Consider the following 71,679-nt stretch of genomic DNA (forward strand, 5'->3'; position numbering starts at 1 on the left):
ACCCTGTGTGTTATGTTGACTTGAGGGCTCACATGTCCTAAGACCATGGAATCTTGCAGGCAGTTAATGTCTTGCCACAGACTCTCATTGAAACAAACTAAGGAAGAACATTTCAAGTGCATACAACTACAATGAAAGATGTGAAAATGGAAATGGATGAAAGTGGATGAAATACTGCCTTTAAAGACAGTTTGTATTACAATAACACATAGATCCTGGATAGTTACCAAGAAGTTCCCTTTTACCAAATGGGTTTTGTAATCCTTAAAGGAAAATGAAGTGTTGGTTAATAATCATATAAGGCTCAGCAGGAACAATGTCTGTGTCATCAAACTGAAAAAAATACCTGGCATACTTGGTGCACAAGTAGCTGGCTGAGCAGTCCAAAACACGCTCAGGACAACATGGTGAGGCAGCAAACTATGTGTAAAATATAAAGACAGTCTTACATTGTTATGAAATGACTGTAGGGATCCAGACTAACCAGAGCAATTGACTCTGCACAATGAGCCTCACGACAGCGTACAGAACATGGTTTTCACAAATGGTGAATGAAGTCCCACAATCCTCCTTAGGTTTAGGAGGAGCCGTGTAACTGCAGTGCTGCTGTGAAAGCCCTAAACGCTCTGTAGGCAGAAGACTGATTACATACACATGTATGATTCCTACCCTTGCTGGAACTGGAGCATCCAGATTGACATGACTAAGACTTCTCTTTCAAGTGTCACTATGAGGAAATTGGGCCTTTCTTCCTCCTTCAACCACTTCAGCATGGCTTGAATTAAATTTTAACTATGTTTAATCTCTATTGCTTACATAACATATAGGCTGAAATCTCCCTTTGCAATTTTTAGAACAACCAAAAGCCAAGGCATCAAGAACTACAGGCAAAATACCACTCCTAGGTTATTTTACTGCATCTTGTTACTGTGAATGAAATGTTACTATAGATTTCCAGAACACAGTGTAAAGCTCCACACACATATGAGCAACAAACATTTAAGACTTTAAACTGAGACTCAGGACTCTCCTGTGATATTCAAGAACTTGTAAAAACTTTAAGTAATAGTATGCTATTTAATGGACAGAGATAAATATCATGCTATTATACAATCTTATAGCTACAAGAACACCGTTTCAGGCTGAGAAGGTTATATTTTCCAGAGTACAGATGTCAGGATGACACCTAGAAAGACAAACAAGCATAGAGAAGCATTTGGAAACAAAACATTTGGAAGGATTTGGGAGCAAAACCTAAACCAGCTTGTTTCCACTCAAAAATAAATGAGAGTTTCATCACAACAGACATGAGACAATGGCTCAGACAGAACAAATTATAAATATACAAAATATATGGATTTCCAGAACAATTGGATCTTGTTTCTGTAAAACACTTATGCACATGAATGGATGCACTGAGTTTCCTGGAACTGCTCATGTGTAAAGTTATTAGTTAGAATCTGTAAGTTTCCAGCCATGTGCAGGGATATTTGCAAACCTGTAAAACTGGAACTTCAAAAATTATAAATTCTTCCGAAGAGTGATGGTTTCTTTTCTATGGACTGGATAATACTTAGCAAGCATTTGGTCATTTCTGTTATAAGTAATAATAAGCTGTATATGTAAAGCTGTAAAACAGAGGCTGAGAAAAGATTAGACAATTCATAATCATTAGACTGGCAGTTTTTAAAGTTTTTCCTCTTCCCCCTCATGAAGGCACATTCTCGGCCTTGCATGCACTCCCAACAATTTGTGAATTATTTATGTGGCTATTTTCAACCCGTGTAGCATTGACACACAGAGCTTATGGCAGCGGGGGAGAAAGAAATGCTGGGGGCAGCGCTGGGAGGTATACTGCCAGAAGGCAATGGCTACACCAGAGCTGCAAGCAGGGAGAAGCTGCCTTGCTAATTCCAAGCATTTTCACCACTGCGCTCCCCCTACCCTATTCCTACCCAGACACTTCTGCCATAACCCCACTTGTGCCTCAGATGCCACTGGAAGAAGGCTGCGGTGCTGGGCAAAGAAAGGCTTGGAACTAGAAGTGCTGCTCTGCTCTGCCCTTGCCATTTCCTCATGCCATGTCCCAGGAGCTGGGGAGGCACTCAGAGACAAACAGCACTGTAGTGGTTAGTGGAAGAGCAATCTTTTCTGTAATAAAAAGCTGGGTATTCACTTACATATCTTAATTTTTTCCATGCGTGTCCTTTCTTGCTCTCACTCCCTAAATTTTGTTCAAACAGAAAAAAAGGAATTTGGCTTCATGTCTAGGATATCTGGATAGCTATCAACCTGACTGGATATGCAATAATGCAGATCAAATGATGGCTGTCCTGATAACTGGCCAGCACACATACACAGATCAACTGCACTTCAAGTGAATATAAACCCGAGGTATCTGGAGCATGTCACACTTACTGCACAGGTGCCAGTTATCTGAGTATATGCCAGGAGATGCCTGTATCTGCATTTATGCCTGTGTTGTCCTGAGCTGAAATTAGAGACACTGGCACAAACTTTATGCAAGATAAGATAAAACACTTTTAAAATATCTGACAGAGTCCTTATAATCTAAGTCAGCAACCTATCAGGTTTCAGAAGAACTTCTCCTTTGAGCATGAAAAATTCTGGCTACCATCAAGTCGCTTGTTTTATTTCCTAAGTTTTTAATCCTGAACACAGTCAGAGAAAAATTTAGACTATAGGAAGGAGTAATCTTTCCAATGACAGTAAATTTTACATTGATGAGTTCATCACTGCTACCTGGAGCTGGAAGGGATGATACCCTTATAGGCAATGCCTCAACTTAAGCTTGTATGTTAATAGAGAATGAAACAGGCATCTTTTCAGACTGCACTTGGGCAGTTCTTAGATGGGCGAGAAGCTACTCCATTCCCCCTGTAAGCTGTGCCCTTCCCTAAACAAATCCTTCCTGACACTGCCCCCAACACTGGGGTTTGGCAGTATCTTGAGATAGCAAGTTCCGTGGACTAATTATACGCTATTGTGAAAAGAGCTAAGGAAAAGGGTTGCACTGATTTTAACTTTGTGTCCTCTTAGTTTAATTAAATATCACTTTGTTCTCTATGAGAGATCCTTTAGGACTTACAATTTCTACGGTTATGGGACCCAGAACTCTGGGGCAGCACGGACTGTGCCAGGATGTAATGCACAAATAGGCCCCAATTCTGCAGACAGTTACACCCCTACCTCATTTCCTACATGGCTGTAAAGCGCAATGGGCTAAGTTGCTCAGTCTACAGGTAAGCCTTGTGGAGAATGGTCTCTGCTCCAAGGGCTTATAACCTCAAAAGAAAGTCAAGCAAGTAACAGAAAACAAGGAAACATTTAGAGCAAGGAATACTATTTCAGGTCTCAGTGTCACTTTGTCATATATTACCCTATCAGTCTCTGTGTAGGAACTGACTGCAATTTCTTTCATGTGGGCAGACTGCTACTTCCCTTAATGTTAATGGGGCATCACATGAATAAAGAATGCTACGGAGGAAAGCAGAAGTTGGATCACAGCACTGATCTCCTTAGTAGCCTCTTGTGGGCAGTAAGGTCAAAGGCTTTTTGAAAGTTAAAAATAAATTATATTAGTAGATTTTCTTTTATTCACTGCCCTGTGAAAGAGATCTTCCTTTGCAGCAATGATGATTTGTCTCCGATTTTTCTTGGTAGTGTCTTAGAATTATCTGAAATTTAAAAAGACAAGGAATTTGCTACATGGAAATAGTATTTTTTACAAAGACAAATGCTCTTCTAAGAAAAAATCATGATGGTACCTGGTTTTGCGAGATTTCCCATGGCCATTTTAGCAATTTGTTTTAAATTAAAGATTTGAAATAGTGTTTCTGTAGCATTCTGCAACAAAACAATTTATAGACATTTTAACAATGGTTTTGATTCTCATAATGTTTAAAATGGATGAGAAATTATTGAAAAAATAGGTCTTATTTGAACCCATGCTTAGAAAGAATTAATAGCACACAAAAAATTTCCACCTAATACTCCATGCTAAATCTGTTAGCAAAAAGCCATTCTATACAACTATAGTCCATGTCTGAGATCAAATCAGAGATCTCATCTGAGACCATGTAACACAGCAGTCTAGTTCTTTTATACTGCTGTTTTACAGGATAAAGAAGGGTCCCTTCAAGTCCTGCCCTAGAAAGCTACTGCTCACCTAAAACTCTTCTATCCCTGCAGCTGTTGAACCAGCTTATTTACTGTTTGATTTTCCTTGAAACAATAAGACACCAAGAAATTCTCTTACCTGTATGTGTCTTTTGAAGCACCTCACATTAAGAGGATAAATTTATGGGTAACTGCTACTCCTCTTCAGTCTTGAAGCTATAATCAGGGCAAAAATATTTGCAGGTGAATCACATTTTCATTTAACCATTTTAAGAAGTTATTCCTTAGACAAGTGTCACCAACTGGATTACCACTGCTAGTAACATTGCACCCAGTTATAAGTGTTTTCAGGATTTGTCAATAAAACCATCTTCATGCCCCTGTTAGAAAGCAGATATTGGTCTTGCAGGACTTTATTCCAGAAGTCAACTGTTGAAACTGCATAGCATGTTGCAGTCCATCCGCCAGCCACCTATTGCAGACTAGTGGGGCCTTAAACTGTAACGTTCTTTACAGGTGGTTTGCAAGTGAAAGTGAGTAGTTCTGTATTTCCCTCTCAGCCTGCTCCATTTGAATTCTTCCATGGCTAGAAAGGAGAAAGCTTATTAGCTTTCTTATCAGCAGACTTGTAAGGTCTCTCTCTCTTAATAGCCCCTTAGTTCTCAAAAACTTGAGTATTATTTTATCCGAGACTGCTACCCCTTCTGAAGTTTGATGGAAATTGGCTACTGGACTCAAAGGTTAGGGGGAGGATCAACTGGTACATACAGAAAACATCAGCGTGTAAGTCCTGACAAACAACTGAGAAGCTCATTATTATATTTAAATATATATGCATTTCAGCTTGTTTGCTTACAGAAATATCAGGACTGACAAATTGTATACCTCTTGTTGAAAGGCATGTAGTCAAACCTGTTTGTCGGTGTTGCTAATGTGGCAACAAAAAGAATTCCAGAACCATTTTTCCTCATGGAAATCCATTATGGAAATTCCTACAGTACTGTTGGGAGTTAGCAAAATTTCTAGTACTGAAGAGACGATAAACACCTCCAGAGTGAGAAAACCCATGTGAACATGACCTTTCCCTTAGTTTTCTTAAGGAATAAATCTTGCTGGCTTCATCTATACAACTGAAGGGAACACAAACAGCACAAACCCACTCTTTCCTCCTTGTACATCAAGTTTTCCGGATCATTAAATGAAATGTAAATTCTGTGATTCAGAACAGAAAATCCTGTCAGGGGCTGAAATACTGATTTTCTCAAAGCCATTTGTTCTGAAGAAGGAATGTGGGAATCCTTGTCATCATTTCATGGTAAGGCAGAGTTTTTAAAATTCTTGGAGAAAACTGATGTGTCTGAGTTTACAGATTCTCAAGTTCTTTCTGGTTGTCATCCCACATGCAGGTCAGTAATTTCACATGACCCCAACTATTAGTATAAATAGCAGAAGAGGCCGAACTTGTTAGTTATAACCCAGCTTGTAACTGCTATGGTTTTACTTAGTGTTACAGCACCTAAGCTGAGCCCTGCTGGTTTGTGTGGAGGAATGAAAGAAAAAGGTGATCCAGAGTTTTTAGACTGTACAATCACTGTCCTATCAGAAAATAAATAAATAAAATAAAATCAAGAAATAGAGAAGCTATTTTCTAGCAATAACTTGAGATTTTGAAATATTCCAACTTGATAAATGGGTATCAGCATAGATTAATCATACAATGTATGTTCTGTGCCTAACTAAGAACCTAGAGATGCAGTATCTTATACGCTCTGATTTTTCCCTTGGATAGTCTAATGGCTGTGCAAGAAGCCTCAACTCTCAAATCACGTATCTGTTTTAGACATTTCAAGAGTCAGAAGATGATCCCTCAATCTTTCATAACATTTTAGTGCACAAATTCTTTTATTTTAAAAGGTTAATAAAGTTTTGGTATTCTTAAAGATTATTTGCCATAATTTTTCCTCTGAACTACAGACATGTCACACACAATACAAGTATGCAAAAAGATTACTATGGATTTGTCAAGGGATGTAAATTCAGACAAGTATTAAGAACAACAACATCATTTCTTGGATGTTAAAATACCAAATGGCCTCTTGGTGTGATACTTTATGGTACTTCACAATGTATATTAATAAAATATTTTCTGGAACGTAAATGAATGTCAAACCATTTTTAGCAGATTTTAAGTTTTAGTCCTAAAATGAGATCACCGCAAGCGTAATTCTGACCCCGAGGGCCTGTGCACACAGTACAGGGATCCACTCACAGAGCTGGCACAACACGCAGCTTCTAAAATGACACCACAGTAGAGATCGTATTGTTCTCAGGTTGTGACTCAGGAGATTTCTTGGTCATCCCAAGTCTGGAGTTTTGTATAGTAGTTAATGGGTGTGCCGCAGAAATACTATGTGTACGTAAACTGCCAAACAATAAAACTGCAACCATCCTAAATGCAACGGTTAAAACTTACCATTTGCCTTGATTTTTGTGTACTAATCCTTGCAAGTGCTCATCTAGCCGATCCATTTTGGTGCATCACCCTATGTACAAATATTTGCCTAGTGCTTGGAAATTCTATTCTTTCTTGGAAATTCCTGGGAATTCCAAGTTACAGGCCCTGGTAGTGACAGCACATTCAGAATTTCAAGTGCAAATAATTGTTCTTATATAACAAGGGAGGGAGCTGGGAAACCGATATGAGTACATCAAATATTACATTTGAAGGTGCTGTCAAGTACTAGTTGTCCACATTTACAATTTGATAAGCCATCTCAAGGACAACAGGTGCTGTAGAAACACATAGGTCCCAGGCTCCATCTCAAACATGGTCTGCAAAGGAGTGGTTGTAGAGGAAAATAATTAGAAGTCAATAAATGTAAAAATTAAGACTATTTTCTCTGCTTTTGCAAATTCTCACATTAGCTGTTGTCTGTATCCAGGTTTCATTTAAAAGGAAGAATTGGGTCCTCGGTGCTAACGATATTCCTTCAGGCTCTTATCTTTCCCTTCAGAAGCTGGAGTTCCTTAGGAGCCTCTCTTTATTAGCAAACTTTTCCATGCTTCGCTCCTTGTTCATACTGCAGAGCTTAATGAAACGTCTGATTCTTTGGCGTTAAAGGGACACTATCTACTTGAAAAATGAAACCTGTCTGAAACTCGTTATGCCTTCTGTAGGTAGACACAGAATTGAACACTGAAGGACACAGAAGGAAAGCACTGTTTCTTGGTTCTCTTCAAGAGACAATTTAATGTATTTTTGTTTATGATTGTTTTTATCAAGTTAACAAGGCCAATTTTTACTGCAGAGATCTTTAGCAGCAGTATCATAAATCGAACTTTTCCCTTATTCATTGTCATTTTATCCATCAACCTCAAAGGTTAGCCTTTAAAGGATTTTTTTTCTCAGCAGCTGAAAATCACATAATATGATTAGAAGTTACAATGCTACCTGGGACTTCGGAAACTTGTTTTGTGATTTTAGACAGGTCTACTTGTGCAACATAAGGTAAATCTCTTCTTATGCCTCCATTCTGGTTATAAAATAGTATTTCCTGACCTCACAAGGATATTGGGGATAAATACACTGAGGTGTTCACACACAATGGTGATGGAAGCAGGTAATAAAGTTTTAATTCCGTTGCTAAAAAGCGTTTAACTTTTTCAGTCTTGAGACTCATCTTGCAGACAAACATCCTGACAGAAGTCATCGGCGGACAGCCCATATCCTGTACCACAGGCCTCCGTCTAAGGCCACAAACCCGGAGCCTGGCAAGACCGAGGACCCGAACTTCCACCGGCACGCTTCCCCGCCCACCCCCCCACCCCGGTGCAAAGTACCATTTCAAAACGCCCGAGTCCTGCCGTGCCAGCACGGTTTTTCCCTCCCTTTCTTCACCACGCCCTCCGCAAAAGGCCGGAGGAGCTCCGCGCGTCCCTGAGGGAGAGCCCCCTCGCCTCACCGCTCCCCGCCCGCCCCCCGCCCGCGCCGCCGCCATTGCCTCACAGCCGCCCCCTCCTCCGCCCACCCGCAGGCGGGAGGGCAGCACGCGTGCGCTCTGCGCCGCGCCGCGCCGCACCCTCCCGGCCCGGCCCGGCCCGGCCCGGCCCGCGGGCGCCCCCCAGCGGCCCGCGCGGGGAGCGGCGGAGGGAGGAGGGACGCGGCCCCGCTTCCGGTCTCCATTTTACGCTAACGACAGCGGGCCGGAGGTCGAGGCGGTGCCGCGGGCGGAGGGGCCCAGCCCGGGCGGGCGCGTTCCGGGTACCGGCCTGTTCCGTCTCCTTTCCTTCTCTGTGGGTGCGGGCGCAGCAGGAGGGGGCCCGGCCGGCCCGCGGGGGGGCGGTGAGGGTGCCTCCGTTGGCCCTGCGTGAGCTCCCGTCGCTGTGGTTACGGGGGAGGGGGGTGCGCCTGTGCCTGTGTGTGACGTGCTAAGCCGCCCCTCTCTCTGCTTGTTTCCCCCTCCTCGGCCGGCGCCGCCGCCGCCCTGCCCGCGGTGTGAACGGCAGCCAGCACGGGGATGGGCTCCCCCACCTTCGGCAGCAAGTTCGTCCCCGGCTGGTGAACCCGCCCGGAACGCCCGGAGGTTCGAGCGGCTTCGTCTCCCCGGGGAGAGTAGAGGGGCAGGGCCGGCAGCCCCTGCGAGCAGCATGGACCAAAGCGTCGTGGATCACCCGGTGACCCTCATCATCAAGGCCCCCAACCAGAAATACACCGACCAGACCATTAACTGCTTTCTGGACTGGACTGTGGGCAAGCTAAAATCGCACCTCTCTAAAGTCTACCCCAGTAAGCCGGTGAGTTGTTGGCCAGCCCTTTCCCTGCATCTTGTCGGTAAGACTGGTGTTGCAGTAACTTGTGGACAGTCGGTCAAGACTTCCCTTGGGTACTCTGCAAAATAAACAAGAATTATTTGTGTAAAGGCTATGGTTGGTGCTTTGCTTTCTGGGAAGCTGGCAATATAAATAGCTGCTTTTTTACATGGTTTAAGAAGATCACAGTGTAGCATCCTGAAAGGTGGTATCGCTAAAGACACTTATTAATGCTCCATTTAACTTTTTTAGGAACTGGAATTTAGATATCTCAGTTAACTCAATTTTAAGACTAATTTCTGTAAATGTAAGAGTTCTGTCTGAAGTAATTATAGTCTAAGCGATGTAGCTAAAGTTACCATGATCTAGTGAATTCACTGAGGTGTGGAGCAGATAAACGTTTATTCATACCAGGATTATTTCCCTTTTCTTTTCCCCCCTCTTTGAAAAACCATGTTTTTGAGATTGTGCTGAAAACTCTGCTCTCAGATGTTCTACAAACTTGTATGACAGTCTTGACTGTGTTTTGAAACTTTATATAAAGACCTGTAACTTTTTTTGTTTCCTGAGGAAAATATGGTTTATTTGTAAATTCGTTCAAAGTTCTGAACTTGGCAGTTGAAAAGACGCTATGAAAAAACATACAGATAATAATAGAAAGAAAATACTGTACCTGTTTAGAACGGCAGTCATACAGAACGCTATATTTGAAAATTCGTTCCAGAAAACTGTGTAAAGGGAGTGATTTTTGCCTCTTCACTGCAGCAGCATGTGGGGCCTAGACCTTGCTGTAGAAAACATCAGACAAAGGTTGCATTTATATTGTAAATGATTAGTATTCACCTAGTTCAATAGAAGAATTATTGGTATTGTTGGTTTTTTTTGGCTGGGGGAAGGTAAAATAGTAGCTTTGTGTCTCAGAGGGGGTTTCTGCCTTTTGGAGAAAGAAGATGAAAAGCAGTCAACAACTTAGGCTGTGTCACTGGTCCATTGAGATCGGTTAAGCAGTATTTAAAAGTTTGTGGATTTAGTTATTGCTGTCAGTAATCTCTGCTGAGGGGGTCTATCTGCTGTGGAAAAAAACAAATATACAACTTCGTCTGATTGCTTTTTCCTCCTCACTAGAATCTCCCCCTGTGACGTATTTGTGTTTAAACACTAGTTTTCTGACTCATCCTATGATCTTGTTAAATCGGGCTTTTAGGAAGAATCCTTAATGAACAAGAGGTTTTTCTGTTGCACTATAGGTTTCAACCAGTAGTATAATATTAAATTTCAGTTTCCTGGAACATCTTTTTTCTGTTGAAAACTGATTCCGCAACATGCCTCTCATTATTAAATGACTAGTTCAGAATCCCCCAAATTGTTCTGGGTTAAAGAATGGGGAGTTTCTTTAGTGAAAATTATCTCAGTAATTCCAATTTAATTTGGATTTACTGTACTTGCAATTAAACTAATAAATGAACACAACCTTTTTATTTCATAGAACCTTTCACATTAAAGTAGTAACATGGGAAGGAAGAAAGGTGTTTAATAGGATCTCCTATGTATAGTAAAATTGAAAAGTGTATTGTTGACTTGGTAAGTTTTTGATGTTGAGTTTACTGCTTTTTTCAAATTTGTTTAAATCTGTGCTTTTAGGAACTTCTCCTCCCTGCTCCCCCCCCCCTTTTTTTTTTTCTTTTTAAACCAGATTGTTGTCAAACACTTGTTGATCAAATTTCTACATTCCCTGAATATGATAGGTCCTGGAAATAACTTCTATTGCAATGCTATTTTAGGAGTGTGAGAGTACATCAGAGCACAGATGATCTATACAGGTATTGCAGTGTTCTTGAAGTTAAGGGTGTAAAATAGAAATCAGTTGCTATCACTGCTATGCATAGTCTTTCAAGTTTTCATGTGTGACTTGTACCTCATTCTCCTATACGCATCTGTAAATTAGTTGGTAAACTGATGGTAACTGTAAATGTTGTCATTAAATTTAGTTTATTAAGAGTGTATCTTCAGGAAATGAGGTGGTTAAAATAGGCAAAAAAATTCGACCTTGAGGCAATGTTGATTTTTCCAGATTAATTTGTGTGAACAATTCGGCTAAGTATGTACAAATGCCAAGCATAGGCAGATTTGAATTGGTTTAGTCGTTATTAAAGTTGATACACTTACTTAAAGTCATTGAATAAGCTAACTAGGTTAAAAACAGTACTAAATTAGTTTGTGGGCCTATACTAAGGTTCACAGGTGTCAATATTTTTTTTTCCCTGACTGGACCATTGTTTCATAGCTAGAGTATTACAGTTATCATGTCCCTAAATGAAACGTTTATTTAAGAAAAGAAAACTTGGAAAATCAACCTGTATGTCTCAATCTGGCAAATCTTGCTTTCAGTGCATTAACCGCTGCATCGATTACACCCATAAACAGTAATTTAAAACTGCTGTTTCTCATTTCCTGTAGTACCTGTCATCTAGCATATACGTTGCCCGCAGTTCTAACCAGCTGTGGTTGTTTGGATTTTTATTTCCTATGGAAGAATGGGAGAGAGGCTGAGTGACCAAAATAATGACTGTCTTGCAGCTGAAACAAGATGGCTCAGAGATTGTCTGTGTTTCTGCAGGAAGTTGCTGCGTTAGCTTAGGTTTGGTGGTTTTGGTGATGGGCTGGGCATAGCTAACTTGGACTAAGCATTGCAGGAGTCTTGCTTGAGAAATGGAAGAAAAAAACCACTAGCTGTTGAATTCTTATTTTTAAATACAAACCTTTTGGATTATGATCTGAAAACTCTCTTCCCTCTCTAACTTTAGGTTCTAGAATCTGATGCTATGTGCTTGCTTCTGAAAATGGGGCCACTCATAATTACATATATTTTTGTAAAGTGTTTTTCCATCACAGTTCAGTGTTTGGGCTAGCAGTGAGTATGCTGTCCCTTGAAGCAGGAGGTATGGTAGTGAACCTCCTCTGGCAGAGGATGAGTTGAATACCTTTACCATTTACTTTGGCATATGTGTGTATTACTGTGTTTTCATATTTATCACCTCTTCTTCCATCTGCATTTAAAAACCCTCCACATTTCAGAATTCCAGGATGGTTTTCACACGAATTGCAAGTGATAATCCTGTAGTGCGCAGTTAGGTATTTAAGTTACATAGGGAGGAGTATGGGGTTTAAGACCTCATCTTCCCCCACTAATGTCTCTAGCTTAATATGCTTAACAGTATTCAATGTATGTGTAACCTTTTCTTTTGTGGTTTTGTAGGGAGCTGAAACGCATTACTGAAGGCTATGTAGGAGTCAGCTTTGAGGGGTGTTTTTGATCTAGCTGTTTCTTCTCTGCGAAGTATTCATATTAAATACTTTGTACTACTTGTATCATGTTTGAGAAGGTACTTAACTAGTTGGGGTTGAAGGGAGGCTCATATATAAGGTACTGAAAAGAAGAGTCTGAATTTGACCACTTAGCTGTATTATGTGTGGGGCAGGCAAAACAGCACTCCATTGCCATGTTGGATGATGATACAAAGATTTGGAGTTTGGGGATTTTTGTTGTTGTGTTTTGATTGTTTTGTTTTAACTGCTTATCTGTTCTAATTAATCTTCAGATAATCTATCTTAGGACCCAGAAACAAGGTTTCTGAGACTTTTCTTCTGGCTCCACTGGTCATTCTAAAGCGACAAAGAAACCAAAGTTTTCTGTAATCTTGATGCATGCTGCAAATTCTAGTTTTTCTAAGAAGGTCTTTCCCAAATACAAAATGCAAGTAAGCTTGTATTCGGTTAGCAGCTTCTTCCTGCTTGAAAGGAGCAGCCAATATGGTATAGTTCAAAAGAACTTAGTCTGACATGAGAGAGACAGGCATTTTTTGTTGTTGTTTTAAACGTAAATAGAAATAGTACAGCTTTGATGTTGAATTCATTGCAGTATTTTATCCACTGGAGCTGCAAATAACTAGTTCCGTGTGTTGTGAGGCTTACAAAAATAGTGTATTATGTCACTAATTAAAAATACAGAAAAATGCAGGATATAGAAAATGATTCTTCAATGGAAGTGATAAACAGTTCTGTACTATATGTGGCAGGTTATGCACTATTTTTTTTTTAAAGACATGTATTTAATCATGAATGGTATGAATTTGGGAAAAAAAGTTAAAGCAAAAACTTCTCAGATTTAATGTGTACTTTTTCTGATTATTTGCTTAGAGTATCTGTAATTTTTTTCTAGTGATATGACCAGATTTTTTCAAGGAAAAAAGTTCTGTAACTTTTCTATGTTCTGTTAAGTTATTGGGAATATGTAAAAGGCTATTGCAAGGGAAAAAACCCCCAAACCTCAAAACTTCTGTGAAAGCTTTTTCTAATCACAGAGATCTGAATCTCAGGTATTTCTGTCTTAGTATTAGCACGAATAAGACTGCAGAGTGGGCAGCAGACAGCTAGGAGAGAAGGAGGAGGGATGTTGTAAGACTAGTTGTTTGCATGATGGGGAAATTCTTCAAATATTTCATGCTGATAATGCATGTCTGTTCCACTGATATTAGGCTAGATTTCTTCATTTAGCATTTGCTTTTGTTAGTGCTGTCTTTCGAGTGATAAATGCTATTGTATTAATTTAGGATGCAAACAGTAGTTAAACTGAAGTGATGTAACAGTTGGATTCTCTTTAAAATTCTTTTAATATGGGGTAAATACGTAGGAGCTTTTTTTTTTAAAAAAAAAAAAAGTGTGGGGGAGCTGTTTATTCACATAGTTACAGCATGTTAGTGACCCACTAGTATTAAGACTAACTCTTTCTGACAGCATAAACTGAATTGAGTGAGGTTGGATTGTTTGTTAGTTTGTTTTGTTTAACCAAGTAAGCTGCCTATTGCTGTAGTGTACTGGACATCTTACTGTAGATAGGTACCCCAAATAGTTTCCTGTTAAAAGGATTTTTGTCAATATCTCTTCCGTGTAGAATAGTTAAAAGTTATTACCTTATGAGCAGCGTATAATTTTTTTTTTTTTAAAAAAGATTTAAAGAAAAAAAACTTTATTTGCATTACTAAGGTATTTTAAACTGTGGAAGTGTGAGAACAGGCAAAAAAACTTACCAAAGTTTGAAGGCTACCTTAAAAAAAAAAAAAAAATCCTTTTGCTGCTTCATGCTTTATAATGCTTTCCTCCTTGTTTCTTCTTGTGTGGGGTTTGTTTGGGGAGGGGGGAATGGGGGCAGGGACTAGTAACAGAAATTCCTTGTGAAAAAGATTGAAACTTGTGCCCTTCTGCATATTTTAATTATCATTCCATCATTCTACTAACTGGTTCTGTTTTTTGTTTTTTTTTTTTTCTTTGCCCCAGCCACTTTTCCATCTACTTTTTCAGCAAGTGCCTGGGAGTGGGAGCAGGGTAAAGAGCAAGTCTGTAAAAGAAAGGAATTTTTTAATATACTTGATAGTTTTCCTGATCAGCATTTGCCAGTTAAGTGTTGTTAATTGTTATGGCACTCTTGCTGAGTGCGTAATAGCAGAATTCTTTTTCAGAATTAATTTACGAGTTGGAGTTGTGAAGCCTCTGAAATGTTTTTAAGGCTGTCTGTTGGTGGTTTGAATTATGAGATTTTCTCATCTGCAAATGTTATCTCCAGCTGTATATCTGTACAGCAGGAAAAAGCTAAATTCCTTTCTTTGTCCCATCTCCTAGTCTACAAAGGATCAGAGACTGGTGTATTCTGGCAGACTGCTTCCTGATCATCTGCAGCTGAAAGATGTTCTCAGAAAAGTAAGCTTTATATCAACACCGTATGATATTTGATCAAAAACCCTTTTGGGGAAATAGAAATTTAGATTCATGTTGTTTAGCTTCAAATTTTCATTGTTGTATTGAGAGATTTAACTGTATAATGTTGATATGTTCTGGAAAATGTATTTTTAAGTATCTCTTGTATGTAGGATTGTGATACTTGTGGATTAAAGCATGTTTCCAATTGGTGGGAGAACAAGTAGGCTATGTAAGTCCCAAACAAGTAATATGTAGTGTAGAATAACTTCTTTGGACAGTTCCCACTATGACATAAATGGAATTATTTAGCAGATTTGTGTTGGTTTGGGACATCATTTCATTTCTTGTACATACTTAAATCCAAGAACTTACATTAAAAGTGGCACTTGTGTAACCAAATTAAGGGTAATTTATTTACAGGCGAAATCAGGATTCTAAATGCCTGAATGGTTTTGCTGGGAAAGCTATTTGTTGTCCTGGTTTTATTCATCAGCTATTAACCATTCCTGATGATGTTTGAAAGTTTGTTGGTTCTTACAGTTTTTATTTCTTTTTTTTATTCTGGTTCATCTTGGAAAAAATAATTTTACTGATCTAACTTTGGATTCTTCAGTCAACATTTAAATTAATTCCACATCCTGAATACACATGACATCTCATGTAGGAAATCTTGAAATACATGCACTTGGTTCTCAAATTGGTTCACATAGTTTGGATTGATGCTACCAAGTAATAAGGAGTTTATTAAGTTGGTAAAGTTCTTAAAAACATAAAATAAGATGATATTTAGGGCAGATTATCAGGAACTTTTTTTCAGTTTTGGTTGTAACAGAAAACATAATGCATTATGTTGAGTAGTCTTTAAACTCATTGTAAACACATCAGGATGCATCAATAGCTATATTTGGAAAATACTTTGTCATTAAATAATTATACAGGTTTTAATCTTATGAAATAGGTAAACTCTGTAATACAGTACCTGGGTGTTGGTAATGATACTTTTTTGTAATGAGGTAAAAATCAATGTATAGACTGCAAGAGTGGATGGGTTACATCTTAATTTTTAGTATGGAGGAAAGTCTCTAAAGGAGAATAATGCTTCAGTGAAAGCGGGCAACTGAACTTCAGTATTAAGTGTGGAGAAACCAATGCAGACGAATCTTGAGTATTGCTTGAGCAGACTAACACTGTTCTTACTTTATAATCTTCATCCTGCAATAGATCTTGTTAAATTGGATTTAACTGCTTACCAAAAAATGATTGAAATTTACTATGTATAGGCTTTCTAGAAAACTGGAGCTGGACTACTGCCAAACAGTATATGTCCTGTACCACTTAAAAGTTCATGAAAATGCTTATATAACTTATCTCAAAGCTTAGTTTTGCTTGTTAAGGACAAAATGAAGTCTGAATCCCTTAATTCAGTCAGCTGATGATTTCAAACCTTGCTTATGTGCTAGAGGAGAAACTTTGCCTAATGTCTTCCTTCACTATACAGGGGCTATATTTAACTTTAAAGGCATTTTAGTAGCTATAGGTCTTGGGTTTAGTTAAAGAAATTTAGTGCATTTAGAAACATACTCATCAGTCTTAAGCACAAAGTTAAAAATTTGTGTTGGAAGAAGAGTTTTTTGTGCTCAAGTTTTTAAGAGCTTTTGGAAAGAAGGTATGATTACTCTTAAGTTCAATCTCATTAGCTGCAGTATTTTTTCTACTTGATTAACTATAAATTCCTAATATTATCTGAGGATTTACTAAATCTTTCAGTTTAGCTTTGTGATACTTGCTCTTTGATACTGAGCAGTGTCATTTCACTGATGTAAAATTCTTTGAGGCTGGAAGTTGTGGCAGTCTTCAAGCATAGTGATGTCTAACACATTATGTATAAATAGAAATATATTACAATAAATTCTCACGTTGAATAAAGCTGTACGCTGTAAGTTTACAAGTAGTATGTCTAGCTTCCTTTGCCTTTGAGTGACAAAAGTTCTCATCTAGAAAGAAGATAACTAGTTAGGTTAAAAGCTTTTGATGTAGTCAGAATGCTGATCGCCTGCATTCAGTGTTCTCTGATCATTGCTTACTATCACTGACTGGTAAGAAATTATACTTAATGTGATAGTGAGGCTGTGCTTGGTGCTAGAAACTGATACATGCAGAGGAGTTTAAATGAATGTGGATATGGATAGGCTATGCTAGCAGTAATGCACAATGGTGTATAAAAGCAGTTACCCAATTTTCTTTATTCCTAAAGTTTAAAACTTAAAAATGAGTAAATGTGTGTTTTAACATTTTTTTTAATAGTTTAAAAAAACCTCCAGACTCGGTATTTCTAAATGTCATCTCATTAAAAACTGCAGCTTGACTGCACCACTTTGAGTTCAGAAGAGGACAGAGGTGGGTTTTTGTTGCTTTTCTTGTTTAAAATTTCATTACTGAGGAAGCTGTGCAGTTTAAATACACAGTCATATCTGTTCTTGTTGCTATGACCATATAAGCTTCAGGCATGCTGATATAATGGGTTGTTTTCATTTGGTACAGTGAAATAGCTTCAGACTGAAGTTACAGCATCCAAGTTGTGGGGAGAGCATATCCATGAAGAATTGGCGTGGGCTGATTACTTGCATGCTGACGTGGCTTCAAGTGGTGCCACTCATTCGCTTCCTCACTTTCAAATATTTAGGCATACTCAAGTCCCATTTAGCACTTTGCATATTATTCCCTGAGTGTGGAGTATCTGCAGGGGCTCTTCACTTGGCATCTGCAGGTTAGGCTTGAGCCAAGCTTAGACTGGAGTTAGGTGGAGACAGTGGCTGGTACATTTTTCTTATCTTGGCCTCCTTGTGGAGTTCAGCGCCTACATTTTTTATTGACCCTGATGTCTTTATTGAATAACAGTCTTCATTAGATCTCAATGCAAAGGTAAGTATTCTTAACTTTAGGGAAACTGAGCCCTGCAAATGGTTTGAGGTTTTTTTCAAAATAAAACTTATGATATACTTCCTCATGTTTCTTTGTGTGGTCTTCCATTGGTTCTGCTGTACTGCAGTTCTAGGGAAAACTGGGGGTAAGTGAATGTTCAATACGTTATTGTGGACAGCTGCTAAGAAAACATTAGTTGTGAAACAGTAGGCTTCTCTTGTGCTAGGCTCAAGTTTTGCTTTATGGTCACTCCCGTTTTGTGTAATGTTTCTTTACTCATGGCAAATGCAACTTTGAAAGTAGATTCTTAAAGACAGTTTTTGCTTGTAAATTTGTCAAATATTATTGCTTTAGCTCTTCAATTTTGTTAATTTTTAGCAAGATGAATATCATATGGTTCACCTGGTATGTACTTCCCGGACACCCCCAAGTTCTCCAAAACCCAGCACCAGTAGAGAAGGTCATGGAGCTTCAGCCTTCAGCAGTAGCTCAGTGAGTTTTTCTTTTTTTTCATACACAGGACATGAATTTCTTCTACAGTGAGGAAACTTTCCAGCAATTTATCTTTTAATTTTTAAAATTGGACTGTAAAATAGTGAGGTGAAAGTAGAGCATGCCGCATGAATTTGTACACTTAGACTTGATTATTTAAGGGTGGCACTTCATTTAAACAAAGATGACCTTTTTTCAAATTGTAACGTGTTTATTAGATGATAAAGCACCACTTTTTCTAAGCTATTCTTTCTTTTTAACACTATAAAAAAGTACATTTTCTTTTCTCTCTTTATCCCTGTATCTTTGGCAGAAATTGAGGAGTGTATTCAGATTTTTTTTAAAAAAACCCTGAGTTCTGCTTTATTTTGTGAAAATTTGTACTGCTGAAGAGTGACCAGTCAAATTAGTGCCCTTGTTGTGACACAGACAGGTGGAGCTTGGCCAGAGTGTGTTCTGCTTGACAGGAATTGGCCAGTACTTACGTGGTAGCTTCAAGGTAGTCACAGTGTCTGTAAGACAGTGAGAAGTAGAAAGTGTTCTTAATGTTTTATTATTTAAGCTGTTCACAGAACACTTTTGTTTAGGGTTTTTAGAGCCTTCCACTCTTCACGCTCTCCAAAAATGATGATGTTCTTTGGTTGTACTCCGTTTTAACAGAAAGTGCAGTTAATGATTCTGTTGCTGACTTGGTCATCATTACAGTAATTCTCTTGGCTTTTTCCAGAGTTGGCAGTATCACTCAGTGACCCTTGAAGGTTAGTCAGAAAGGAGTGTATACGATACCATTGTAGGTACTTTTCATCTGTGGTGTGTTGATTATCAGCATATGGAGAATACCCTTCCAGTAATAAGCTGTCTTGTCTTCATTATTCAGTTTGATAGGGTACCGTTTCGGACTGCTATTGTGACAGTCAGAAACAGGAGCAGTTTAAGCAATAGTAGAGAGTGGACAGTGGTTACATTGTTTTTTCAAAGGCTGTATTTATATCTCTTCTTTGCAAGCAGGACACAGGAGGCCTCCTTTGTGATTGTTTTATTGCTATGTAGATCAGCTGTAAATGTTGTATTTAAATGCCTGTATTAATGACTGCTTAAAGCAGTCAGTATGCACAGTGTTAAGTTCATAATACTTTGAAGGAAATGACCTAAACCCAAAGCCTGAATGGCCTTTGTTCTTCCATTTGTTTTTTATTTTAATTTTCCTCCCACTGTCTAGTGGTAAATTTTTCTTGTTTTCCTTTGTAGGGCAAATGTGATATGGATGTCTTAAGTAATTGCACCTCCTCACTTCCCGAGTTGTCAAAGTTGAAGAGGATTTTCTACTGAGTAAACATTACAGTAATGCTTAGCAACAGGATTTGGGGATTTATTAAAATGAAAATGATGCATCTCAGTGGCCAAATTGCAGTTTTGTTAGTGTGACAAATAATGGAGGAGAGCCAGCTGTTTTCCTGCTTCCAGGGTTAAATATTGATCTTGGAAAGCATTGAAGGTCTCACATACTAGTTTTAGGTGTGTTTCTGGGAGCCTAAGTAGTTCCTAGCTACTTCCCTATTCCCACCCTCTGCCCTCTCCCAGCAGTGAGCACAGCAATTTGGATTGGGCAGCTGGCACAGCAAAGAGGATGATGAATTGAAGGGGAAATTGAAGACAGGGATAGAGGAAAGGTATTTTAAGCTACTGCAGGCACTATTGTCTCCAAATACAAAGTGGTAACCTGAGGTTGTAGTTACTTTTGTTAATGATAGCCACTAGATTTTTTGTTGCTGGTAAATATTCTTTTGATTAAGCTTTAGTTTGGTTCATCTTTTTGAAACTTTGATTCCCAGTGACTCATGGTTTTCTCTGGGACCCATCAAGTGTTGAGTCTTTCTGAAAACTTTACTTTTTTTATATGTGAACCTGAGTGTAATTTTGAATTTCTGTTTTTACTAAAGGCTTGGCAGAACCAATAAAACCCCAGAAGACTTGCCTGGTGCTTATATTCTCAATAAAACTTGTGACAAAACGTTAAAGCGAATAGTTTTTTAAGACATGGTAGTAAATCTTGTTAACTGTGGCAGAAAGATCCCCAACCTCAATTTTATTTATTTTTAAGAATTTAGACCGTTCTGGATCAACTGCTGCCTCACCCACAAACCAAGAAGCTTCATCTACATCTTTGAACACTAGTGCAGATGGAGTGAGGCATCGTAATCTTCCACAAGCACAAAGCAGTCCCATACCAAGCCACCAGTTCCCCTATTTAATGCAAGGGTAAGTGAGATTGAAGCAATCCTCAGCTCTTTGATACTCTTTAAAGTACTTTAAATGTTTGGTTACAATTATGTTCTTTCACAGTCTGCAGAATTATTTGGCTACTTCATCTTGAAGCAATAAGCCACATTAGAAACATTTTTCATATGAACATTAATGTTTTTAGCCAGGTGTCAATCAAAGAGTAAGTGTTCTTGGTGCTCCCCTTCAGGCTGCTTTTTATTTTTTCTTCATGCTTTCTGCCCTCAACTTTCTGTTGATAAGTGCAGTTGTAATATTTATCTAGTGGATGTAGTTAGTAATGTAACGATAAAATTATTGCTTCTGGTTGCTTTTTCTGGTCCTTGATTGCAATCAGCAACACTGAATTTTATCAGAATATGATGGTTCTTAGCTTCTGACACATAACAGATGTAACTCTTCACTTCTCCATTTTTGATTCAACTGTAGAAATGATGCACAGCTGTTTTGAGTACATGTAAAGTGCTTGTGTATCTACAACAGAATTTTTAAGTGTTTTTATACACACCAATGAAATGTAACCAGTGTACATTTCTAGATCAGATCTGTTATGTAATAAGTTTCAAAATTCTGTCAAATTTTTTGTGCTTAAATAGCAGCTTTAGGAATTTTTAACCCACCTGACCCTTGCACCTTCTTTAACTTTTTTTTTTATTTTCTTCCAAGGGGAAAATGGGAGGATAGCGCATTCTGAGATGATCGCTGTTACTTCCTCAGGGAACACTTTCAAGATTACTTTTCTGACAAGGCGTTCTGCCAGTACTGTGTAGATTCTAGAGATATTCTTTGGAGAATGTTGAAGCAAAGAAACTATGAACCTGCTAATAGCAATAATTGTTTCTATCACTGGAAAGAAAAGATACGTTAAGAACTGCTGAAAATTTATTTAGTTTCAGTTCAATTTGCATGCTGTCTGTTAGAGTTAACCTAGACTTTACTAGTCTTACTAGCTTTCATCCTGAATTCCTTCAAGTCCTTTTTATCTTTTATCTGAAATGTACTGTCTGCCTGAAAGAAATTGCCTTTGCCATGGGTGGAGCACTTATGTTATTCTGACCACATGCATCTTCGCTGAAGTGGTTATACTTGCCTTTGTGACTGTGGTGGGTTGACCCTGGCTGGACACCAGGTGCCCACCAAAGCTGTTCTTTCACCCCCTGCCTCCGCTAGACAGGGGAGAGAAAATATAACAAAAGGCTCATGGGTCGAGATAAGGACAGGGAGAGATCACTTGCCAATTACCATCACAGGCAAAACAGACTCAACTTGGGGAAAATTAGTTTATTACTAATCAAATCAGAGTGGGGTAATCAGAAATAAAACCAAATCTTAAAACACCTTCCCCCCACCCCTCTCTTCTTCCTGGGTACAACTTCACTCCCCAATTCTCTACCTCTTCCCCCTCCAGGGGGGGTGTGGTAGTGGGGGGGGTGGGGGTGGAGGAAGCACGGGGGGAAGCACCACCCCCCCCAGCACAGGGGGACAGGGAATGGGGGTTGAGGTCAGTTCATCACATGTTGTCTCTGCCCCTCCTTCCTCCTCAAAGGGAGGACTCCCCACTCTTCCCCTGCTCCAGCATGGGGTCCCTCCCACAGGCTGCAGTTCTTCATGAACTGCTCCAGTGTGGGTCCCTTCCACAGGGTGCAGTCCTTCAGGAACAGACTGCTCTGGCGTGGGTCCCCCATGGGGTCACAAGTCCTGCCAGAAAATCTGCTCCAGCGTGGACTCCTCTCTCCATGGGTCCACAGGTCCTGCCAGGAGCCTGCTCCAGCGCGGGGTTCCCATGGGGCCACAGCCTCCTTCGGGCATCCCCCTGCTCCCGTGTGGGGTCCTCCACGGGCTGCAGGTGGATATCTGCTCCACCGTGGACCTCCCTGGACTGCAGGGGGACAGCCTGCCTCACCATGGTCTTCCCCACAGGCTGCAGGGGAATCTCTGCTCCGGCGCCTGGAGCACCTCCTCCCCCTCCTTCTTCACTGACCTGGGGGTCTGCAGGGCTGTTTCTCTCACATGTTCTCATTCCTCTCTCTGGCTGCAGTTTCTGTTGTGCAGCAACTTTTTTCCCCTTCTTAAATCTGTTATCCCAGAGGCACTAGCACTGTCGCTGATGGGCTTGGCCTTGGCCAGCAGCAGGTCTGCCTTTGGAGCCGGCTGGCATTGGCTCTGTCAGACATGGGGGAAGCTTCTAGCAGCTTCTCACAGAAGCCAGCCCTGTAGCCCCCCTGCTACCAAAACCTTGCCACACAAACCCAATACAGTGACAAAGCTCAGTGACACTAGGTTGACTGTCAAGACTACTGTTCAGTGTAATATAAATTAATCCCACAAGCAATTTATTGTGTTGTGTAGATTACTAATCTGTAAGAATTTTTAATGCTTTTCTAATCAGCTTTTTGCATATATGTACTCTGAGAGTGAGTTTTTTGTCAGTACGCATGATGAACTGATATAGGCTATGGACTTCAAAAAGGCAACAGAACCATTGTTTGGTCTCTTAGCTGAAATAATTAGGTACAGTGGGAAGCATCAGTTTGGAAGACATTACTGTGTTTGAAAGAAAAAGTAACTTAAAAATAAAGAAAAATACAAGTCTATGTCTGTATTAGCAAGTAATGTGGATTGAGAGGAGTGGATCTGTGGACTAAAAGTGCTGAGAACCTGACATCAATACTGCACGTATTTCAGGGTTTTCTGTCTTATTTGGACTAGGTCTAGTTTGGACACCTGGAATAGGTGCCTGTTTGTGGCTAAGGTGCATTAGCAGTGTACCTAAATCGCATCTTTCAATTTAGTGTAATCCAAAAGGAATCCAGATGGTGATCCAAGAGCATTCTGTGGTGCAAACAAAGCTGTAGTAAGAGGAAGTGGCTGGAGACTTGCTTCAGAAGTGCATTCCTGATCTGAACAGAAAAGCCAAAATAAATGAACCCTAAATAATATTAGGCCTTTTTTGTAAAAATAATTTAATGGAACGCTATCAGAACTTAAGGTAGATCTTTGCAGGCTGCTGGGCACTGGCTCTGCTCAATTCCAAGTAGTCTATGCCAGCGCCTGCTGTAGTCAGGTGTCTTGAAAAACCTTTTTTAATGCTTTCAATAATCTTCTTGGATGCATCTTTTTGCTTCAGGGCACTGCTACTTGTATTCCAGCAATAAGAAATGCCTTCTGGTTTTTAGCTGCTCTCTTAAACATAATTTGGGGCAATGAAATCTAACTTTAATGTAATTTAGACATAGACTGAGTCTTGTTAGGAACAGTGAAGATTTGTAGCTGCAATTTGTGTTGCGTTGTGCATTTTTCTTACTGTTTCCTGACCAAACACACTTATTCTATCTGCACGATGAACTATAGGCTCTGCTGCTGGGGAACACTCTCCAGATGTTTGAAAATGTATGTGAGGGTCAGTTTTCTTGAGCGTTTGGTAACACTTTCATTAGTGAAGTAATTTGTACAAATAAGTAGCATGAATGCTAGGTGATCAAATTATGGTTTTGATGGTTTTTTCAGTTCCTGGCACAAAGCCTCAGTGTGTGAGTTAAATACACTTTGGGAAAACAGCTAATTCGGATGGTTAAAATATTAGAGACAGCAATTTAAAACTTTCTGTTGCCTTTGAGCTTTTGTAAATGTTGTTTTCTAAAAATCTAGATATGAGGTGGGACTGGGCAAGTAGTTTATATATCTGCCAAGTTAGTATTTTGCTGTGGAGAGCAAGCACAGCATTGTCTGCTTCTGGGATTTAGTTGTGGATCAGGGCCCTGCTGTGCTACGCAGGTACAAACAGAACAGATGGGCTCAATTCTGAAATGGCTTGCATTTCAGATTGGAGAGTACTTTGAAGCAGTAAACAAACAAGAAACATCAAGGCAGTGAGATTATTTGTCAAGAGAGGGCAGCCCATCTAATGAAATGTTTTTGTGTTGTGTACATAATAATGTTTGAAGGCAACATACCGACAGCATGCAGCAAGTTCTAGCATGTAAATATCTTGCTTCATCAGTAGCCTTTGCTCACTGTATTTATTTTTTTTAAAGTAGCAAATAACATAGTGGAGGATATTGAAATATCACTTGAAGTTGATATCCCAGACTCATATGAGACAAACACTAAATGAGAAGTCTTTGTCGGTCAAGGTCATTAAACAAATGCAGTTATTGACAGCCATGCAGATGACAGAGATTGAACTTTTAAGTGTGAATAAAAAGTCTTAGTGGTGAGCATTATCTTCATGATGACACTAACTTGTGTGAACTTGCCCTCGAATCAAATCCCAGTTAGCTTATTTTAGGTGTCTTCCATTGACCAAAAAAAGTAATTCTGAGCTTTCTAGCCATTTAAAGAGTAGCATGTCTCTTTCTTTTCAGAATATTCTGAAGCTACCTCTAGCATTTGAACCTTAAAAACTGTTTTTCTGACTTGCCTAATTGTTCTTCTATTGTCTGCTGTGCTTTGTTCTCCAATCTTGGAATGCCTGTGCCTATCCAATTTGCTTCTCTGCTCTTCTGCTGTTGCTGCCATTCTTTTGAAATACTCTGCTTCCTGCCTCTTTCTCCTCCTTTTGGAAAAAGATGAGGAGAAAGCACATGCTTCTTTCCTTTTTTTCTTATAACAGCAAGTTAGCTTGCTTTGAGAAGAGCCTCTTCCTTTGGAGAGGTTCTTCTCACTGAAATACATTACACTGTGTTTAGAGTTGTTCCTGAATTTCGTAAGCTAACTTAATACCTCGGCAGCTGTAATAGCTGTATAATTGACAACATCTGCCTCATTCTGGTTTTTGATGAGCAAACAAAATACTGCTGTGCTAGTTGGCATTCTAAGTCAGAAGCCAGTTCTTGAACATTGATGTCTAGTTTTTCTCATTAATGGAGTCAGATCTTGAAAAGTTATGTCTTGCTTCTCAAAAATTCACATCTCCTAGAAAAGCCACTGGAAAAAAGGGAAAAAAGAAAAAAAAATTGAATGTGAAACGAAAGAACGTGGCATAACTGAAGTCTTTTGTCTTGGTTGACTGGTTTCTTAATCTACTATTAAGCTTTAAGACATCAAGAAAGCAACTTTTGAAAGAGTTTGGAAGAAAGAAGTAGAGGCTTAAATCCTGTAGTATTTCTAAAAGACCTATCTGTGAGGGAGAGCTACTAGCCTAAGGCCTCTCAACTTTTGTTGAGCTCAACTTAGCAGTTTCAAAGAACAACCCTAAAATCTGTAGCTGATGAGAAAAAGAATTGGTGAATTCCTGCAGAACTCAGGCAAGTTGGGTAGCACTGCTTATTGGTGACTGAGCTGGAGAAATAGGTGTGGTTGAACAGTGAGTGGTCCTGCCTGTTTGCATCCCTGTGTGATAATCTCCCTGCTTGAAATTGAGACATTGCTTAGTGATTTGTCACAACGTAGTACTTAATGACATCCATGTAGAATATTTGAATCATCTGTATTTTGAGGGTCAGATGTTTTATGAGGGTTAGTGTTTTATTAATTTTGGAAGAGTCTTAGTTCTCAAAGTGTTTGCCAGTTCAGGGGATAGAAAAACACATTCTTAAAGCTTGCAGCCATGAAGATAAAAGCATGATTGATGTTTTTCATTAGCAGCTTGACAGTTTTGCTGTTCCAACATGTTAATTATGCATAAATAAGTAGCATCAGCAGGGCTGCTGGTTCACCCTTGCAATTTTTGAAAAAAACCTAGAGTATTGCCTATGATTATGTCAGTTTGTATGTGGTATGAGGAAAGTAGCCTTTACTTTTTTTTTTTGTCACCCCAAACTATTGTCAAAACAGGTTATGACTAAATACAAACATAACAAACAGTTTTAGCAGAGGTTGTGAAGTTGCATGGCAGGCTCTTGTCCAGAATTACAGTGAAATATTTACTCGTGTAACATGGAAAAAAGATTTTAATGTCTTCCTCCCATCTTTCTTTCTGGGCATGTCTTGTATATCTGAATGCCTGGTAGACTAATGAAATCTCTTGGTGATATCTTTGCAGGGAGTGCCTTACTTAGGGAACAGGTGTAGTCTGCAGTACAAATTACAGCAGTCTCAGCTTTTGCTGCCTGCAGTCTGAATAAACTTTTCTTCATGCTTTATACTCTCATGCTGTCCTGAAAGATGTCCTGGTTTACTACAGTTCACTACATCAAAATCTTTGGGGAAAGAGTTGGATATCTTGCCAAAACATGCTATATGCTCTAGGAGGTAAGAGAGGCTAAGAAGTTTAAAAGCAGACAAAAACAAACCTAAAACTTATGTATAGGAGCTTTATATCTCTTGCATGTGAACCGGAGTTGAAAGTCCATAGGAAGGAGAATCACTTATGCTCAAAATATTGAGGGGGGGGAGTAAATTATTTACAGTGTTCTTAGTTGCAATCTTCAGAAGCTGTATCTGAAAGATAAGTTTGTTGTCTTTGCTGGTGTACATTTCTTCATGTCTTTGATCACAGTGGTGTTTCAGGTATTGCTTCTAGAAGAAAGTTACAGAAGCTAGTAAGTTTTCCCTTTATAGCTCCTGCAATACCTTTAAGGGTGACCTCTGAATGTAAAAGGAAATGTATGGAAGGATTTCTGCAATTATACACAATTCTGAAAAATTTTCAACATGGTTTTGTCCCAGAGATGCAGTTAGTGACAGATCTCCAAGTACAAAAACATAAATCCTCTTTCTGTAGAAATAACATTGCTTATTAATTTCTTGTATGAAAATATAGTGGTTTTTTGGAATGGGTTGGATCATCTCACTACATGTTGTTTCAGAGGGGGACAAATGAGAGGAAAAATGCTACTTTAATTGTTCTTTAATATTAGTGCATTTTATACATGTGGCAATTTAGAATGGAATATTTTTCTTTAAATCGTTTTCTAGCAATATAGGCAACCAATTTCCAGGCCAAGGTGTTCCTGCTGGATTTTCTGTGTATCCTGCATTCAGTCCCTTACAGATGATCTGGTGGCAACAAATGTATGCACGACAGTACTACATGCAATAGTAAGTCTGCATTATCTTCAGTAGTACTCAGTTACACTAATAGAAGGAAGGTATTAAAAACTTAAATCTTGTTTGCAGGAACAAAATGTCTGGTTTTTTTTTGTCTAGCTGTGCTGTTTTACACTAAGTTTTGTCCAGCAAATCATGAAATCCAGTTTTGGATTGGAATTAATTAATGTATTAATATGTAAAACTGCATTTTCCCTTAAATCTTTATTTGACATGTATTACATCTGAAACTTTGTTTTTATTAGTGTAGAAAAGAAGACAAGAATAGGCTTAGAAATTTTGGTAAGTGTTTTTTGACAAACCAGTTTTATGTTTAAATTTTTAGCCAAGCTGCTATTTCAGCCCAAGTGACTTCCAGCACTGAGCCAGTGAGATCTGCAGTTGCCCAGGCTGTAAACTCGGAACACGCTCCTGCAAATGAGCCCGCAGCAGTGCCAAATGTAGCCGTCCAGGAGAACAGGCCTGTAAACCCAAATGTTCAGATGAATGCACAGGGTGGCCCTGTAGTGAATGAGGAGGACTTCAACCGGGACTGGCTGGACTGGATGTACACGTTCTCTAGAGCAGCAATTCTTCTGAGCATTGTATACTTCTATTCTTCCTTCAGTCGATTTGTCATGGTAATGGGAGCCATGCTGCTGGTTTATTTGTGAGTACAACAGTTAAGTATAGCTGCAGATCTGATATGTGGAGCATGGTGCTCATGTATAATCCATTTAAACTGAAAAATTACCCAAATGCAAAAGTTTAGGCACTGCTCCTTTACAGTGTGGTGTGTGTGTTTAAAAAAAAAAAAAAAAAAAAAAAAAAAAAATTCAAACAAGTAGGGAAACTGATTGAAGAAGAAGAAATAATTCTCAAAACATTTTTACAGGAAGTTGTATACCACTTATACCTGAAACACAGTGCTCTTTAACGTTGGTGATATTAACAGATCAGTGTTGTAGAAATGTAGAATTTTGGGAGGCAAATTTAGAAAATGGGGGTGAGGGGAGGGAAGTTCATATAGGTCGAGCATATGCTTGCATAAACTTAAAACACTTATTGCTTGGATATGAGAAGAAAATTGCACAGCTAAGCTCATTTGCATTTCAAAAATAACATGGGATTTGTGCAGTAAATTGTGTTAGGCAGAGCTAAAGTAGTGCTACTGTATGGTGGGTACTAGATCTGGTAGAATTGCAGGGACTTAAATTTTTTTACAGTGCATCATAAAAACCTAAGCTTGCTCTCTATTTTATTAAGAAACATCAGTACTGTTGTCATCACTTCCCTTTTATATATGAAAATACCTTAGTGATGTAAATAGAACTGGAAAACAGCAGTAATGCTTGATATTTTGGACTGATGTCATTCATTGAGAGTTTCCTTACATTGCAGCCTCAGTCCTCACAAGGACCATTCTGTTTCTCGTGCAGATAGGACAGTTGAAATCAGAATATAGACACTTGAAAACATAGGAGAGGCTTATTTAATTTACAGTGGTAATGTGGTTCAAGCCTTAGCTGAAGTTTAAATTGTTTTTTGCACAGAAAATCAACTATAAACTGTGAAAATTGCTGCCTTTGAAAGTTAAATAACTTAAAAAATGGGGAGGAGACCCCTAAAAAGTATTCTACATATTTAATCACCTAATCATGGTAAATTATTTTTCTGGAACAGAGGGCTGTGAACAGCACTTGTAAAACTTAAAGAGCAGCTCTTAGCAAGACCCTTCTTAACCCAGACATCAAAGAATAGCCATTTTGATCTGGAAGTAAGACCTGCAGAAAAATACATGTAGCTTTTGAAACATGCATTTGAAAGCACTTGAAGAATTTACTGCAGTAAATTACTGCTCTGTAGCAGAAAAATATTTTCGTTTCTTTTAAAAAAGAGAGGTTTTTCAATTGTTCCGTTTTCTTATGTAGGCACCAAGCTGGATGGTTTCCCTTTAGGCAAGAGGGAGGCCAACAACAGGCAGCCAATAATGTGGAAGTGAACCGTGATGGGCAACATGCAAATAATCCTGATCTTGAAGAGATGGTGAGTAAGAGCAGACATGTCTTTTGAGACTCCTAGGTATTATGTTGTAAAGTATGCTGTAATGCCTGGACAGAAAGTCAACTTTTATGAAACGTAGTCCATTTAACCAGAAAGCTTTCAGCATTGTCCTCAGTATTGTGCTTGCTGCTTAAATTATCTGATTTTTCCAGTCTGACAATTACTGATTGTCTCTACTTCAATCACAGATTTTCTTCATGTTAGCTACTTTTCAGGAGATGGTTCTGAGAGAAGTTACTTAATGTAGGAAGATACTGCTGGTTACCTTGTGTCAGAGCTCTGAAAAGAAACAGTTGAATTGCTTCAATTTCTGTTTTTAAAGGAACGACTTATGGATGATGGGATTGATGAAGACAGTGGAGAAGATGCAGGTGAAGATGCCAATACAGAGCAGCAGCCTGGATTCATGGCTTCTGCTTGGTCCTTTATCACAACCTTCTTCACATCACTTATCCCTGAAGGGCCTCCACAGGTTGGCAATTAAAGTGGAAAAGGAACTGTGTTGGGCAGCCTCAGTAGCCATACGTAGAAGTGGAGTGGATTCTAGAGAGTGTTTTAAGTACAATGCAATTTCTGAAAATTTATAATGTTCTCTTTTTGATCATGGTGTACAAAAATGTGTATGTTTTTTTTTCTTTTGGCTTTCTCATGCATTGAGTATTTTAAGCACAAGTGGACTACTAAATGCTTTCTTTAAGATTCTTCTTTTTCTGAAGAATAAAATGTAAAGATATTGGTCTTCCATGTTTTATTTTAATTTCAGATGTGTATTATACTGAGGCAAAAAGCTTGTACTTAATCTGCACCATTACCTCTTTAAAGAGCTGTTAAAAATATGAATGTTGAAAGACCTTTGCAAATGTTCTCTATTCATCTGAATAATGTATCTTGTGTTACTTTTATGCAGGGTATGAATTATCACTTGGGATTTGGAGTTTGTCATTCCTGAAAGAAAGCTGTAAACACAAGGATTACTTGTTAATGGCACGTTGTCTTCATGCCACAAAATACTAAGCCTCTTCTCATACATTTAGAAAGCTAAAAGCTTTTTCTTGAGGCTATACTGAAGTTCATTAAAGTTGGAGATGTTTAACAGCTCTTCAAAGACAATGGACAGTGATGGAATAAACCTGAAATGTTTGATACATACAGTACTTTTTAAGAAAAATATAGCTGTACTGGGGAAAAAGATGTACATTAGGGTTTTTTTAATAAAAACTGTTACGGTAACTCTTTTGAATGTTTGTATGCATATTTGAATGCAAACAACTAAATAGTGCATCCTGAAGGATGAGGATGTGATTGATTTGAGAGTGGAATAAAGTTACCGTCGTGACATTACCGATACTGACTGAAGTGGTACATTTGTAGCAGCACATAAACAATTAAGGGTATGATCTCAATAGCAGGATATCTGTATTCTTAATTAACCTAATGAAAACTGAGAAGAGGAAAATTGTATGTGAGATAATAGCACAGTGCTACTGTCAAGTTTTTGGTTGTTTTCTTTAGATTTTAATCATAGTCAAGAACTTATGTTTGGTTTTGTTCCTAATTCTGAAGTTATCACGTGCTATCTAACTAAAAAATGGCTACAAAGATTGTAATACTACAACCAACAGAAAGCCTATCCAACTTTCTGATTTCCAAGTACAGGGCAAAGCTCTTAAATAGGTCTGAACAAGTGAGAAGTAGAGGTTTAATTTTTGCTTGCTCATGTCAGACTGCTGAAGCTATGCAGTGAGGTTTTAAAACTTAAATTTTCTTTGGGTTTATACTCTGAAACATCTGTTGGGATTTCTAGGCCTTATTGAAAGTTTCACTCTCTGTTGGAAAAAATAAATTGGAACAGTGCTTTTAATTTAAACAGCTTAAATAGAATGGTTTTTGACTTCCAAAATAATTCTCATTTACAAATCTGTCAGAGGAGGAAAAATATAAATGTAAGTCTTACAAGCATCTATTATTTTATTTGCTCTATAAGCAGCAGTGATGAATAAATCATGTTTAATGATGTTTTACTCCCATGTTACTATGGAGAGCTGCTCTCAATTTAGGTTCTTTAGTACATAAATATAAAATGCATAGACCTTGTCCGTGAAATTGTACCCTTTTAATTTGGTGGATGGATCTAACTTTTAAGAACTATTACAAAAACCTACATTTTTAAAGGAATGGCACAGAGTGGCAGTCTTGGATGTCATAAGACTTATTTCTGGAATGCATTGAAGAGGTTTCATCTATTTGACCTATATGTTCTCCCTCCCACTTCTCCCAAAAGTTCACTTTTCTTTTTGTCCTGGGGTTAGCATGCCTGTAACCTGTGCAGTTACAACCTTCTGGTATCCAGCTGCTAACTGCTGTTAGTTGCTTCTTGCTGTCATTTGTCATTGTTTAGGTTTCTGTTTGTTTTCCATGCTATAGGAAGCAATTGGTGGTAGTTCTCTGCTGTTAGCAGACCAGATTAAGAAAGTTGCTTTTGTGCTGTTAGCCCTGATTTGGTTTAAAAAGTGTAAGTAGAATTGTCACTGCTTGTTTCTATTCAGACATGAGAAGTTTGTTCATCGGTTACACAAGGTTGAAAGAGTGAAATGGGAGATCCTGGCAGTTGGTTAGCTATTGAGTGACATGTTCTGAGAGTTTTAACCTGTTATGGGTTTGTGTGGTGAGGTTTTTTGGTAGCAGGGGAGGGGGCCACAGGGGTGGCTCCTGTGAGAAGCTGCTAGAAGCTTCCACGGCTCCAAGTCGGACCCACCTCTGGCCCAGGCTGAGCCCATCAGGGACGGTGGTAGTGCCTCTGGGAGAACAGATTTAAGAAGGGGAACCGGCAGTGAGTGGGGGGATTGGAATGTGAGAGGAACACCGATGCAGATACCGAGGTCAGTGAAGAAGGAGAGGCAGGACAGAGTAGGTTGATGCCCCTGCAGCCCGTGGTGAGACGGCAGGCTGTGCCCCCCCAGCCCATGGAGGGGAGCGGGCGAGCAGAAGCCCACCTGCAGCCCAGGGAGGAGCCCACGCTGGAGCAGGGGGATGCCCCCCAAAATGGCCAGGACGCCGTGGGAAAGCCCGCGCTGGAGCAGTCTGTGACTGAAGATAGGCCCGCAGAAAGGACTCACGTTGGAGATGTTCGTGAAGGACTGTCTCCCGCGGGAGGGACCCCACGCTGGAGCAGGGGACGGGTGAGGAGTCCTCCCCCTGAGGAGGAAGGAGCAGCAGAGACAAGGTGTGTCGAGCTGACCCCAACCCCCGTCCCCTGTTCCCCTGTGCTGCCGCGGGGAGGAGGTGGAGAGAACCGGGAGTGGGGTTGAGGTGGGAAGGAGGGAGGGCTGGGGGAAGGTGTTCTAAGGTTGGGGTTCACTTCCTAATATCCTTGTTTTGTTTTGACTTGTAGTAAGTTAAATTGATTATGTTTTCTTCACCAAGTTGAGCCTGTCTTTTGCCTGTGACCATAAGTGGTGAGTGATCCCTCCCAGTCCTTGTCTCAACCCATGAGCATTTCTTTATCGTCCCACCATGGCCGGGGGAGTGAGTGAGTGAGCAGCTTCATGGTGCTTTGTTACCGGCTGGGCTGAAACCATGGCATGACCAAATCATAGAGCTGGAGCAATGAGATGAAGAGGCAAGACTTCACAAGAACATTTTAAGGTCATGGAACCTCCCAGCTTCCCGAACCTTACTGAGATCTGAGCAAGGAAAAGCAAAAAGATGGTTACTGAGGAAAATGAGTGAGAAATGAGAATGAAATATGAAGCATTGCCAAAAAGTAGTGAAAGATTTGGAGGCAGAGGAAAGCCAATAGGAGGAGCAAAGATAAGAGAAGGTATGGTCATGAATAAATATGAAGCAAGCATTGAAGAACAGATTGAGGTAAAAGGAGTGCATTTTTTTTCTTTTCAGAGGAGGAATGAGCTTGATGAAAATTAGATCAGGTCTTTGTTTTATGGGTTTCTGAGCAATTCAGGTATAGAATTGAACAGCATGAAATATGTGACAGGTGATGATGGAAGAGAAATGAAAACCCTAGGAAAACAGTTGCTTTTTCTTAGTGAATCCTTGTTGTAGGAACTGTTCTATAGCATAAACCAAAATACAATTATGTAGTACATGGCTGTAGGCAAAGCTAGATGCTGAACTATAGCAAATCTGTAGCATGAGATGGAACAAAAGGCATGAGGATTAAGGCTGCGTAGAATGTGCCCCAGTATTAATGGTTTGGTAACATACTTGTGCATCACCCACTTTTACAACTTTGAATACAGAAAAAGTGATTGAAATCCATTCTTTACCTTACAGGAAGTCATGAAATGACAGATACCTTACATTTAGAGGAAGTCTGTATATCTAATAGCAAGTCTATGCCAGCATGTGCAGCAGCTTCACAGTGTGTTAAGGCAGAGACAGTCACACCAGGATTGAAGCATATTCCATCCGTAATACTTCTTGCTGTGAAGAGTCAGATGAGATCAGCAGTGCTGATGGAGCAGGTGTATGAAAACAGCAACACACAGCTACTCTTTTGCATGATTTCTTGGTATTGTGCTTACCCTGAAAAATACTTTGCAACTGATGTATATCCATACATATATCTGCATTGACTTCTTGACCACAATTTACATTGTGTTTAGCAGTGCCACTGTTGGTTTAACAGGCAAGTGTAACTTAAACTCAAACTGGAGAATTCCTGGGTTTAAAACTAGTGGTCAAAGGGATCCTTTTTCTCCTGATAGCTTGTGAGCTTGCAAGCTTTTCCTCATGGTGCTGTTTGGCTTGGAGGCCTTGACAGGCAGTATTGGCTTTCCAGTTTCTCCCTGTTGCCCTTCAAGTAACTCGCACAGAAATTATCACACGGTGCTTCAGGAAAAGGCTGCTTCTGTCTCAGACATACTCTGCTACCTTCTCACTATTGCTGCAGGAAAAGGAGAAAATACCATTGTGTATGAGGTTTGTAATGAAAACAGGTGATACAAAATCGCTGAACATCCATCACAGGGCATGAATAATGTTTCTGCTGGTTTCCTATACCACCTCAGTGTTTTCTAGCATAAGCCTTTTTTCAGCAGCCTTTGCTGTTGCAAGGAAGCAGTTTGGAATTTACCCCAGCATAGTGATTGTGAACTCTGACCTGTTTTTTCTGGGTAGGTGTAGGTGCGCAATCGGAGATAAAACTGCAGCCCAGCTGGGTGCACCCTTGTTAATGAGGTTGCCAGCCTGCATTTACTCTGGTGCAAGGGAGCTGCCGAAGTATCCAGGGTGATGATGTGTTACTTGTGCTGGGAAAGCTTTGATGCTACTGGTGTTCAAGTTAACTATGTCAGTGCCAGCGTGGCTTTGCGTGTGGGTGATGTGCTCTTCTTCCATATTATGGTGTTAGTATAGGCAGGATGATGCAAACTGGGAATGAGTTACTTCATCACTCACAGCCCTTGTTCTGAGTAACAGGATAATACAAGGTAATAAATGTTTCATCATGATTCTCGCACCAAAAAAGGGGGTTCAGCTGTTCTTGCGTGGAAGTGGCTCTACCAGAGTGCTAGGTCTAGAGTACCTGTTCAGCTTCTTTCTCTCAGCTGGATTTATTGACTTGCAGCTGCCTCTGTAAGGTCTTGCTTTTGAAAGAAGCTGGGGTGACTACTGTGAATGCTTAGCAGTTTAGGCTTATTTGCAAGACAGTCTACCCTGTAGCACTGGTTGGGGAGGAGGGAAGCATATACTGGACCTGGAAGAACTATCCATAAAAAGGCCAGGGCTGGGCAACTTACTTTCTTCTCTTAGAATTTAGAGAGGCAAGCACAGTGTCCAGCGGGAGAATGCCCAAGCTACATAAACAGTACTTCCACTTCTTTGCCAAGACATTAATTTGTACTTGTTTTACAGCTCTATACTTTGTTTAAACAACATGAGGAAGTGTTGCTGTATAACATTTTTTTTTTTTTTCTTAATGTGTATCAGTGATACTGATGTGATTTCACTGCTTGGTTTGTTGTTGGGGCCTGGAATGGTGAAGCTGAAGATGTGCAGTTATTCTGTTGATCTCTTTTTTTTTTTTTTTTAAATTTGCATTTAATGCTTTGCTCTGTGGGCCTTAGCACAGTTATGTGCCACTTTTGTAATAAAGCTGGTCCTAAAATTTTTCCAGGCTCTGGAGGGAGTAGAAGGGAAAGAAGGATTATATTCCTAGAATTTCATTCAGGCTACTCATGAAACACCAGGCGATGTTAACTGGTTTTCCTTATCCTTGCATAGTTTTAGCTGTCTTAGGAATAAACTGTAGAATTACTGGTCATTTTTGGAGTAAGGGAGCTTTTATACCAGGGCAGCCGCAATTGCAGTTTAAATCTCACGGTGTGCGTATATAAGTAGGACAAAATGTACAGAAAGACCGTTGATGTTGTTTTTTCCTAGCTTTGGAGAAATCCTGGGAGGGAGAATCTAGGTGTGAGGAGTCGATGGGACAGAAGTAAGTTGAGTTGTGGGTATGTTCATTTTCAAAATCTTTTTGTGTGTGCAGGTGTTTTCTTTACCCCTTTAGAAAGACTGCCGTGACCTTAACTTCTGGTTGGACCGGAAAGCTAAAACCTGCTCTTTGTGCTAAAGTTACAGCACGTTTGGGTGCCTTGCTTGAAGCGTTTTGGTTAGTAACCTGGCGGAAGGCTGAACTGTGGTAAGGAAATGACCGCAGCGATGTGAAAACACGCTGCTGTAAAAATACACGAGCAGTTTGCCTAGCCGGTGAGCGCTCGATGAAGAAATAAGTAAGGAAATGAGTAACAGACTAAGAAACGCGTGGCGTGTGACGGGGTCATTCGGGAGGAGCGGGGGGTGGCTGCGTGTGTCCCCGCCTCCCGCCGGGCTGCTCCACCGCTCCGCGAGATGGCGCCGTCACCCAGCCCCGCCGCCGCAGCGGCGCCCGCCCGGGCCGCGGGGGGCCCGGGGGCGGCCGCGGGGGGCCCGGGGGCCGCCGTGTCACCGCGCCGCAGCCGCTGCTGGCGGCGGCGGGAGGGGACGGGTATAGTCCCGGGGCCGGTTCTTGTATAGGGAAAGCCTGGTGTGCGCTTGTCGTCCTGCGGCAGCGGGTCGCTGAAGTCGGTTAGCAAACGTACCCGGTGGACGTTACGCCTCGAAAAAGATGTTTCTTTTCGCTTTTACCAAGTACCTTTGCTAGCAGCAGGCGCGGCGTTCACCTTCAAGGAGATAGCCGGTGCTTTCAGGGAAGGCCAGAGAGCTTTCCCTAAAAAAACCAAAAAGCATTGCTCACGCGAACCCTTCTGCGGTACCCTCGGCAGAAGTGAGTTACTGCAACCAGCGTGAAGGCTGACCGCTTCTCCACCCCTAAAAGATGCGAGTCCTGCTTGAGATAAGTGGATGAAGTATTGCGAGGGAGCTGTGAAATTGCTCCCATTGTTGTATCTCTTTCCTGGCTCGAGGGCTTCATATTGAAGGCTGTCTCTGAACAGTCCTGCCTGGAGCTTGCCCATTCCCCAGCAGTTCCATTCTCGCATTCGGATACATGTGGTAACACTGCTGCTTGGTGAAGGGCTGCTGTAACAAGTTAGGCACCCTGCTGTCTTCATCTGGCTGAAAAAAAACAGCCTTTGGATTATGTGACACAGAGCTGGCTCTGGGAAATGTGGAATCATCAGTTTATTCAGTTATACGCTGTTGACTTTTTAAGATTCCCCCCCCCCCCCCCCAGTGGCCACAAAAGTAGGGTGTAACACGTAAGTTACAGCACGAACATCATTAATTAAGATGATTATGCCTGGCTTGGTCGTGATACATTTTAAAGTAATCTTCCTACCTATTAATTATAATGCAAAAGACAGCATGGGTCTTCCTAGCAAATAGCTATGATGTATGGTTCTTCAGAGCAAGTATTTTTTCCAAGTGCTGAAGCAAACATTTGTCTTAAGTCATCTGAATAAGTGTTCCCAGCTGCTGCTAGTAGAGGACAACTGCCAATTGCCTTTCTCTGGTGAGGGCTGGAATTCCTATGGCCTCTGATAGAGGGCTTTTGAGGTCCTTTACAAAGTGAGGTGATAATACCTGCAGAGATCCAGTACTGTAATATGTAATACTGGTGACATTAGCCAGTGTTACAGCATGGCACCAGGCACGGGCTGAATCATGTAGAGGCTGTCATTTTTATGGGGTTTGCAAAGGCTGAATCAGTTCTCTGGTCTGATTGCCAGCATGGACAGAGGAGCCGGTCATCTGGTGCAATGGAGGGGGACAGCATGGTGTTGCATGGGAGCACCACAGCAGCAACAATATCTTAAGAGGATGTTGCTGTCAAAGACTGTCTCATGAGACCATAGCTATTGTTGCAAAGTCCCATTCAGGAACTAGGAATGCACATTTTTAAGGCACTGAACTGGTCTGGACAGCATCTTGGGTTTGAATTTCAAGGGAAATGCATATGAGCAAAACATAGGCAAAACCCTAAAACTGTTGGCCCTCGTCCACATCTGGTGTATGTGCATCATATGAAGCCAGCTAATAAGCTGGGTGGATTTGGGCCTTCTTACACTATACAAAGATATGGCCCCAAGGTTATCTGAGTATTACAGACATACATAATTTTACATGCAATATGTATTGCATGTATGTGAAATACCTAATATTGTATATCCTTCAGTTACTCTCTACCTTGGATTATTTGTGTGTCTAGAGTAGGTCTTTTTTCTGTCCTCTTACAGGTGACTGTAAACACTCGAGAGAATTCTGATGGAAAATAGATCCCAATTTCTTTCCATTTTTCTCCATACTGGCTTCGTTCCCCTTTTTCTGACTGCAATTTAAGGACTTTCCGTGTATAAAATGTGAGGCATAAATTATACTGATAACTATACTATATGCTATTTACTATATACTATACTGTAGTATACTATACTGCAGTTAGTGTTTCTTGTTCTGGCATTGCTTTGTTTCTGTGAGATTGGCAAAGCATGAAGATGGGAAGTGGTGAAAAACAGATGGTGAAACTCAGGGAATATGTTGTGAGGATGGGAAGGTCTTTTCCTCTTTGCTGTGTGTTTGTCAACATTTTGACATATCTGTTAAAGAAGCAGGTAGAATTTCAGTATTTATTGAAGGGAAATAATAGCAGACTCTTTTGTCAACCAAGTTGAAGAACTTATGCCAGAAATTGCAGGTTATTATACAATAGGGTTTTTTTTTTTTTTCAAATAAGAAATAATCAATGGCTATCTTTCATTTCCATTCCATTGTTCATACCCAGGGTGATGTCTCTTTGGCGAGTGTAGTGCTTGATACTGCTTTTGGAGCCTGTCTGTGAATGTGGACAAAGATCCTGGCCTCTTTTGTGGATTCGGAGCTGCTGCTGAAAAGCTCTGTTTGGTAGTTGGCTTTTGTGATGTATGAAAGCACAGAATGATCACTTGGAAAAATCTTTGCTTCTCCCTCTGCCCTTCTCTACTCTCCTGGCAGTTCCACGTCAGCTCAAAACCTGGGCTTGCCAATGGTTTTAAATTGTATCAGGGCTATTGTGAAGAGTTTGGCAATATTAAATGCCACTAATTGAAATGGAGGTTGTGAAAGCACTTCCCATAATATACCAGGTTAAACTCCATTTCAATGTTTCTTGGGGAGGGTCTTTCACTTCACATGGTATATAATTGCCCATCACTGAGGGTCTGCAGTGTCCCAGCAGTACAAAGAATAATAAGATCACAAATACAAGTAAGGTTTTAAATCAGATATTTGAAAGCACAAGTACATCATTGAAACAGGTTTCAGAGAGCTTTGTTGAATCCATAGAAGTACCATGAGATTTTACTTTGTCCTTAAGCTGAGAGCCTGTTGCCGTGGTACCCACATTGCAGATGGTACCACTTAATATTCTCTGGCCATTGTGATACTAAAAGACAAAAAAATTAGGTCGAGGAACATTAAGGGTGAATTATCTTGATTTTCAAAGTTTAACGGAAAACTCCAGAGTTTATTGCACTGCCCTTCTGTCTGTGTAGAATTTTCCATTTTTAAAAGAAAAAATTGTAATTGCAAATGTGGATAATGATCATCTCAAAAATCAATTTGATTTCGATTTTAATGGCTACACTAGTGGTTTTGCCGATTGTAATTTAACAGCTGTAGTGACCTTCCTTATAGGGATAACAGACTGACTCACTCTGTATAGTCACATAGACACACATGCACTCACATTCAATTACATGTATATCTAAGGAGCTACTGTTTAGTTTGGTGTAGCCTACTCACATACACCAGCAGAATCTGCTGCAAAATGTTGGGATTTTTATGTGTAGAAGAGGAATTGTGGGCCCTAGACCATGAGAGAGTTTTTCTGCCTTAAACTGCAGTAAAATGCACCATCAGTTGCTGGGTTTCAGTGAAGATATGGAGCTGACCTCTGCAAAAGACAGACCAGTAGAGAGCCGGCAAGCCCAGCAGCCAGAGCCATGAAGTTGGTGTGAGGATGCTGCACTTCTCTCTCTCTCTCTCCTTTTTTTTTTTTTTTTTTTTTTTTTTTGTTTAAAGCAAAGCAACAGAGCAAAAGATGGCTCCTGAGATAACAGCAGAGGTGGTCTGAAGAAGGAAGGTGGCTAGATGCCAGACCTATGGGAGGAGTCCTTGGAACTGTAGAAATGGATAAGCAAAGCAAGCTAGTATTGGTCTGCTTGGTGGCCTGAGGGTGTATATATACACTGTGGTAGCTGATTGGAAGAGTTACCAGTGAGTAACAGAACTGATAGCAGATAAAGGAATACCGGGGCCTGACAGACATGAGTCTCTAAGTACTAATTTTGGTGACAGGATAGTCAGGGAAGTGACCCAGATTATTAAAAAAAGTCTATCTCAGTTAAGGAGCAGGGCATATATATAGATGCAGAGTAATGTGTAATTATACAAACATTTCAGTTTTTTAAAAATACACTTGTAGTGTCAAGGCCCAGCAGGGTATTAAGACAATCATGTAATTAACATTGCAATAGAGTCATGAATTACTGGTGAAGAATCTCAGTGGGACTGCAAATACATTTTGGGAACAGAGATCATAAAATCAGTTGTTCAAAGAGGTGCACTATTCAGGAGAGATTAATAAAGGTATTGATAATTCTGCTTTCATGGTATAACAGATGACAAAGAAGCAAAAAGGGATAACACTGGTTAGGTAGACCCACTTTGGATTAAATATTTATGGGAAGGATGGTAAAAAAAAAAAAAAATCTACTCATCTAGCTGTCATGGTTTAACCCCAGCTGGTAACTAAGCACCATGCAGCCTCTCACTCACTTCCCCCCACCCAGTGGGATGGGGGGAGAGAATTGGGGAAAAAAAACAAGTAAAGCTCATGGGCTGAGATAAGAACAGTTTAATAGAACAGAAAGGAAGAAACTAATAATGATAATAATAACAATAACAAAATGACAATAAAAATAAAAGGATTGGAATATACAAAACAAGTGATGCACAATGCAATTGTTAACGACTTGTCAACCAATGTCCAATTAGCTCCTGAACAGTGATTCCCCCCAGGCCAACCCCCCCCAGTTCATATACTGGGCATGACGTCTCATGGTATGGGATATTCCTTTGCCCAGTTTGGGTCAGCTGTCCTGGCTGTGTCCCCTCTCAATTTCTTGTGCCCCTCCAGCCTTCTTGCTGGCTGGGCATGAGAAGCTGAGAAATCCTTGACTTGTTGCTAAGGAATGTTTAGGCTAACTGAAAACATCAGTGTTATCAACATTCTTCTCATACTGAACCCACAACATAGCACTATACCAGCTGCTAGGAAGAAAATTAACTTTATCCCAGCCCAAACCAGCACACTAGTATTGGGAGTCTTGTTTGCAGATACCCAGGCTTAGATTTAGAAATGGGTGGGTTTTTATAATTAAATTTGATCTGGAAAATCTAGGTAGGCAAAACAGTAGCTAGGATTAGTAGGATCCAGGTAGTCTTCTGTCCAGTAACTGGCAGATTCCTTCACCAATCATTGATCTAATTGGAGTCATCAGTACTGCAGACTCATTCATAATCAGCAGCAAGGATGTTACCAAAGAATTGGTTATCAAAACCAAACCAAATTGCTTGGATTGACTGAATGCCAGTAGAGTTCCTTTAAATCAAAAGGCAGTTAAAGAAAACTAAGATGCTTTATTTCAGGAAAGCAAACATTAAGAGTAGTAATGAGTGGAGCAAGGGGGACTAATGAGCTCAAGGACTTGGCCTTAGAGGAGTCTTGGAGCTGCTGACATCAAAAGTGCAGAACCCCTCTCGACTTTGAATGAAGACAAAAGCTTTATGGGGAAGTGCTGTAGAGACAACTGGAACATGAAACATCATGTCTGGCAGAGCAGATTTTATGGTCCTTTGAGAGAATTTATTGGTTTAGATGGATAAGATAAGGATGAATACAAAAGCTAGATAAAGAAGAGATAACAGGAAGCTTTGCTGATGAGGATCACAGGGCTGGAGACATGTTTTTAAACATAGCCTTGAGGGCAAAAATTCATATTGAATAGTTCAAGTATATGATCTTGCATAAAAACTAGCAGTGTTTTTAAGGATGAATTAACATGGGCAGTCATGTTAATGGGGTAACATCCCTTTCCCTCAGGCTCTTCCAGTGGTAGATTATACGTTGTGGTTACAGTCCTCCTCGCCAGAGCACGTCTGTGGCCAGGCTCTGGAGTGCCAATGAAATTGGATACTGACGTGAAGTTAGGAGGCACCAGCAACACAAAGGGGGTGGTGATGTGCTTCAGTGAGGATTGGGCTAATGAAAACTGGATGAAATGCAGCAATGCAAAAGCTAGGTGAAGAAATTAGTGACTAATAACAAGAACTACTCTTACAAACCAAGAGCATAGCACTTGGAAACAGCAAAGTAAGTACGCTGGGCATGTTGGATGATCAGAGGTTCACAAGAAGTCATAGGTGCAAAGTGACCAGGAAAAAAGTATCTACGATCCTGATGTCTTAAGGTACCTCAAATGAGGTATTGGCAGAAGGGAAAGAATTATTAACTCCACTGTTCAAGGTGTTCATGTGCAATGCTGTGTACAGTTCCAGTCTCCCATTTTCACCACAGATAATCTCCAAAGTGGAGTGGCATGGAGGGAAGGGACACTTAGATGATCAGGAGAATTTAAATCATCTAAGAATATGAAAGCTGAGAAGTGATGAATGTTGCCTGTGAATACCTCAAGAGGATAAACTTTGGCAGGAAGAATAGCTCTTTAATGTAAAGTACAAAACTGGCCTAAAGAGGAATGGATATAAGCTTCAAGAAGTAAATTTGGGCCAGAAAATAATTCCTAACCATTGAAGTGGTATCTTCCTAAGAAGAGTGATGGGGATGAAGAGTGCAGGTAAGTATAAGATGGTACTTGAGGAATCCTGTGACAGGGCAGAGGTCCCTTTCGGTTCTCGGATCCAGTGCCCTGTTACCAGCGTGTGCTTGCAGGGTTTGCAGTTTGTGAAGAAGCATCCAAAGCAGCACGGCAATCCCATATCCCAGTGAAGTCACAGGGCACATGTAAGAGATGAAGTGTAATTATCAGACTTGGAATCTGTGCTCAGCACTGAAAGTAATGCTTGCCTCTGTGAAAAATCAAATTAGATTCCTGAAGACACTTGGTGATGTGGATTTTATTTTTATACATCTTCCAAAAGACTAATAATCGTTGCTTTGGGGACTTCAGGGAGCTCTCATTCCTTACACTATTGGCACTGTCAAAAGAGGAAAATCCACTGGATGGGCCTGGACTGTCAGAGGCTCAAGAAAAAAAATGTATTAGATGCCAGCAGTTTAAATTGGGTTGTGTCTGGATAGAAGTTTTATTTCTTGTGGCAAAGCCTATTATTAAGGATACCGTGAATGATGCCTATTATACTTTAAAATAGTTTCTTTGGTCTCTGGATAAATGCAGCTCTGAGTGTCTTGAAAGATCAGCCTACCAAAACGGTGGTATGCAAATCAGTTCCTACCTGCAATGCATTTGACTCCCTATCCTTAACTCGCCTGTTATCCTTATTAATCTGAATACAAAGCTGGGTAAAAAAAGATTGATGCCTGGTTATTAATATCAGTATGGTAATACTTCTTAACCTCCTATAACTTAAAACACTGGGAATGGCTTTAACAAAGATTTTGCACAAAACTTGAACCGTGCTCCCTAAACTGTTCAAGTTTAGAGCTTTTAGCAGAGGGTAAGCCTTTCAAAACAAGTTCTTGGACTCTGGAAATGGAGTGTCTAGTGAACTTCCCACCACATAAACTACAGACAGGGGTCTCGCACTCCTGCCACTGTGTGCCTGGTTGTACAGGAGCTCTTTTCCCCAGGCAGTGGCATGTTGTTTTGGAGGCTACCAAGCTGATGGAGTCCTGGGTCTCAGACACAAATAAGAAAAGACATAGATGAGGAAAGACAAAGAATGTAAGAGACAAGAAGGATGTAAAAATGCCATAATGAACTCATGTGTCTTGAGAAAACCTCTAATCTAATGAGAATGGATTTTGTTTGAGAGATTGTACTGGTACAATTAATTATTCATGGCAGCGACATTGTTAGGATTTCATTTTATTTAAAGGCCTCTAAGTGACTTGGAAAATTGGGTTAAGCTGAAGAGGAGTTTCAGGAGAGAGGGGAAAGCTTTTCCTTTTATTGGCTTTGTCTAATATTTTCTAGATAGCTATTAGAAGTATAAACACAAATTACACTTAGACTCTAATATTCCTGCATTAAACATGGGCATAAATTTGAACATAAATATGAGATCTGGGCCAAATGAGAATCTAGATGACTTTTTGCGGGATGAGTTAGATACCATTTAAGTGACCTACTATCACTTGTTGGGGACTTGCCATGTTTCAGTGCTGAACGTTAACACCAGGCTGTGATCAGTGGCTCCTCATCCGCATTTCCAAACTTGGGCTCCTAATGTCTCATGTAGCGGAGTGAGGGGGTACACGGCCTTTCTGCTTGTCCTGCAGTAGTGTAAGTGTGCACACAAAGGGAGAATCATGGGGCCATTGCGCTAAAACCAGAAAGGCTTTGGCTGAGGTACATCCAAACCAAAATTTACTAAGTCTTTCCCTTGCAGCAGTAGAAAGCAAAGGCAGAAATGGTCCTAAAAACCCATAGTGGCTAGACCTCTCCTTCATGTGCAGTAGCTAAAGCTCTTTGCACTTGACTGCACCACCAAGTGTGTTGCCTGTATTGACAGACAAAAGCGCTTTCCTGGATGGCTTCCCCCTTCCCTGGAGAGGATGACCTGTACTCCAGCCCATGTGGGACAGGTTGCTTGCCCACAGACAGCCCCATAGTACGGCCCAAGACCATATGCCCTGCAAGGCACAGCTCATGGGAACAAGGCAGGGATTACCCTTCTCTGTCCCCCGACAAATCTCTACCTGAGTTACAGACAGGTTATGCAGCCTCAGAGCTGCTAACACTTGTACACTGAGAAGATTTTTTTTTTTTTTTCCTTTAACACATGGATGCTTAGCCTGGGAACTATCCAGGCGTCCAAGTGTTTAAAAAGTCTGGTTTTCTTTTTCTTTTTGTAATGTTTATTTGTTCCGTCCCATGTAATCCTCCCTGTTAACTCATGGACATCATTCAGGGACAGATTTAAATTGAAGCAGACAGACTCCAGTTCTGCTCTGTCCCTTGAACAGTGGAGATTTGTTTAAAAGTGCTGTCAGGACCACACTTGGTATGACTGGAATGCTCAGGGCTTTATTTTTCATTTTGCATCACGTGCAAAGAAACCCGACTATAGCTCGAGATGTTCATGTGGCCACGGTGGTACCCTTCTCTGTCTTGGTTGGCTGAGGGTTGTGTAAATTATTTACAACAGCCTTACTGGGGACACTCACAAACAATGGACTGGCCACCACGAGGAATGTGGGGGATAAAGCTCATATGGACTGAGGCTTGGGGCCTTGGGAAATCACATTGGGCAATGGCTTTTAAAAATGAAAAAGCATGTTTCCAAGTACTGGTCTGGATCCAGTTTCAGGCTCGGCCTGAAACCCAGAAACAATCACTCTCTTGCTTTCATGTCTGGAAGGGTTTGTTTCACAACATTTATATCTAGCTGACACTGGGAAGGAAAAATCCCATTGAAATTTGCTAATTAAGAAGTTTCAATAAGACAACAGCCATTTGCCTTACATTCCCCAAGCATTGTCTTACATAAAAATCCACAACAGCTCCAAGCTCTAGTTCACCTGAAAAATAAGCTGGGCCACAGCAAGGTTTTGGCTGGCATGAGTGGTATCACCTGGGTCAGTTCTGCATCAGAAGAAAAAGCAGCAGCTGTTGCTGGTTTGCTAAGGCTCTGGTTTGCCAGCAGCATCTCCCAGGTGATGTCTTGGGTGGCTTTTTGGAGCTGCAGCCCAGCCAGGTTGGGAAGTCACAGCCTTGCAGCCCCCCTCAGCTCTCCTGCACCTCCCTGTTGGTGGTCACTGCACCTATGAAGCTGGACATGTGTCCTGGTTTCAGCTGGGATAGAGTTAATTGTCTTCCTAGTAGCTGGTATGGTGCTATGTTTTGAGTTCAGTATGAGAAGAATGTTGATAGCGCTGATGTTTTCTGTTGTTGCTAAGTAGTGTTTAGTCTAGAGTCAAGGATTTTTCACCTTCTCATGCCCAGTCAGCGAGAAAGCTGGAGGGGCACAAGAAGTTGGCACAGGACAGAGCCAGGGCACCTGACCCAAAGTGGCCAACGGTGTATTCCATACCATGGGACACCACATCTAGTGTATAAACTGGGGGGAGTGAGGGTGGGGGATCGCTGCTCAGGGACTAACTGGGTGTCGATCAGCAGGTGGTGAGCAATTGCACTGCGCATCATTTGTACATTCCAATCCTTTTATTATTGCTGTTGTCATTTTATTAGTATTATCATTATTAGTTTCTTCTTTTCTGTTCTATTAAACCATTCTTATCTCAGCCCATGGGTTTTGCTTCTTTTCCCAATTTCCTCCCCCATCCCACTGGGTGGGTGGGGGAGTGAGTGAGCGGCTGCATGGTGCTTAGCTGCTGGCTGGGGTTAAACCATGACAGCATGCAATTGCTTCCTCGGAGGGCTAGAGGCATCGCAGGTTGATCTTTCTGAACTGTGGAGTGTCTCTAATTGCCACCGCAGCATAAAGATAGGGAGAGCGCTCAACGCCTCATGGATGGAGGCTTTATAGACTAATGTGGTCTCCCAAAGCACGTGTAGGCAAACACATTATACTGGCAGTGAATTGATTTCCAGTGAAGAGCTTGAGATGTCTCAGCTCCAGGACTTCAGGTGGTGTTCCCTTGGACACTGTTATATCCTGTTTTATGATGCATATCACATAAGGATGGTCTCTGCTGCTTCTGGTAGCGTACTCCAGACTGCTTGTTTTCCTCTGGCTGCAGCCAGGGAGGATTGAAAAGGTCTTCCCACAGTGTCTCATCTTAATCAGACTGAATGGGTGATTGTTTCGGGCTGCAAAGCCTCTCCCTCAATTCCTTGGGGCCCTGCTCTTACTGGGCACCGAGAGGAAAATTTCTGCACTTTTAAACACTGGGGCTCGCAACCTCCCCAAACTTCCAATAGATGAAATGTGGCTGCAGCCCGACTGTTTATTTAGACTTCAAGAAGCAAGAACCACAGAAGGAAAAAATCTATCCAAATAATAAGACCTTTTCTCCTGATGACTTTTTGATGACATTATTTTGGTGGCTAGACACTTGACTTTACAGTATGTAAATATTCAGTTGTTTTCCCATATGAGGAGAAAATTGAAGTCAAATAAATTCAAGTCAATTTGGGACTCTCATATCTCTCCTTTTAAAATGTTCCCTATTATTTCTGCAACTAAGTAATATGTGTTTGACTAACCATTCATTTTTCCCATGGGTAACCTTGGATAAACACAATAATTTTAAAAATAGAGGTGAAAAGTAACTTCTCAGTACGATGATCCTAGCACAGAGTAATACTTTTATCACTCATTGTCTGCCATGGCAAATGTAAAGGTTAATCCTGTACATGAAAGTTGACTGGTTGATCCTTAACTCGTGAAGATGGCTTTCCTTTGGTACTGCTTTGCACAAACTTGAATTACTCTTCCTGGGACTGTAGTGGCACTATTCAAACTGTTGAAGTGCAGCGATGCTTTTCTAATCATCCATTATTAAATCTCAGTCATCCAGATCCTTGCTAAGCAACACTTCTGATGATGTTCTTTAGCTCCAGCCCAATTTTTATTCAACTGAATTTCAAAACCCCTCTTCACTTTATTAGAGCAGTGTGTTAGCAGCTAGACAACAGCCTTGTTGAATCAGAGGAGTACAAGTACGTGTTGCTTTACAAACAGATCCAAACTCTACCACCAGCTATGCAAAGGTTTGAGTTTCTGGGCTCAGTTGGCCCATTAGTCTACTTGCACACTTTGATCCTGTTGACTTCAGTGAGAATGAATACCTCCTTTAGTGTAGATTTAACTCTCTTCCTCATTTGGGATGGATTTTGATATGTCTTCACCTTTGAGTATTTGTTTAAGAAGTCAAGCCCTTCTTTGGGGAAGATGAGAGGCTTTGGGGTCCTACCTCTCTGATCTTTGTAAGAAGAAACAGTACTTCCTTCCACAGGGCAGTAAAGAGAAACATCATGTAGTCCTAGGGCAGGAATTGGTGCTTGCTTTGGTTCCTTTAAGGGTTCCAGACCAAAAATCCTGTACTGCAGGTTCCCTAGCAAACCAGGAAAAAGCCCTTAGAAGAATGACACCATGTGCTTTTTCTAGAAGAAACATAGTCAGAAAAACTAATGGCATCTACTAAGCTCTGTTACCTCAGGATGAGATGACTTGAAACAGCATCAGCTGGGAGAAAGCTGGTTCCAAGCTACAGCTGATATGAATTAGCACAATCCCAGCAGGAGCCTATAGAAAGGCTGGGAGCCTTGTGTGGTTGGTTGGTTGTTAAGTCTGCAAGGGGGTTTTGTGTCAGATTGGTCTGAGTTAGTGATGTGAGTGTAAATGCTGAGTGGTTAGGAAGCTCCTTGTCCTTGAGGACTGTGTTGATAGATACAAATTTTTGAGAATGTTGAAGGTCCCTGAACCGGCAGTAAAATGCTGTAGGAGGGCTGTGTAGGACAGGATAGGTGGAGACAGCTAGGTGCCATCTCTTCATGGATACTGTCCCTTTGATTTGGGCAGACTGGTATGACTACAAGGCAAATTATCTGGGACTAAAAGGTAAGTGGAAAACTGATTGGTCTTCATAGAGGCTGATAGCAGAGAGAGGAGTAAAAGTTTCAGTGAAAAGGAAGAGGGTAAAAATAATGTGCAACTGAACAACTTTGAAGCTGAGCAAGGAAATACAAAGCTAAAAGAAGTGTCAGCAATCCTAAGCTTGAAGTCACTTGCTAAGACTTGTTGAAGGCACCTGGATGTCTAGTTTCCATCCCATCTCAATGCCTTGAGTAGCTAGAAAATACTTTAGGCATTCAAACTTTGTGTAGAGCCAACATGGAAAGGGACAGCTGACAAAGTTGTGGCAAGTCAGTTTGGTTCAGCAGAGCTGGCTGCTAAAAAGTGCCTTTTAGTGAGCTCTGTTTTGGCTGCCTCCTCTCCTGGGACTTGTGTTGCCTGTGCTGGACTGGATGCATCATTCTCTCCCTCCTTCCCCTTGGCTTTTGCAGGCTTGGACCTTCCCCCAGAGCTGGCTGGTGTTAGTTTGACATCACCCCCCAGCAGTGATAAGCATGTGTTTGCTTTTTTGTTGAACTGGAGCTTGTTTAAATACATTAGTGAAATACTGTGTACTGGGGAGCAGGAATAATAAACTTCTGAAAACTCTAGGCTCCTGGCTGGTGCAGGAGAATGAGTGATGAAGACTCTTGCCTGCAAATCCTGGCACTAACAGGGCCTCTTAATTTGGTCCAGTGAGACTCTGTATGTGGGTGCTGGATATGGTAGCATAACTTTACACAGGTGAAATGATTTGTCCTGTTTCTCATATTGCGTGTCCCAGGATACTGGGAGCTGGTTATTTGAAAGGAAGCGGAAAAAAGAGAAGTGGTTAGATTCAATGAAAGCACAAGTTCCATTATTTTTCTTCCAGCCCTTAATTATTTTTTCTGCTTGCTTAGCTCAGTTAACACATGGAAAGGGCTATGCAGTTTGGTGCCTGATCCTCAAAGTTTAAATGTACACCTCCTCAGTGTATATTCCTCATAGGTATTTTAATGCTTTACTATACAGATAGGTACCAGTGTTGCTTCCTAATGTTGGATGTTCTCCTAGTTTAGCACACAGAGCTGGCTAGATTACATTTTATACTCTTAGCAGCTAAATGTTTAGTCCTCAGAAATAATCCTCCTTCTTGGAGCCAATTCTTTTCCCAGTCGGATCTCAAAACTGGACTTCAAAGCTCCATAGAAATTGAAAGTTGAGACCCATCTATATTATTCTTAGGCTGTAACAGCTGCTGTATTTGAAGTGCACTACAGATGTACTTGAACTGTAAGCTGCCTATCCAGGAATCAGCAGAACTTAGGTCAGAGCTCAGCAAAGGCTAAATGCTGAAATCCTGTTACTCGGCTGAATTTTGTATTAGAGTACCTCTGCACCAAAGTGCAGTTATTGTAGTGACTGCAGTGTAGGCATAACACAGGCATTCTTGTGTATCCCATTAGGCATCTAATACTCTCCAAGTCTTGGGTTTACATCATCTGGGTGCTTTTTGTTTATAACCATGGTGGTTTGAAGTCCCCAGAAAGCTGTGCAAGGTTGATGTAAATCTTCAAGCTCATTGTGGGTTTTGCTTCTAAAGTGAAAAGGCTGTGTAAAGGAGAGTTTGGTGGGTTTTTTTGCATTTCTATCCCCCGCCCGCCCGCCCCAGTTATTGGGGCATGCGGAAAAATGCTCTGTATGCTGCTCTGACTTTGTGTGAATGATCATACTGTGAGTGAGAAGATCTGGCTGCCCATGGCTGTGTGGCCCTAAGGATGAGTCTCTGCCATGGAGGTACCATGTGTTCCACGCGGGCAATCTTACCTGGGCACTGAAGCAGGGGTCCTAGCTTTGGTTTTGAAGCAACAGCATTAAAACAGACCTCTTTGAATATGGCTCGTTATCTGGCCAACATCTGGTGAATTTTGTAAATTGAGTGTGAATTTGTGCATGTGTGTGTGCCTGCACCACTGTTGTTCCGCAGCAGAACTGCTACCCAGAAGAATAGCTGCCTAGATGGATTTGAGTTATGTACCAAGACAAAGGTAAAGAAATGCATATATATTTCATAGGATATGAATTGTTCTGTTTAAATATAGGCCACCTCTTTTTGAAATGCCACCAGATTCCTCTTCTTCTTTTAACTTTGTTAGCAAAACTAATTACAACATACTGAGAGAAGTTGTATGTTGTTCCCCTAGTTGAATACATTCTTCTGGCTAAATTCCTTTACACGGTTTATACCCTAAACAGCTAAATGTTTAGTCCTTATAAATGCTTTCCTTTCAACACTGTTTCCTTCATACCAGGGTGCGGGTGGGATTCCCAGCCTCAGGCTGATCTGCAGCTCTAGACTGAAACTAAATACAATGCCCTGGGACCAAGTCCCATCATCTGCAGAAGTTGGGCAAAAGGAAATGTTTCTTGTGTTAGCTCAGCTTGTGGCCACACTGGGAGAATTTGTTTTCACACCAAACAGTTGGCTGACTTCTCTGTTGGGGGGAAAGGAGAATCAAGGACTGATCTCTGAGAGGAAAGGTTTTACCTAAGCACTAGTCTTTTCCAGAGACATGCTGTTGTTTTTCAATGGTTGTGCATATACAGTACTTGCCTCCCTGAAACAAACATAAACATTTTGCTAGTAGTGCACTTCTGTGTGCAACATTAGGGTTCAGGAGACTTGCTTATATTTGCTTCTTGTTGCCTTTGAACCATCAGACAAGTGGAGTAGAGCTTGTGCTGCACAACTCTTGCCTAGCTCTTCTTCCCAGAACTTGAATTTTGATGGTCCTGGTGAACGGGTTTGGGTAACTTAATGAAGCCTGGGGCTGTTTGCAGAGTGTTGCTCAACATATACTTTTTTTTTTAGGTTGAATTCTAAGTTCAACATATTTTAAATGCTGGTTTGAAAACACCATGTGCCCTCGTGATTTTTTTTTTTTTTTTTTTAAACTGATTTTCCCCATGCAGTTCAGTGGTATCTTGCCAGTAACAGCCTCTGTTTGGTTTGGGTTTTGACCTCCCATTGTGCAGGGAACTGAGAGCCCTCTTGGGGTCCTGGAGCTCAGCCTGGCACAAGCCTAAACACGGAGCCTGTCTCCATGTGCGGGAACAAGACCATCACTCTGGGCTTGTGAATCACCACCCATTGGGAGCAGAAGGTAAATGCTGCTCTTGTTGTTGTGGCAAATATAGAGTGAAGTTTGCACATCTTCCTCTTGAGTGATGAGAGAGGACATGAGAGATGCTTGGCTTCCTTCTGTGTGTACGTGGATTACGCATGCCTGTGGATTTGCTAAGTGTCTTCTTTAGCTTTTATTTCCTAAACAATACTGCATCTGTGCCATCTAGAAAGAGTAATTTGGGCATCTTCATACTCTTCATTTGGAGCAGCAACAATCCTGATTACTTGTGTTCCAGGCAAAGCCTTTGGGGCTGGAAATGTATCTTCTTCATGTGAACAGGATGCTTGCTAATAACTGGCTCTGTATGAATAAAAGAAGTAAGGTGATTGGAAAATATGACAAAATCTTTTCATTACAATGCATAATGCCTTCCTGAAACTCCTGCAGTGTTTTTCACTGGTTTTGGTAAAAACATTACTATTGCATCTAGTCCATCATGTTAGAAGACAAAGCTGTATAACAAGTAGAGATTTTTACTTTTTCAGACTGTCAGAATTATCCCTGCCTTGTTAGAATGGAGATTACAGAGGAGTTGCTGGGTCTAATCATGGCAAATAACTTCCAGTAGCTAATTTCCACTTTTTACTAACCATTTTAGACTATCTTTTTGACTGATGGACAGCATAACCACTTCCAAACCCTAGATGGTATCCTTAAAGAAGAAAATAGTCTTGCATTGCCTTATAAACGCTATTCTGACTTGAACATGGTTCTTGAGGTCTGGAATACTGAACCACAGTTCAATGCTGAAGTCCTGGCATTTGACATAATGACTTACAAGAAAAATGTACGTAGTCGAGTAACCAGGAGACGTACGTATGGAAGTTGGCAAATGACTATTGCCATTGTACTTACTGCTGGCAGTGAGTGAAAGTGCCTGTGAATGGCAAAGCACTGAATACAGGTTGAATATAGGTTCTACATTTGCATCCAACGATGTTTTTCCCTTTTAGGGGTGTATTATTTTTTTGCTAGTTGGTATGTATTCAATTTTTTCTTTCTCTTCTAGAGTCCGCTCAAGAAGATCACAAACTACTGCTGACAGAAAAGGAAGGCTGAGTCAGTTGTTAGTATTAATTGCCTGCTGTTTGATATTCTTAACCTTATTGCGTAATGGCATGTGTATGGATTTTGGAGGACAAGAGGGATTGTGAAGGTTGAGGGGAATAAAATTGAGGCCTCCCTGGAAATAAGATTTAGCTTTATGTTCTGGCTGAGGAGAGAAAAAATGATCATGAAAAAACTTTTGCTCCTTAATCACTGTCTTAGCCTATCTTGTTTACCAGTTTCTGTCCTTGCAATGACATCACCTGGAGCAAGCGTTTTCTGAGTAAATCCATGTAATGCCAATGGTAGACAGAACACAGCAGAACCCAGTATGATACTGGCATCTGGCTGGTTCTTTGGCCATATAGGTGGCTGAACACCTCCTGTCAGTTTGTCTGTGCCCCATCAAGTTCAGTGGTCAGTGGATTGACTGTGAGATGCTTCCCATCAGCACCTGTGGGTTTGCTCTCATTAGAGCTTCTAGAGAGTTTGTCAATCTAACCAGATGGCTTGTTTAGGATTTAGGAGAACTGACCCTTCTTGGAGCCAAATCCTTCTGGGGCGACTAGATGCACAAGTACAACTACAACCAAGATGGCTGGAAATGGAAAGGGAATAGCACTTCCTTGCAAATTTATCTGGGGAAGGCACTGCACTAAAAAGCAAAGTATCATTTTACTAAACCTATGCCAGTCTATACTAGCCTTTACCAGCAGTGGATTTTGTCAGGGCTTTGCCATAGCAAGTAGTAGTGTTCTCATATAGAAGTAGCACAACAGATTAGACAACTATTGCAAGTATGCAGGAGTGTCTATTGCCTGAGTTGGAGAGTAACTTTTGACTGTCTCAGTGAAAGTGAATGTACAGATGTGTTGATTGCACCAAGCAGTGGGGATTTGCAGAGCAATTAGCAGCCCCTTGCTGTTAAAGCAGAACAGGCTGTTGAGATGCTTGGGAATTGTGACTTGTTCTGTGCTACCTATGCCCAGTACTTGCTGTGAGATTGGAAGTGTGATGTTGCAGAATAGAGTAAGGATAGTCTAATCCTGGCATGAACTCTGTCTTCTGGATAGCAGGAAAAGAGATTTGGACAAATGAGAGCAGAAACTTTGTCCCAGTGCATTCTGACAAGCTCATGCAGGCAGGATAGCTTGTAGATCTGCTTTCCTGGGTGCTGGGCTGAAGGCAGGTACTGTGATAGACCATGAACTATTCTAGGCAGCAGCTGGCTGATGCCTTTTCTCATGATGTGGGCACAGACTTGCCAAGATGAACCTCCTGTCATAAAAAGCTGTGTGTTTAACCTATGGGGAAGCCAGTTATTGCTAGCTCTGATTTTTGCTTTGAGGTTCAGGCCATAACCTGATAAAATTCATAAAGTCAAGCAACTGAATTAGCTTCAAATAACCTGTAGTGAATGCAGTGCTCAAAGGCATATTCAGTTGAAACAACCCACGCTTAATCTGACTCTTCCTTCTGAACATATGAATCCAGGAGTTGCAGATGGTTTTGATGTGAAACTGTAAATGAATACCTGGTGGACAGCTGTTTGAAAATGGAAGTTTGGGTTAATCTGAGGTTAAGCTTTTAGAGAGATCAGTAAAATGGAGTCAAATTTTGCATCTTGCTGTGGCTTCTAAAAATAAGTTGAATATTTGGTGTGGCCAAGCACCAGGAACACCAACCATTAAATACAACTCCTTATAACTTGTTGTAGTTAATTCAGTTAAGCTTGACTCTTCTCACCTCTTTCCTTTCCCCTTTGCTGCAGGGAGAGGCTGTACTAGTAGTTGGTAGTGAAATGGACCATGTGTGCTAGACATTAAATAGTCCAGCTGTTTAGGCAGGAACTTCTAGATTTGAAGTATCAGAAATCTAGATTTGGGCTGTCTGATTTTTGTGGAGCTCCTCTACAGTAATTAATGCAAGTATAGTGTGAACATGTTTTAGGCTTGAACCTTGCAGGGGCATACCATAGCAGTTCCCTGAGAGAGTGTCTGCTTTTGTAAAAACATAACAATGCTTTTAGGGATGTGTAGGAAGAGTCTAAGTTTAAGCCAGCATTTAACACTGGAGTAGCCCTGCCTTGGGTTTTCAGGGCATTTAGGTACCTACTGCTTCCTGCAGGCTCAATAGCTTTGAAATCTAGCCTAAAGTATTTTGAACTCTGCCCTAGGTAAGAAAGCCAAAGACAGCACTGAAATGTTCATTTTCTGTGTATTTCTAAACTTAACCAAATAAACTTCAACCTAGATAGATTGTCAGTTCAGTGGCTTACAGCAAAATGTAATAAAATGAATAACTTTAGGCTTTAATATAACTTCACACAATTGTATTACTGCCCAATTACTCTTTGACCTCTTTGGAACCATGCTTCCCTTGAAATGCACACGGTCTACAGTTCTGACTGTCCTCTTGGCATCTTCTGTGTCAAGCAAATCAATAACTTTAGTATTGCATCATGCCTCTGGCTCCTGTTTGTAGGAGCACAGCTGTGTGAAAGGTGGTGTGTGTCCTGGATGAAGAGTTCATCTACTCAATGGCTACAGAAGCTTGCTCGGTTTCACAGACCCTAGAGAACTCAAGACAGCTATTTTCTTCCTGAAATCACTAAGCAAATATGACGATTATCTTCTGTCAGTGGCTGAGCTTTTTGAAGTCAATAGGCTGTTCCTCCTGATAAATTAAGGCTACTGATCTAATCCTGTCACCTCCTTCAATAGCATATCCAGTCAACAGCGCTAACAGGTATCTTCACTGACTTTGAACAAGTATGATGGGATATTCTCTGGTTCTGATTTAGGAAATAACTTCAGATTCTTCCTAGTTGTTTTCATTGATGAAAATATTTTGCATGAATTGATGCTTGGAAGAGAAAGACATTGAGGCAGCAGCTGGTGCTGGAGAATCTAGAAAGGGCATCAGAGAGGTAGACTTTTGTCTACAACTGGTTTGAAATGTGTTGTAGGATTTTTGTTAGCCCACAGAGGGTGCAGGACTGTTGATCTTGTCCTTGTGTGATACTGACTGGAATATGGTATCATATTTTGTGCAGTTGAGCAAGGGGCCATAAAGAGGAAATGCAGGTAATTTATATGGACTAAATAAATAATCCTGGTCATCTTAACATCCTGAGGGTTAAAGATTCAAACAAGACCTTAAAGGTCTGTGGGATCAGACTTAAGTGCTGAATACCCACAAATCGTGCTGAGTTTATTGTACTATGGAAGTAGAAGGAAAAAGAACAGGTCAGCAGGTCACTTGATCAGACCTGAAAAAAACCCATAACCGTATTAATGGGTAGAAGCCACATACCGAAGTCTGGAAAACTGAGAATTGCCACACAGTCTGAGAGCAGTTGTATCTCACAAGTGGTGTTTTTAATGAAAACTTCTTTCCAAATGCTAAGTCTCATAATGTTCTAGACATTTCTAAAACTGTAATGAAGAAAGAACTCTTTTAATTAAGAAAGGAGTATTTATTTTCTGCAAGACATCATTGGAATATGTAATGCATTTTATATTGGTGTGTATGTCTAATATTCCTTTTCAGCTTCCAGTAGAGCATTTGAGTGCTTTGAAGACCTGCATTAAACCTCATTACTGTCTCTGAAGCTATCCAGCTAAGAGTCAATACCCATAATCAGAAAGGACAAGTCTTTAATATGTTGATATGTGGAATGTTCTACCTGACACGCAAACTGTGTGGCAGGAGGCTTCACGTTCACAGTTTGATGGGTGTCTCGATCCAATCCAGTCTCCTGTGTTACTTTGAAATATGGCCCTGGGTGGTGTCTGTCAGACAGCTCCTGATTAAAAGAGGTCTCCCTGGAAGGGACGAGACCGCTGGTAATGCATGTCTCCATATCTGCTGGTGTGGCTTCCCATAACGTGGCCACAGAGCAGGAAGTATAGGGTTAATAGGAAGCAATGGTATCTTACTGAACAAATGCTTTCTAGTTCATTTAACTGCTTGAGTAAAACATCTCAGGACCCTCTAGTTTGTAAAGTTACTATTACCTTTGCAATTTTAAATTTTTTTAAATAATCTTTCATTTACAGATAGAGGTGATCAGCTGGTATGCCAGCATTCAGTGAGTTTCTCCCTCTGGATATGAAAGGAGAGACTAGACGGGAGAAGTAGTGATGAACATGGACTTCTAGATTAGTGTTGTTGAAATTGAGATTCTGAAGGCAAGAGAAAGGCATGAGAGATGTGACCATCTCTTCCAGCTTTAGTGCTTTCCCTAATGAATAATAGAAATGGCAAGATTTGGGGTGTACAGATGCTTCAGGTCTCTTAAGACAGCGTGTCCTGAAACTTGCTTACTTTTCTCCAGCTGTGAGAGTTGATCTCTTACAATACAGTGGAGAAAGAAGAAAAAAAAAAAAAAAAAAAAAAGATTTAAAAAGAAAACAGCAGGGATGATTGCAGTGAAAGAGAAATATTAAATGTAGTTTAGAGCTGGGGGAACCTTTGTTTTGCAGATTATTTTCTGGCTTTCAGCCTGATCCAGGAAACCACTTCTATCAAGAGAATGAAAGATTAAAGCCAGAAATTTAATTGCTTCAGAAAAAAGATTTACTACCCATGAGGCTCATCGGCATCCAAAATAAGGTCTGTTCTGTAGTGTACACTACATCTCAACCATGCTGAAAACTATTGCAGAGAAAAAGAAATCCTTGCATCTCCAAGAGCAGGCTTCTAGTTCCACCACAAGAAAGTGATTTCTCAATACCACTGGAATGTGGTTTCTAGTACAGAATTTCTGCTTACAATATTCTCCTGTCATCTGGTGAATTTAAAGAATTAAATTAAAGGAGGAAATATTTTGTTATTATAGATCAAATAAATTAAGGCCTGGTTAGATGAATAGCTTGTTGAGTTATCCATAAGACACTTTATTTTTCTTCATGTCTCAATCGTATAAAGTAGTATAAATGTTGCTCTTCTGGTTATTAGCATGTGATGCAACACATACTATATTTTTGTAGGACAGTGCCAAGAAGATAGCTCTTCTAGAGCAAAACGGGACAGCCAAGAGGCTTTAGAAATGTCAATTCAGTATTTTCCAAGTTGTGCTCTTATTACTGTGACTGTTATTAAAAACAACAACAAAAAAAATAGTGTGGTTTTAGTCTTTGCAGAAAAAACCCAAACCCATGGAGTAACTACATGTGTTAGGACTTCATATTCTGAGTAAATGTGTTACCTTGCTGTGGATTACCTGCCTAGCAGGATAAGGGCTTTCTTTCCCCAAAGGGCAGCAACAGAGATAGTGGAGTAAAAATATCAAACCTTTTCTGTGGCTTACTAATTTTTTGCATTAGCAGAGAATCTAGAGCCTCTAGCAGGAACTGTGATCCCTCAAGAGCTTTTTGGAGGAGTGGAGGGTACAGATGGCAGGTGGGAAGGAAAATTGGGATAGAGCAGTAGTGTGGGTGTCTGCAGTGCTCAGTAGCTGTAAGGTCAATTTAGCACTAAAAAGGGAGGTTCTGGACTGCCAGTCCAAAGCCATACACCCGCAGAAATACTGTGTTTGTCTTCTCCCGTGCACTGGGAGGGAAGGCAGTGACTGGGCTCTGGAGGGGACCTGACTCCAGTGTACCTCCATCAGGAAGGACTGTGCTGGAGAGGAACCTCTGAAGGATGAAGGAAAAGAGGGACAGTCTGTGCTCAGAGATATTCCTGCTCCTGTGCCCGTGGTTCAATCCTGACAGAGAAATGGGTCAAAAGCAGCACTGAGGTGAACTGCTAGACAGCTTTAATCAGTGGAGAACATTGTCCTAAGGGAGTTCTTGTATTTCAGAGTGTAGTCCACTTGTATTGTGCTTGTCACGGTAAGATCACCAACATCCTTCTGGGTCACAACCTTTACTAGAAATGGGCAATTTGGGGAAAAACCTGAAGTTGGTGCCAGGCCAAGGCATCTGGTTTACTTCCACGTGTTCAATCGCCAGTAATACCTTTGAAGCTATCTGCAGACAAGTAAAATACAAAAATATATCAAATGATATACATCAGAAAGTGGTTGCCAAGAAATAATGACAGTATATTATTTTCACTGGCTCTTTCTTTTTTTGGCTCATCCACGTCTGTGAGCCCTGAAACAAGTCAGACCCAGTAAATGTGTTGGAATTTGAATTTCAGATTAACCACCTTCTCAGCAGCCCTCTGGCAATGTGTTTGCCCCAATAGCTGATGTATTTTGTGGTTCTGCCATGGACTGCATGAGTCGGGAGTTGCAACAGAAGTTACCTTACCGAAATTAACTTGAGAACAAGATCTTCCCTGGATGGGAAGATGGAGCTCCGACTGCAATCCAATTTAAAAGTTAAGTATAAAAGAAAAAATATCAACAAGTACAACTACCTGCTGAATCTTCGATTTCAGTATTCGTTAGCATGAGTGGTTGCTCGCCCCTTTTCCCAGCTCAGCCAGACAAGCCTATCTGCTTTGTAGTTAACAGACTGGTGTCTGGTGGCTCAAAAACTCTGCTCATCTCACTGGTCTAGTGTTTCAGAAAGGCTTAAATTTGAAAAAAATATAAACATCTGGGTTGCATTCCCTAATTATCCTTGCATATCCTGAGTTGAGAAAGCAGTGTGTTGGATAAGCTGGCGTCTGAAGGTTTAAAGACTTCTGGTTAGTGCTTTGTAAGATACAACTTGGCATTTTGTGGAATTTTTTGCAGAACATATTCATTTCTGGGCTGTATTTTCCTTCCTTCCTTTGAAGCTTGTTTTCATTTTTTAATATTGTTGTGATTTAACTAGAGAACTGGTCTTACTTTTGAATGTACTAAGTTCTTCTCCTTTGACTTTATGTCTATGAGTAGGTACCAGGCATTTAAGTTAAAGGATCAAGGACTGCTGAGGTGTTTTCCTGCAGCCTGGTAGCTCTTTCATCAAGAATTCCGTGGTATCTGAAGCAGCTTTCTTCTTTCTAAAGCTGTAATGAGGACCAGTACATTTGCGAGGCTTTATCCCCCGTGCCTTTTAAATAGCTTTACTTCTTACATGGTAGAGTTGTAGCAGAGGTCCCTTGCTGTATATGGCATGTGTGTGAAGACGCTGATTTTGGCAGGATCCACAGTAAAATGTCAAGGCGTGCACAAGAAAAGCATCTTCCCAATCTCTCTTCCCTGCCTAACACCATTTATTCCCCAGTACTTAGGTAAGCGTAGCCTTGGTCTTTGTGTTGTTTGAAGTGAAAGTGTTCCTGTGTGAGTTCTTGGCTCTTGAAAGCAGCTGACATCCTCTAGCAAAGTCTCATTGGATTTGTAGATGCTGTGAGGTTAGTACTCTAAGCATGTAATAATACACCTTTCCGGCATAAAGAATAAGATAATTAACAGGAGGAAAACGTTAGTGTAGAGCAGGTCATGAGGTGGGACGAAGGTTGAGCCAAGTCTACTGATGTTTACTCTGTGATGTGGTCACTGTGACTGATGACAAAGTTGCAAGGATAGAGAGCTGAGATCAGTGACAGGCTGAGGATGCTGCTACTCTGCAATGGGGTTCTTTTAAATTGCCTGTCTCTGTCAAACAAAAGAGGAAATAAGTGCATAGAGTTTGCTCTGGAAAGACTCCCCCTATCTTGCCGGTACTTGCTCAGCATAATTTTATTAAGAGGAAAAATACTTTCTGGTTAGCTAAAAGATCCTTATTTGTTTATTCCATTTGACTAAACCATGGAGGTCTGGGGGGAAAGTTCAATGCTATGTTTGGGAAATAGGACACATGGTCTTTGCTTCTGCTAACAGGAGATTGGGACTCGATCTCTCTGTCCTGCCACTGGTGTCAAAAATAAGATTAAGAAGTGGCCCTCAAATGTGTCGTGAAATGGCCTGCTGAAAAGTCCCCTAATTTCCCCAGAATTAAAATAATATGTGGCTGACAGCTTCACTTAAGCCTTGATGCACTGGGCAATTGGGCATTGGCTAAATTCCCCCTGCCATGACATATCTTTAACAGTCAAGGTTTCCCACCATCTAATCTGCTACTGAAGTGAAAGTCATTACCTCCTTGCTAGTGCCAGTGGGGTGCAAGCCTGGCCAAAAGCAGCCCTGAGAGATGGTAGCTGTGCTGCTGCAGGTGCAGCTTTGTGGGACAAATTCCTGCTGCTGAGGGAGAGCCTTGAGGCATAAAGGGAGAAATGCAGAGATGCCTTCTGAGTCTATTTACACCTCAGTGAGGACTGAACCAGAAATACAGCCTGTGCCTCCCAAAGAAGGAAGTTTGTTCTCCTGGGCAAGCAGCTTGAAGATCCCATCTTCTATTACTCTGGGAAATTATGAGCCCTTGGGCACTGACCCTGTTCAGGGTGGAGCTGAGACATCCCATAGCAGAACTTGCTTTATGTGGCTCTGAATCAGTAGGACATGAACGCCTCTGTGCTCTGCTCTTGAAACCTCTCTGGGAGGTCAGAAAGCCAGGGGCCCCTCTGTCCTTTGGGCAGGACTATTTGCCGTATCAAAATGACTATGGACTCTCTAAATCAGATAAACTGCTCTTCAAGATCTCTGTTCCCACTGAGAGATGGAGAGGCTTGCATGTGGGGTGCCTGCTCTGGGGCAGGGATTGCTGTGAATCCCCTCTGACTTGGAGGGATTGCATGCAGGCAGCTGGGGAGCTGCAAAATTTCCTGAGGTGTCTAGGAGCTTCAGGAGTCATGGCAGGATACTCCATTGTGGGGGAAATCAAATCAAAATGTTACTTGGATGAAAAATAAGCAGTCTCTTCCTTTGACATAGTATGTCAAAGTGGTTAGTTTTCACACCGGGGGAAGAAGGCACTCTCAAAATGTCAGTTTGCAAGGAACAGAAATGCCAAGTGATCTGTGGCTTCTCATTTTGGGGGCAGTGATGCAACAAAAGCCCTAAAATATGCATCAGCCAGCTATGTGCTCACACTTCCCTTTGAAAACACCATGGCTTTCTTAAACTTTCTCAAACTGAAGCTTTTAAGGCTTTCCCAAGGACTGCAGACCTCCCTGTACTTGGGTTCTTACCAAGGAGGTTCCTCAGGGCTGGAGGATGAAAAGGGGGCTATTGTATTTCTTGGTCATCTTGAAAAGGACTTGCAACCTCATCAGCAATCCCCTCTGGAAAAGTTTAGGAGCGATGCTGACCATGGCTGTGAAAAATGCCTGTGATGGCTGTCCAGCTGTTATTACATAGCACCTGCAAGATGCATGGGTAGGAGAGACTAGGGAGGGTTTTGGAGAATTTGAGGCATGAAGAAAAGATATCCTAAAGCAGATAAAACTGAGGGGTTTGACCTACCAGCCCCATATGTTTTTGTTTATACCTGTGCAGTATACATGTGTAAAATATGTAAAAATTACCTTGCAAAGATTGAATCAATTAAACAATGGTCAAGGCAAGAAGGAAAAAGGCCCTGCATGTGAACTAGAGCAAGGCAGGGGAAACTGCTTTTAGGTCTATTTATCATTTATGATATCTGACCATATGTTATGGGTCTGTGTGGCGCAGGTTCTTTTGGTAGCAGGGAGGGGCCGCAGCGGTGGCTCCTGTGAGAAGCTGCTAGAAGCTTCCACGGCTCCAAGTCAGACCCACCTCTGGCCCAGGCCGAGCCCGTCAGGGATGGTGGTAGCACCTCTGGAAGAACAGATTTAAGAAGGGGAACTGGCAGTGAGTGGGGGGATTGGAATGTGAGAGGAACACCTCTGTAGATACTGAGGTCAGTGAAGGAGGGGGATGAGGTGCACCAGAGGAGATAGATGCCCCTGCAGCCCATGGAGGTGAGCAGTGATGTGGAGGCTCCTGAAGATGGCCGTGACTCCATGGGAAAACCCATGCTGGAGAAGTCTGTGACTGAAGATCGGCCCGCAGAAAGGACCCACACCAGGGAAGCTCGGGAAGAACTGAAGCCTGCAGAAAGGACCCACACCACAGAAGTTTGTGAGGAACTGCAGCCCACAGAAAGGACTCACGTTGGAAATGTTTGTGCAGGACTGTCTCCTGCAGGAGGGACCCCACGGTGGAGCAGGGGACGGGTGAGGAGTCCTCCCCCTGAGGAGGAAGGAGCAGCAGAGACAAGGTGTGTCGAGCTGACCCCAACCCCCGTCCCCTGTTCCCCTGCGCCGCCGTGGGGAGGAGGTGGAGAGAACCGGGAGTGGGGTTGAGGTGGGAAGGAGGGAGGGCTGGGGGAAGGTGTTCTAAGGTTGGGGTTCACTTCCTAATATCCTTGTTTTGTTTTGACTTGTAGTAAGTTAAATTGATTATGTTTTCTTCACCAAGTTGAGCCTGTCTTTTGCCCGTGACCATAAGTGGTGAGTGATCCTTCCCAGTCCTTGTCTCGACCCACGAGCGTTTCTTTATATTTTCTCCTCGTCCCACCGGGGCCGGGGGGAGGAGTGAGCGAGTGGCTGCGTGGTGCTTTGTTACCGGCTGGGCTGAAACCATGGCACCATAGCATTGTGAGGTTGAATATAATGGATATCTTATTCGCTAGCAGTGCTCGCTTGGTAGCTGTGATGTTGCTTGAGTGTAGCCCACTGGGTGCATTCGCCACTTATGGCTCTTTTAGTGAGGGACAAGGGTTAGATGATAGCTAAAACAAGTATCTGTCCCACTCATTATGTGTTACCCTGTGCCCAGTGACCACTCCAGAATAGATGTTACTTCCAACGTTGGTGGTGGGCAGCTGGGAAGTTCTCACAAATCTGAATGCCTTAGTGGAAACTGGAGCAGCTTCTGCTTTGCAGAAGGAGTGGTTTTCTTCACAAAAATGGTATCTGGCTTAAGAGTGAACTAAGAGAAGCTGCCCTGTGGGCTGTGATGTGTTGAACACTCACAGTCTGAACCTCTCTGGTAGTCTCTAGCTGATGGTACCAGCAAAGGCCCCACTGAGCTCAAGTGGAGCAGGACAGTGCCCAAGAGACAGATGGATGCCGAGAGGGCCTTCCTGTGCAAAGCTCTGGATGTCAATGCCTTGCAGATGCTATGAAAGAATTAAGCACAGGGTTGTAAGTGGAAAAGCAAGAAGATCATGATGTAAATACTGCTGGAGTGGAAAGCCTTATCTATAAAGAAATAAAAAAATGCACAGTCAGCATTGCCAACCTAAACCAGACAGCCCTTGGACTGCAGGAGAGCTGTGAAATGAACACCTGGCTAGAAGAAAACGACTCAAACATGATGGCCATTGGCCAAGCTCCAACATGGGAATGAAGACTATAAATCAGAAAACTTTCTCACTGATATCAGTGCCTGTGTAGGGTCTCAGCAGCGTGTGTCTCCCTGGATCATGCAGGCGTTGGTGATCCCGTGGTAGGTGGTCTGAGGCTCTCGTTGTTCCTCTGACTCTGGTTGCTTTCGTCTTCCTGACAAGACAGTTGGGGGTTTATAGTGGGAGACCGGCCCAAGAACTGCTGCTAAACCAGTGGGGAAGTTTTCCTCCAGGTGTGATCTTCAGAGCAGCACAACAGAGACTGGGTGGTGAGAAGACCTGGCTGTGGCTTGGGAAGCAGCTGTCCCTGTTTCTCAGTCCATGCCCACCATATGCTGGGTCCCTGCTCATCCTGCCTCATCTCTGCAGTAGCATGTCGCAGAGCTGATCCCTTGTGGAGCAGCATTTAAAAAATAAAATTTTTCACCTATGGTGGTTGCGGGATGAATAGGTTTATACAAGATTGACCACTTTTTCATTTTGGACAATCAGTGTGGGGTTTTTTCCTTACAAAGAAAATAATTGCCATCTCTGACACAGTGGCAGTGTCCTTGTGCTTCAGAGCTGGCACCTCAAGCAAAGTGCAAATCATCAGCTCTAATCCACAGATCAAAGGCAATCATATATATACAGGGGAACAGCTAAGTGAGTTCTTCTATTTCTACTGAATTTTATGAAACTTTTAGGGGATCCAGTAAGGCCAGGACCAAATTATTTTTTATGGTGGAAGCTCTCCGTGATTCTAAGATTTGCTGTCTGTCTAGAAGGAAAGATAAATTGTGCAATTTTGCAACCTCAGTTTTCACTGTCACTTTGACTACTGACATAAGTAGTTAAAATGGTTGCATTGAAACATCAAGTCTTCAAAGTATGCCAAAAGCCAGCTGAGGATTTACCCTTTTTTCTTCTATGTAAAAAATTGAGTATAAAGTTTATATATGTAACTTCAGTTCTGGGAAAATGTTTGATATAACTTTCTTTACCAGCACAGATCCCACCCATAGGCAAATAAAAAATCAAGAAGCCTTGGTGATTAATCTGCAAACAGGATGCAAGTAATCTGTGTTGTTTCCATGCATTAGTTGGCTAAAATACTCCCAGCAAATCCTATCCCTTTATCACCCTAATCCTCTGAGTCTGGAAGGAAAATGCAAAAGCATGTTCCAAATGGAAAAGCACCCTCAGCCTGTCTCCTTGTTAACAACTTGCTTTTCAACCTCACGTCGTCTTGGGGCATTATTTGACTTAACATTGAGCTCCCATTAGTATATGCAGAACAGACAATTCAATTTACCATCTCTAGGGTCTTGGCTGACAATTATTGCCTTGACACAAAACAAATGGTCTGGTTTTGTGCGTGTGCACAAGATGCTTCCTACCACTGTACTTTCTCCCAGAGAATTGCTTGGTTGCTCTTTGTTCTGGAAATACTGACTTTTGAATCTGGGAAATCAAACCACCAAGGCGACATGTTGTCTCAGAGAAGTCATGGGCTGTACATCTGAAACACACTGCTCTTCTGCTAGAGATATTAGCACTGTAAGCTGTATTCTTGTTTGCTTTATTAGTTGTATGTGTCCACTATTCTTGCTAAAAAAAGGCACAAGAATCAAAATCATGGATATTGTTTGCCAGAAAATGATTTATGGTTTTACCCTGGGACACAAAACTCTTCTGTGTCTTCATCTGGCAAAATCCAGCACTGCAGCCCAGTGCTGCTCATCAAACCCTGGGTCTGTTGCACAGGCGTGGGGAAGCCGCTGAGAGAAGTGAGTGCCAGGATAGAGGCTCCCTCAAACAAAACTTCAGCCTGGGGTCCCCACGGAGGATAAGCAAAGGGAAGCAAGACCTGGTACACTGTGGGGGGAGGGAGGGGGTTGCAGAGAGTTATCAGTCAACAGCTGTAAGCCCAGACTCCTTGCAGCTGATAACAGATCTGCTCATTCAGCCTGGCCACTCATGCATGGAAAATCAAAGATTGAAATCTGTTTAGAGAGAGAGAGAGCAAAAAAACCCCAACCTTCAGTAAACTCCAGACTACCAGAAAACTGTCCTCAAGACACCATGTATAGCATGGGAAGATTCATGTAGCAATTCAGCTTTTAGAGGTGCCTCTGCTGGTTATTGATCTGTGACATAGAAGGTCTGCTCACCTCTTGCAGCAGGAAATTAGAAATACCTATATTTGGGTTTCATGATTTGAGTTCTAGGTCAGTAGCAGTTGATAAAAATACTGATGTTTCTCAAACTATAGTTATTTATGAGCCTATATTGCCTTCAAGCAAACTGGGGAAGGATGCAGTTCCAATCTACCTTTATTTGGCTAACAACCGTTTCAGTCTCTTATTCTGTCAGACACTAAAAACCTCCCTAGTCTATAAGGCTACATGCAGTGTTACAACTGGGCACAGAAGACTTTACAGGGTTTTAAAAAAATGGATTTCTGCCTTTATGTCTAAATTGTTATAAAATGTATGATTCACTCTTGGCTGCCTTTAGGCTACCAAGTACTTCCATGCCTGGAGGTACATTGTGGCTGCAGCCAGGCTTGTGTCAGAGCAAGGATCCCCTCCCCTCCCTGTTTTTTATGGTAAGGAAACCTAGGCATATCCCAGAAGCCAGAGCTGCTGTATCATGTGAAAAATTCTCAGTCCGGATGATGAGGGGACCAGGAGCCTGAAGGAATACCATGGCACATCCCAGTCAGAGTTCAGCCCTTGAGCCTATGGTTGTCCTGGAGCAGGGGCACAATGGAGAGATCTCTGTGGTCCCTACCATGAATGTGCTGGTTGGAACAATGTGCAAGAACAGCTTCTGTGTGAAAAAATACCTCTGTTCTCCCTGAATGGGGCAGCATCAAAGAGGTATTAACAAGCCTGTACATTCAGGACAGCAGCTCAGATTCAGAGTAGGAATGAGCCTGTCTATAGTAAGGGTGCTTCACAGGAGCCAAAAGGACTAGTGCTTTTGGGAAGGAAGATTCACTGCTATGTCCCAAAGACAAGCCTTACAGAACCTACCCAATTAACTTACTAGAGAGGCCCCTCAAAAGCTGGTGGTGCTCAGCATCATTCTGCAACAGTTTGGCACCTCCTGGGCTGGCAGTTTATAAAGTCCAGAGAGCACTCTCTGGCTGGAAGGCACTAACTATGCAAATGCAGTGTGAGTTATCATTGTTATGGTCCTTTCATGTTCTTACTCAAATCACTGATGCACCTTCTGTATCCAGCTGACCAAGCAGTATTTCTTGCATTATAGGATTCTGATTCCACTTCCATTGGTAATGTTCATTACTTTCTTGGAGAGCTACAATTTCATTATTAATATATCAGTGTAACAGAGCAGAGATTACATAAATGCATTTCTGAGCATTAGTTAAATATTGGTTTTAAGAACAAAATATCCTTCCTCTGCCAACAATATGTTCCTCCTTGTACAAATACTTTATGGCTGTGATTGCAGAAGTACACGGAAAAGGCTTTTATTGTCTTCAAAAAATATAGCAAAGAAAATATTTGCTTACCCTCTCCTACTCCTAAGGAAAATCAGTATTGCGAGTTTGATAGGTGGTTACCATGAGTGCTTGAACCTGTCCAATGATAATACCAGTAAATTTAAAAACTGTTTGTTATCTTTCTATGGGAATTGGAGGGAGTTCCTAGTGTCTGATCTGTTTCAGTGGTACACAACCTGTGGCTGCAGTGTGGTCATCTCTAAGTTTGGTGGTCTGACTAGCCCCGTCTCAAGAACTGATGTTGTTTGAGCTGAGGAGGGTCTGCAACTGAGCAGTGGGTTGAGAGCAAGGTGATGACCATACTTGAGTGTCACCAGTTTCAGAGCTGAAGCTGGTCCAGAAGCTGACCTAGCTGCCAACAGATATCTGGTGCGTGGATGTGATGTTGACAAAGTATTTCTTTGCTGCTGCTAGACCTGGGCTGCAGCTGCCTGTGGGATGAGGGAGGCTCCGAGCTGGTTTTGGTTGATCCTATTACAATAGCGGTTGAGAGCTTGGAGTATCTTGTGTTGAACTTTTTGGGATGTAGGGGAGTTTTACTGTGACCTTTTGGGGAGGTAGGGGAGTTTTACTGTGCCACCTTCACAGCTGCAAAACGCAGGTAGAGATAGCTGGGGCCAAACTATGCAAAATCTCTCTCGTGCTCCTGGGCAGAAGTAGGTGCCTTATTGCATGCCTGGGGAGGCTGCCTCCCTCCTTGCTGGCCTGGGACAGACAGACATTGTGTCCACAGCCAGCTGCACCAGGGATTTTCTGTGTAAATTCCTGGCGTTGCTTTGGTCTATTATGAGTGAGACTGTCTCTGCTCTGGGTCCCATCTCTTGAAACGCAGCAGAAGGACTGGCCTGCATTAGAGAAAAGTTCCTGTGCTATAATGTTCCCGCCTTGCCCGGTGCTTTCATGGTTTTGCCTTAAAACTGAACTTGGGGGTTATTCAGAAATCCTCTGAGCAGCAACCCTCTCAGTCCATCTAGGGAAGTCTTGATGCTTATGCTGCTGTGCTCATTGGTTTTAGCACATCATTGGGGGACCCCTTTAAAATGCAAGCTAATTATGTTATCTCCTTCATAGATATTTGTGGGACTGATGCTCTGGTGGAATAAATTATTTTATACATTCTAAACATTAGGCTGATGGAGCTGAAGTGCTGAGGTCCTTTTTTAATCAGAGGCACCAGATTAACTCGCTTTTAGTCTTTCAGAAACTCACTTATTCTTAATGAGTTTACCATGATATAGCCCACAAATTTCCTGTCTAGCTTCTTTTGGCACTCTTAGATAAAAATGCCATCTGGGAAGGAGATTTATTGGTTTTGGGATGATGTTCCTTCCTTATCACCTTGTTTTGCTGGTCTTGAGCTCATCCCAAGATAGCAGTACTTACCTAGACAGCATCAGTTTGTCAGACACAAATTGTGGAAAAATTAATTTAAAATACCTTGACCTTTCTACCCCAGTAAGATAGGATTTTTTTTCCCCATAATAAAACCTCTTGCTAATGTAAAATGCTTACATATATACGTAAATAAATATGTATGCATACAAATAAATAAAATCTCTAGCTGCTTTCTTGTTATATTCTGCTCTGCTTCCACTGCAAACTCTGCCTTGGTTTTGCCATGGAAGTATTTTTATTTTATATCTGTATTTATTTTGCAGAAATGAATTTGGAGCTTTGAATGGTATCTACTGTGCGTTAGGATACCGATGCTAGCCAGGGGAGGTTCTGTGGCATAATTTTATTTACAGATCCTTCAGCTCGACACACTTTTCACTGTTTAATTCCCTGTGTATGGCTGCCTTAGATGGAGGGATGCTGGGTGAAGCTTGGCTGAAGCACGATGAGTACTTCCCAGGATATCAGGATGGTGGGGACTTCCCCGGTCTCCATTTCTGTGGCTCAGTGGGCCCGCAGGAGACTGTAAAACATCATTGTGTCAAGGTGGCACCAGAGAAATGAGCCCAAATGCTCTCTGCTGCAGGAGGCCAGGACTCTTCCTCATATCCAAAAACCAAGAAAAGGAGAAAAACTTGGAAAAAATTATTAATGGCTATAGAAGCTGCTAGGGCTTGTGTTGTTTGTATGTGTTATGGCAAGGTAATGTGGAGGATAGAGCTCATGGTTAACCCTGTGTGCTTGACCTTTAGCAATAGCACTTGAAATCTGTTCAAGACCTTTAAAACAAAACAATCCTGTATCTTTTTGTAAACTTTCTATGGAAAATGCTTTATCCAGCAGTTACATAGAAAAGACAAAATAGAAATATATCTCTTGTTCTGTCTGCATGAGCTGTAGGATGGTTATTCCTTTATACTCAAACTTTGATGTTGAGGGATGAGTGTATCCTGGTTTTAGTTGCCTGCATTGCATTCCTGCACAGACCCTGGCTGTGACTGCAGAGGCGCTGCTCCTTCGGTGTGTAAAGAAACCTTGTAGAAAGAATGAGTTTGTTTTCTGAAATACGTGGAGAAAGGATTGTGCATGAATCAGGGGAGGGTGTAGCAATTTGCAGTGATGTTCATAGCATCATTTATTAATTACAATAATAGCAAATTGTAATAAAGCCTCTATAGTTTATCCAAATTTGCTCCATTGCTCGTGGCTGACTAAACTTGAAGGGACTCCTGGACGTTATGCCTGGGAGTAAAAAACAAGCTCTGCTGGAATTATTAAAAAACATTTAAAGCATGTGTGCACTTTTAAATGGTGAATTTATCTCATGGTAACGCAGCCATGTGTTGCACGGAAGTAGAAGGCTGTTTTGAGGAATGTATGTGATAAGTGAGTTGGGAAATGGTGTTTCCTCCAAACGTCTCTTAAAATCATTACCTTATTTTCCCTGCACTTGTGCTTTATTCCCATATGTTGGTGTCACCTCATGTTCCTCGTAGCACAATGTTTCTGATGTAGGAGACTGCTGGTTAGTTGGTTTCAAGGGATGACTTTACATTGATATTTCTTTCCTCTGAGTCTTCATAGCTAGAGGGAAGGAAGATGATACACAAGCAAAAAACAGTTTTGGTTTTATCTCTCTATAAAATTTGTGCTTAATGATCTCATCTCTTCCTTGGTGCTGTGTTTTTACCACAGTGTCCTAATCCAAGCACTGATCTTGCTTTCACTTAGCGTCTGAACTCTGATGAACTGTCAACACTTGATGCTGTTCCTTTCACTCCCTAGTCTCCCATTTAAGAGTGGAATATTTGACTCTCTTAGTGGCTCTAGACATCAGCTAGAAAGACAGGATGATTTTTACAGGACTTTTAGAGGAATATTTTGTATTTCTTGCCCTGCTAATGGAAGATGTGAGAGCCATGTTGCCCCTGTCCCAGCATTCACAAGGGAAATTATCACCATGTCAAATTACAGCTGCTGACTCCTGCCAGACAATCCCCTGCCTTATCTATCTACATTTTTTTAATGCCATGCTCATCATCATAGCATCTAAGTGCCTTGAAAGTTTTCCATTGCTTCAGAGGAAAGATACATTTATGGGTGTGTTAGGGGAAATCTTTCCCTGGTTCTCATTATTTGGTCAATCTGTGTGAACAAGGGTGATAAAGGCTAACGTGAAATAGCACTGAAAAAGTGACTTTCCAGTGCAACAACCTTTTACATGACAAACTTGTTCGTTGTTGATATTTTGTCCAAAATATATCATGTGGCTTTTACTTCTGGTTATGTTTAGGGATTAGCTGGATTCTGTAATGCTTCTGGCACTGGAGTGAGCAAGCAAGCACTGACATAAGGCTGTGGTGTGCTCCAGTTCATGCTCTCACAGTATTAATCTGCTGTCTTCAGCTGACAGCAGTCTCAGGTCTGGTTTGAAGCATTTGAGGCTTTTTGGTTGCTGAGTAGATGGCACATTTATTGGAAATAGATCAGTTTGGCTTCTGCATTGAAGTTTCTCTTTGTGGTACACATTGTAAGAAAACCTGATGCAAAGGCTGGTGCATGTTAAATAAAGCAATTTAAACCGGGAATTGCTGAGATGGCAAGAAGCCCACAAGGGTTTTCTTCTTCTTTAATCACGCTTCTGAGCAAAACCATCATTTATGTCTCATAAATGTTCTGGGATGTCTGTTGTATACCACTACTGTCTATT

General features: G+C 41.2%; 1 protein-coding gene and 1 long non-coding RNA gene across 3 annotated transcripts; one reads left to right on the forward strand and one right to left on the reverse strand.

Annotated features, from left to right (window-relative positions):
* Window positions 1-829: 829 nt before the first annotated feature.
* Window positions 830-8,113, reverse strand: LOC142028687 (uncharacterized). The gene is made up of 4 exons (XR_012649659.1): window positions 7,981-8,113; window positions 4,280-4,356; window positions 3,789-3,867; window positions 830-3,698 (listed from the first exon to the last, which is right to left on the reverse strand). It is a non-coding gene; the product is annotated as an uncharacterized LOC142028687 (long non-coding RNA).
* A 192-nt stretch (window positions 8,114-8,305) lies between these two features.
* Window positions 8,306-30,775, forward strand: HERPUD2 (HERPUD family member 2). 2 transcript variants are annotated; one of them, XM_075056929.1, is made up of 9 exons: window positions 8,306-8,401; window positions 8,647-8,934; window positions 14,626-14,703; window positions 18,004-18,117; window positions 20,219-20,376; window positions 27,256-27,378; window positions 27,713-28,036; window positions 29,298-29,412; window positions 29,753-30,775. In XM_075056929.1, the coding sequence occupies exons 2-9, from the start codon at window positions 8,788-8,790 to the stop codon at window positions 29,912-29,914; spliced, it is 1,221 nt and encodes a 406-aa protein (XP_074913030.1). In that variant the 5' UTR covers window positions 8,306-8,401; window positions 8,647-8,787; the 3' UTR covers window positions 29,915-30,775. The 2 variants fall into 2 exon arrangements, with proteins under 2 accessions (XP_074913030.1, XP_074913041.1); XM_075056940.1 differs by having other exon boundaries at window positions 8,319-8,401; window positions 8,651-8,934.
* Window positions 30,776-71,679: the final 40,904 nt, after the last annotated feature.

The sequence above is a fragment of the Buteo buteo genome, chromosome 2, assembly GCF_964188355.1.
Source record: "Buteo buteo chromosome 2, bButBut1.hap1.1, whole genome shotgun sequence".
NCBI classification, from domain to species: domain Eukaryota; kingdom Metazoa; phylum Chordata; class Aves; order Accipitriformes; family Accipitridae; genus Buteo; species Buteo buteo.

What these genes read in the sequence shown, in the direction of transcription:
- HERPUD2 (XM_075056929.1), top strand. Translation starts at nt 8,788, where the DNA reads ATGGACCAAAGCGTCGTGGATCACCCGGTGACCCTCATCATCAAGGCC. An exon ending in AAGTCTACCCCAGTAAGCCG is followed by an intron (nt 8,935 to 14,625) that starts GTGAGTTGTTGG and finishes CCCATCTCCTAG; the next exon opens with TCTACAAAGGATCAGAGACT. An exon ending in TTCCCCTATTTAATGCAAGG is followed by an intron (nt 20,377 to 27,255) that starts GTAAGTGAGATT and finishes ATCGTTTTCTAG; the next exon opens with CAATATAGGCAACCAATTTC.